We start from the raw sequence: 72,089 nt of genomic DNA, 5'->3' as shown, positions 1-72,089 counted from the left end.
GCGAGATTTGATCTTTATGAGAAAATGCCTGCATAAGTTTCATTCTTATTAAACACTTGTGAGCATCCAAAGATAATGAAAATTAGGCTATGTCTTCCTGATTTCAAATGTGTAACTCAGAGGCGAAAGGCGCTTTGAGGATGTATCACAGAGAGACTAGATCTGGGAGCTTGACATTAATCGTATTTCTCATGTCATGCTTCACGGCTGCTGTATTGCTACATTATTTGCATTATGCAGTAAGCCTCAGTCGTAAACAAATATATCTGAAAATCTGTATTGTGAAGGTTCAAGAACTGCTTCAAGACATAGTTCATATTGCAACCCTTAGGTACATTGAAAACTGCTGGTAATTGCAGGAAACACTTTGAACTTTTTGGTAATTTCACTTCCCCCCCCCCCCCCCCTTTTCACTTTCCCTTCTCTTTGATTGAAACTCTTAATATTTGCATTCTGCAAAACCATATTAAGAAATTTTCCTACCAAACTAGTTTTGCTGGAAACATACAACATACGCTGAGGAAAAGTTAAATTACAGTCTGAATCCAAATACAACAGGTAGTGCCTGCAGAAGCTGTGAATGCCAGCGGGATCTTCCCCAGCACATTATGATGCTGGACATGTTTGAATCAGAAGTTCAGTGCCTTTTCCAGACAAGTGGAGAGAAAGATAACTAAGTTACTTTAGGAATATTTCTGGAGGAATTAGATGCTGCAGAATCAAGCAGCCCCAGTCATATGACCTCTCAATTGGCAGAAAAATAAAGGCATTTGGAAGCTAACCAAGCTTTTCTCCAGTCCTATGTTATGCTGGACTTGGGGCTTGCTGCTTTGCTGGCAAGACCCAAGGAGCCAGAGGTCAGCCTTGAATAACATCACATGCATCTACCAGAGCTGAAGCTCCAAGAAGCTTTTGGGAAGAGTCCCTCCTCACTTTTTTCTCTCCAGGAATTATGAAAAGTCTTTCAAAACAAGGCCTTTTTCGCTGCAGGAGTTACTAGAAAAATGAGGGAAGACCCTACATGGTTCCCATGTACAAAATATTGCCACCTTCCCATGTATGCATCTCTATCACAGGCAGCAACCACTGGCCCGCCTCATTAAAGAGACACTGTAAAATTTAAATCAATTTGAGCAATGGACATAACAGCAATGTGCCTGCCCACAGGCTCCACTATCACATCTGGAGAAAAAGATGCAATTATTAGCTTCCTTTATTCCAACCTTTCACCAGGGGTATCAAAGGCCAGGACAAAAGATCAGCAAGCCATCCACAGCACAGCGCTGCTTTCCGAGCTGGAGCGAGCTTGCAGCAGCTCTTTGCAGGGTCACCAAACCTGGCAGAAACTCAGCTGTTTATGCTAATGTTTGGGATTGCAGCAGGATTCTCAAGGGGAAGCTCCCTCAGCTCTGTCATATGATAGTAACAATGAAACAAAAGCTGCTGTAGTGCATCAGCAAGAACAGCAGCTGCTAGAATAGTGATTTCTATAATCTGACATCAGTTTTAGTAAACTCTGGCTGTCTAATGCACCCAGTGGGATTTTACAGAGGTCAAACCCTTCCCACAAAAAACTGCAGCCTTGGGCTTTGCTTGCAATTAAAAAAAGTAAGACTAAGGTAATATTTTTCTGACTAACTGCCTCCTAAACACGTGAGCAGAAATTGCACCAGATACAGGTCTGTATTAGTATGATTGCAATTTTATTTTGTTAATAAATTTGTTTTGGTTCTTTTCATCCACTTTGTGTGTTACTGCTTTAAAATGTGTGTTATTAGTAGGCAACTTAATCTTTAGCACATTATCCATCAGATTTAAACACAATGCATGCTCTCTTAAGTTTGGTTATATCTTCTGTGACATTTATATTCGCTTTCCCTTTTTCCTATGCTGATAAGTTAAAGATGCCCTCAAGCACTTTTAGTTTTTATCTGTGTATTTGTTTCCAAGGAATTACACATTTCATGTTGCACAAAAATATGCTTATCTGGAGACTGGGTTTTTTGTTTCTTTTCCTCTTACAGATATCAATAAAACCAAATCTCTTTGTTTCTCTTCTAGGTTAATAAAAAAAAAAAGTAATTCTCTTCCTGTTAATGAAGGTTATTAGTGGTGTTTTCAGTTTCCCAATTTAATAGTCACCTCCTGCGTTGACAACTCTTTCTTTCTTCACAGAACAAGGGCACAAAGCATCTCATATAGGGACAGCCTATGACAGATTGCCCCTTTGCTAATGAGGGCTCCAGATATATGACTGAAACATTTACATCAGAAATGGATTGCTTGGACCTAAATTTTTCCCACTTCAAAGCCTGAGGTTGACCAGATCAATTCACAAATACATCTTTCTTCTTTCATTTCCTTACTGTGTCATCATCATGTGAAAGTCTTAAAGGGTTAGATCAGAAATAATTAGGAAATTTTTATTTATAATGGAGTATAGAAGCCAAAGGGGAAAAAAAAAAAGAAAAGAAAAGATGAAAGAGACCAAAAGGAAACTGGGGGAAGTCCCAGTAAGTCTGCTTAATAGATAGGAAAGAAGTCAAACAAAGAAGGTAATTTGTGTGTGTCTGGGCGAGACTTCCTAGGGTTAGCTGAGATGCAATTTCCTTGGCATATTAGGAAAAGTGGGATTTACTTTCTCCTACTTAGATGCTCACAGTCTGGGTGGGGAGCAGTATGTCACCTTCAGCTCAGTGTAGCATCCCATCCTGAACACCTGCAGAGATGTTCCTGATTATCAAAAGTGGAAAGAACAACTCACTATTTTAGCTTTCAGAAATCATTATTGTTAGTGAGGCAGAAGGGGCTGGAGAGGTGGATGGGAGGATGGGAATGAGAAAGGATAGGCTGGAAACAAAAAAGAAGTCACAATAACATGAGGCAGTTGGTGGAGGTGAGGAATTCATAGCTCACAATCATCAGACATCAAAGTCTGAGCTCAGGTCCTGCCCCACCATGGAGCATGGCTCTCCATGACAGATGTGGGAAAAGTCATCTTCCTGCAGCAGGAGCTGTGGAGACCCAGTGCAATGCAAGAGGGAGCTGAATGACCTTGTGAGTCTCCTCATGAGCCATAGAGAGTATTAAAGGTAGAGATCTAAGACTAAAGTTTAGGCTTTGAATATTTGACTCCTTCTACAGCTAACCAAGCACACTCATATGCCTCTCATTTAGCTCAAAGCCAGACTTTAATCAACACTGACATCAAAGTTCCAGATACTACAGCCTTCCCCTGGGCCTCAGGTAATGCTCCAGCTCTTTACAATTGTCTGGGAGAGGAATTTTACACTTGGTCTTCTTGCATGCTGAGCATCATTCTGAAGACAATGCATTTCCAGGGCTGAGATTCTGTACTGAGCCATCAGTAGCTAAAACATCTTCACAATTTCTTGAGAACTTTAGTTAAATGAAGTTTAACCTTTGTGTGCTAGCTGGGTGTAAAAAACTGCAGTGCTGGTTGCAGCAAGAGCCACTGGTCATACACCATTTCTACGTCTAGAAAATTTATTTTAAAAGTTGCTTTTAAAAACTTCATATTTTGCCATGGGCTTTATTCTCAGAGAACAAAGATATGTTTGAAGAAATGACAAATGACAAAGGTGTGTGTGTGTATATATATATATATATATATGCTGTGTGTGTCTCCTTAAAGGTATACTGCAATGGAATTTAGGCCCAGCATGTAGTTGGAACATTTGTCTATTTACAAACTTAATATTCTATAAGGAAAATATACTTGTTGCATATTTTCTGCATACTGCTTCCATGTGTAAAATGGAATGTCACTTCTGTGCTAGTTCTCTTGGTTTATGCTCCTAATCACAGCTTTAGCTGGGTCCAAAATTTTTGATTAAATAATGATGTCAAGGAGGAGTCAGTAATACACAGCTCTCAAAAACACAGTTGGGCTTGCAAATGCTGCTGGGATGACAAAATTGTTTTTGGTATTGCTGCTTCTCTTCAGAAAACTGGAACAAGCTCTAGTGGGAAATCACTTTATTTTGGTGCAAGCAGTGATTCTTCATGAGGGTTTGCCAGGATTTCTTTAGAAATACAAGCTCTCTTCTAGCGTAGACAAAGACTTTGCAGTTGATTTTTTTTCTTTTTTGGCAGAGATGTCTTACAATTCCACGTTGTATTTGCATGTCTTGACTCTAATGACATTCTAGTTAAAAGTAAAAACATTTCTTGTTGCGTGGTTTGATTTAGCACAGAAATTAGATACAGTTTGTTTAAAAAAGAACTTTTAATTGTAGCTCAAAATAGAGTGAAATGGCATAAAAACTGATGTCACGGTCCAAAAATACTATTCTATTTTGAACATCTAAAAGATGTCTGGTCTTATAAATGTTCAGATTATCATAAAAGTAAAAGAAAATCAGAAGAAAACTGAAAGTGCTCTTTTATAGATTGGGAAAATCTATAATTTGCGTAACAAAAAGATGCCCTCTAAAGATAGGCTTGCCATTAAAACTGAGATACTGTTGCATTCTTGTTTAAAAAGGAGTTAGCAAACATTTTCCTTTTTATCCAGCTGCAGTCAATCAAATAGTGCAAGCAGGCCATGAATGAATATGAATTAAAGTTGTTTGTGGGAAATACAACATGTAAATTGAGCATTTAGTTCTAGAGAATGTATCCAGGTCTACCAGCAACTTGTGCACTAAGAGTTTGTTTCCATGGTCCTTTCAACACTGGTATATTTTAATGTAGTGATATCAGGGATGTAACATTTATGTCACAAACTGGGGCTATCAGCTTTCTGGTAGTACCCCTAGCAAAGGGGACCACGTGGACAAGGCACAGGCAGCCCAAATCCTCTGCTCCCAGCCTGCCAGTGAGCTGACACAGGTGAGAGAGCTCTGGGTGTGAGCTGGAGAGCACTGAGAGATAGAGCCAGGAGGAAATCCCTTTTTGAAACATAATAGTGCAGAGCTTCCTGAGTTCAGACCCTTGCTGCCACTGCAGGAAAGGTAATCCCATACTATCTCTGACTACCTGGGGAGCCCTCTCCACCCCCTCAATTCTCCTGCCCCAAAGTGCATACTGCTTGATGATGCTCCACCACTGTACAGTAGATTCTGTGCAATGAACTCAGAAGAGCATTCCCTGTCTGCCCTTTAGTTTGTCTGTGAAAAAGTAGATGCAATTTATCTCAAACATCTTCTGCAGAAGGAAATTAGATCTATATGAAACCACAGCCTAGCTAAAGAAGCTGAAAACAGAGGCAGTGGTCAGAATTTGCCAGTGCAGGGAAACAACAAAGACCTAGAATACAACTGCTGGGGCTGCAGTCCACAGTGCTCCTCATTGACAATGATGTAAATTTAATCAACCCTGTTCTCTACTGTCGCAGTCGAGGCGGTCACGACATTAAAGCAGAGACCACAAGCACACTCAGTCTTAGTCTCAGTTGTCAACCGTTAGCACCGTTTGCAACCGTTAGCAACACTTTATTAGTGAAAATGGCTGATACACTTTCCAGTTGTTTCCCTTCCAGTCGCAGAAGGCTCCCATCTTTCCTCTCTCGATCTCCTTGGTTCAGCTTCTTCCTCTTACTTCTCGCTCCTTTAGCCAACAGGCCTGCTGCTAGCCCCTTCCACACTCTACCTCCCTTTTTGTATCACAGCAATACTTCAGCTCAGCCAGTTCCCTGCCTAGATCCGCAATGTGGCCCCACAGAGCTCTGCCTAGCACAAGGGAGGGGAGATAGCCAAGTCACAGACAAGGTAGCAGCAGCTCACTGACACCCAGCTATGCCCTGTCTCACTGAGTTACAAGCACTCCTAGACAACTGTGACAGTGGGCACCAGCAGAGGAATTTACCTACAAATAGAGTTGCTAGGCTTGCTGCCTCCATCGGGACATTCTAGTCAACCCACATCACTGTTAATGGAAGGATGACTGCTCAGGTAAGGTACTTTGGGAAGCACAGGGGGATGTTTCAGTGGAAGAGGGCATCTACAACCCTCAGTCTTTGTGCTGTGTAGGTTTAGATGCATAGAAGGCAGAGCAGCTTCAGAGAGGAGTATGTACCACCCAGCTGAGGAGGCCCTCTGGAAATGCCACCAGGCATACTGGAAACGAATGTAGCACTCTGGAGATGCTCCAAAACTGTTCTGGGAGGCCAACACCTAGCTCTACATTGCCCTACCAGCCACAAAACACAGAGAAGGTCAGTACACTTTATAGCTGGACACAGCGTGGCACAGAGAAACTTCACCAAATTTCTCCAGTGGGACAGGGCAAGTGGGGTCCAAAACCCCACTGCCATATGGCAGTTGCAGGTTCCTTTTTTTTCCCACTGAGAAAGGAGACTTGCAGACCTGTTTAAGACTGTGCTGGTCACAGCTGAAAACAGCAAAGGGGAATGAAATGTAGTGATAAAGATCTGGACAGATCTGTGCTTGTAACTGAGTCTCCATGTCCAAATATTTGGTTAGTTTTGATTTAGATTTATTTACAGGGAAAATTCATTGCTTTTTTTGTCCACCTAATTGGTTTTAAGACATTTAAAGGAAATGCCTGCTAACCTTTAAGACTAAACAGCATATACAACTTTCACATAATGTCAGACACCTGAAAGTGAGATATCATTCTAAACCAGTTGTCTACATTCCCTTTGAGGAGGAGAAAGACATCTCCAGAGGACAGTTCATCCCACCTGCAACAGGTCGGGTGACTGTCACTCCAGAGGTGCCTGCATTTCTGCACAAAATACAGACAGCAACAAGTTGTCTAGCTTAGACACAGGTGAATCTTAGCCTCAGCTGGCTCATTTCAGTAGAGGTCCTGTCTTCATCAAGTAACTAAGAGAAGCAAAACTCAATGAGCTTTGAATCAATGACATTTTATCCACTGTAGCACAGAGCAATATGACATGAATACAAAACGAATGTGACGCCGAATTGATTTTTGCCTTTTTTCTTTCATATATTTTCTATATTCTTTACACATAAATTTGTAGCTCTGTAGTCTATCATACTATCAGTAGCTAGCATTTCACCTATTCTATTAGACAGAAAGACAAGATAAATTCCCCAGTGGCTCCAAGGTTAGATTCTCAGGGAAGGTTGAAACTAGCTCTCTGAGACACATTTTTATAAACAAAGATAAGTTCCTATCTAAAAGAGGGGGAATTCAAAGAGGGATGAACTGGGGGGAATTACCTCACCACTTATGCCTCCAGTTGGGGATTTTTGTAAGAAATGCTAATGTGCTAAACATAGAAAATTTGTGTATGTGTTATGCTATGGGTGCATCTTCAGTGTTTTCCACCTCGTGAATTGTGCACCTAAGGATCCTTATAAAGGTAACCCCTTTTTATCACCTAACGGTGTCTGGCTCATGATTTTAGGACCAGAAAAAAAGGCATCAAATGGACAGCTGATTTGCTTATCCAAGACCCTGTTATTGCTTTGAACACAGGCTGCAGTTTTCTCCTGTATCAGCAACTGATAATATAACTTTGGTTAGTTAGCCAAACTAACCCAAGGACTGTGGGTATTGCTAGTTCTGGATATACCCAGTGTTAATTTGCAGGATTCTTGAAGTGACTGGAAAGCAAGTTGACGTGTTCATGTTCTTCCAGGCTTTTAAGGGTCAAAATGACACATCCTTGATCATATGATTATGTTAGAGAAACCAAGAAATCATCTGTTAAAGAAGATGAAAGAAAACTTCTAAATATTGTTTACATTTTGTGCATGTTTCTGCTTATCAGCTGAACAGTGGCTGTGCAGTGAGGATTATTAACATGGCATCAAAGTTCTACAGATAAAAATGTCCCAAGACTTGACCACAGGTTGAGACTCTGACTCAGATTCAGCTAACAGCCCCTCTTAAATATGCCTTTGAAAGGAGTTACCCTACCGTGTTATTTTGATTTCTTGTCACTGTCATAAATCCAGTGCATGTTGTCATAGACTATTGAGTGGGCATTTGCCACAGCCACATCCTAATTGCTATACTAATTTCATCTCCAAAGCCCCAACCCAAATGATCCACTTCTGACACAGGAACTTGAGCAAAATCTGGGAGGGAATTGCTGCCTGCTCTCTGAGGTGCAGCAAGAAAGGCAAGCTGCTCCTGGGCTGACATCTGTGTTAACAATGGGCCATATGCAGGCTGTACAGGGAGAGCTGGTAACACACCCAGGATCATGCATTTCACAGATTGTACCTATTACTGACATCCTGTATAACATTTAATGTAAGGATAAATAGAGGCAGCAGCCACTTGGACTGGGCACAAAACAATGAGCCAGCCAACCTGAGGCAAGGGAAACAGCACCAGGAAAACCAAAATAACCATTCCTAGGAGGAGCTGACTGCTGCCTTCCATTGTTTCAGCCACCCTGGCTATTTAGGTGTGCACCTACAATGGGGAAAATCACCTGCAAGTGCCTTCACACGGCTTCAGATAGAGGAATTATGGCATTTACTTTGGTACTTTGGCTCCAGTAGAAAAAAAGTGTTTGCTTGTATGAGATGCAACCTTTAGCAGCAAGCCAGTGTAATTTCCTTCTCACTGCTTGCTCTCATTGCTTTTCCTCCCTCAGTTTGGCAGTAGACTTGTTCACAAAGCCACACAGTAAACCAGATCACAAACTAGATTAGGGTGGAAAGTAGCCTTTTCTGTGGTTCCTCAGAACATCTGAGACAGCAAAACAAAGAGCTAGCAAGTTAAGGTGCCTCAAAAGGGGACAGAAATAGGGCAAGAAAGGTCAGGAACTTCCCAAGCCTATTTAATGGCCAGTGTCTCACAAACCAATGTAACAAACAGGCCTGAACGACACAGGAGTGGTTTGGGATGGACACAAACACAGAAACCATCCCATCAGCTGTGGAAACCCAGTCCCAGCAGATGCATCTCCCCTCAGCAAGAAAGGCCTGAAGGGGTAATGGGCTCATAGGATGAAAAGCTGACGTTTACATTTGCATTATTTCCAACAAGGAGCAGATGGCAAAGGGATGCTCTGTGATTTCCATCTGAACCCTAAAGAATCCATTATCTCCATTTTAGTTGGGCAGTTTTGACTCCTAAATCAGTGCTGTGTGCTGCCAGGTGACAAGAGCTCCTTCCTCAAAGGCAGCTGCCTTTCAGCAGGGGATGGCTGTACGGGCAGTTAATTAGGGACCCTGACTTTCAGATATAAAGTCTGTAAGATTTATATCAGGCAAAAGCAAAATCACAGCTTTTCCACTGCAGGTACAAAAGTGAGCTCTGAAAACACAGCTTGGTACAGATGCTGGAGGTCACCTCCTAATAGGTGAGTGTGGGAACCTACACACAATTTCTAGCCTGGCATGGTGTCCACAGCTGGGATCAGGGGCTTTCCAGCAATGCTCTCAAATTCAAAAGCAGAAACAGCACACAAGAGGGAACCAACTTAACATACCATGACAAAAATAGATATGGTCTTCAGAATTTTTTTACAGTAATGCAGGCGTTTATATTGCATATCAGACAGATTTGTGAGGGGAAATGTTTAGAAACATATAGATAAATTGAATACCTAAATAACCATCATTTTAATGTCAACTCACTCCCAAAAAAACTGAAATAAAATAGGAAAAGGATCACAGAAAACATATCCTGAAACTCATTTGTTTGAATTTGAGCATACTGAATTGATATGACCCTAGTAAGTACCCTTAAACTCAGAAGCAGAGGAGAAAAAATGATGAGTAGCCATCCTATTTAACAGAATATCCAAATTCACAAGCCTTCTAAATCTAGATGATTTCATTAGTATCAGCAGGCTTTAGTATCACCTGTCTCACAGGGACAAATACCATTTTTACTGCTGAGCATCTTCACTAACTCTTTTTTTCCTTCTGGTTATCCACACAAACTAAGTCATCAAAATGCAAATTTATCAAGGTGCAATCCCTTGGTTCAGGTCTTTCCAGGTGTCGGGCAGCAAGCATTCATTGTGGAACAAAGTGTCTGCAAAAGCTCACTTAGGCTACATAACAGGCTGCTGATTGAAATATCCATCTCATTGCACCATCCCATTTTGAAAACTCTTATCAGAAAGACTGAAAAACCTTCTACAGGTGAAAAAAGAGAGGACTGGATGATAAATATGATGAGTATGACTTTCTTAATGAGGAGGCATTTTTGACAGCCCTTAACTCTTCCAGTGTTGTGTATGTCTACCAACACTGTGGGCATGGGGTTTATAATATATACTGCATTCACAAATACACAGAGATGAAAAAAAAATAAAAAGACCTCAAAGCCTCTGGCAGTACATGATAGCTGTAGGAAAATGGAATAAGACTGATAAGAAAATAATCTCTTAGAGACATTTGGTTACCAAGAACTGTGAAGGCAGATAGTAATGAAAGCCTAAATACATACATACCTGCAGTGTGGTCCCCTAAGACACCACAGCACTGCCTTGGTGAGGGTCAGCCACTCGAGAGAGAGGGGCAACAGCATTTACAGCGTTTTAACTTAACAATGATTACTTTAAAAGGTTGCAGGCACAGAAGTGAGAGGCAAAGTTAGCTCTGTGGATACATCTGTAGCAAGCTGATGTAGCAGACATATATTTTCCCATATATACCTGACCCCCACACCGGGCCAGCTTTCTCAATGATGGGAGTTACCCTCCCAGAGATGGAGATGCCAACTAATAAGTATCTTGCTCTCTAATTAGTTCAGCTGCCCATAGTCATCCTGGGAGTGGAACAAAACTGAGCAGAAACTGAGACAAGCTTTGTGAAGAGGCAGCCAAGAAGACCAGGCTTCTGGGTCTTTCTATGAGAAACATTAAATGGGTCACATGTAGAGTCTGTTTGCTACTCTAAGAACTGTCCTCTCTGAAATGAATACCATGTGTTTTTAAGACCAAACACTGATATCCTTGTTCCAGACAAGGTGGTAGCATTGTGACAAATCTACCTTGCTTTGTACAAGGAGGCAGAGCAGGCCCTGCAGATGTGGCAAGCACAGAGCAGGAGGCTCATATGATGTTCTTCTGACAAAGGCTGAAGGCTCCACAACAGACATGTGAGAGCTGCACTAACAAGGGGAGTCAAAACAGGCTGCTTGCCTATAAAGTGCAACCCAAGTTAGTAACACATTTTAAAGCTGAATATGGGGAACGGAGACATTTCTTCAAGCTACACAAAGCTATAAACAAAATGGTACCAAAAGAGCTTTGAAGATACTTTGCAAACCTAAAAAGGAGCCAAGCAATTTATGATACACCTAAAGAATGCTAAATTAAAATATGTTAAAAAAGATACTTTGAGAGGCAAGGTGACAAACAAGACATGATAAAAATCCACGCTTTTTAGTTCATCACTCAGGGAACCCAGGCAAGAGAAACACCCTCTTCTCCACATCATGCTTTTGACATATATTATCTCAATCAAGGCAGTTCCTTTGCTTTTATTTTAAAAAATATCTTCTTATTTGACCCCCACATTTATAAGCAAAACAGTGCAATTTAGCAAATATGTCAAAGCACTCAACTGGATCTCATGTGGCTTTAATCACCTCAGAGAAAAATGCCTGACAAGCCTCCCTCTAGCCATTTATTTAGACTGCAGATATGGCAAAGCACTGTAAGAAAACACAGAAGGAGTCTTTATAAAGTGAAAAGCAAAGTTAGTTCTTGTCACGAGATTCAGAGCCTGGATATGGTTTCAGCAGCCAAGGCATTAATATCCTGTGGGGAGCAGGCAGAGAGGGCAAGGACAAGGCTCTCTGGGTCTGCAGCCCAAAGCTGCTGTATATGAGCAGGCCAGGGAAGAATGGGGAGGGCAGTAAGCTGGGAAAGGAGAATACATTTGAGGAAGCCACATCAGCTGTTTCTCCACAATTATTTTGATACACTCAACTCATGAAAAAAAACCAACCCAACAACAACCCAGCAATATAATTAAGACAAAACCCAGCAATAAAATTAAGTAAGACAAAACTACACTTGAAAAGACCTAGGTTGCTGCACAGAGTCAATTCTCAACAGTGGCCTGCACAAATAAAGCTGCAAGTGATAAAGGCAAGAGCTACACTTGGCAGTTCATAAAGACAAATCTCTTTTCTTAGTAAGATTGCAGGCTATAAGCTAACAAAAAAATACTATCAAGAAGATTAGAGCCTTTATATTCCACTTAAGCTTAGACTGATAAAACAGTGTTAACAACAGCGTGCCATGCATGTGATAACACAAGATGACTTCAAAACCAGCATATATTTCAAGCTTCAATGACGACTCTATCTGGGCTCTCATTGACATTCAATGCTGGAAAAATCTTTAATTAACTAGGATGGCAATGCTAGTTTAAGATCACAGGCACAATGGGATTTAGTGAGTATTCTCCACAATTGGATTAAAAGGGGATAAGATACACCTCTCACTTTAGTAATACTGAATGGATTCAGTTTGAAGATTCATATACCAGGGGGAATGAGATAAAAGTGTCCCCTTTTTCTGAATTTATTTTAGTGTCATCCCTCTAAAATATCAATGTTTCATCAGTTAAACTGCATGAAGACATTATAATCCTGCCATCTACAGATGAAGTCCTAAGACATATGCCTATCAAATGCTACCAGTTTACTCCACTTACCCACCCTAACATGTCAGTGTGAAGAGCAGAAGACTAGAGATTAATAAAAACAATGCAATGGAATGTCCCAAAATCTCAAGGTTTCTAGAAAACAGGTCCAGCTGGATTACACCTTCCTGTACCAACAGTTTAGGCCAGCAGACTTAATGCACTTTTTTTTTTTTTTTAATTAATAAAGCAAGAGGCTGAGAAAATTCACAGCTACAGTTTTGCTGATTAGGATCAAGATACAGCAGAGTGCTGAGTATATATTTTTGCACGATGGTCATATGACATTCCTAACAGTAACCCTTCAGAAATGATGTTTTAGATGAGTGCATAAGGCAGAAATTTAACCACTTTTTACTTTTTAAAAGCTTAACAAACTTTTATCCCTGTGATTAGATAGGTTTTACAGCAACATTGGTAAATCAATATGTGTTTCAAACTCTCGTAATTTCTCAAAGCCTTCAGGAATCACAGAGGAGTTAATTCTGGAGCTGTCTGGTTTGCTGGGGCTGCCAGTTTATATGAGAGAGCCATGTTCCAGCCTAAAGTCTGTCAATCTGCAATTTAGAAAAAGGAAACTACAGCCTTATAGAAGAAGTTGTTATCGTGGGCTATCGGGAAGGATTCTAGCCAGCATTGATTGGCTGTATCAGAAGAGTATTTCCTCTCTTCTCAATAGATACATTTTGTCATAGATAAAAAGATTCTAAGATTATTTATGCTGTAAAAAAGGTTTTCATAGCTCTGACAAATAAATTGTTTTAAACCATCAAACTCATTCATTTCCAAATGCATTTCCATTCAGATACAGAAATGACAAGCCCTTCATTAAAGCAGCAGTTTTTTGATGGCATTAGCTTAATCTTACCAATATTATTGACCTATTGAATGTTTACTTCAGCAAGCATTCCCATGGATATCTAAAAGCAATATTTTGAATTGACTTTTCAAAGGAGCTCATCCACAAATTTTAAATCACTTTCAGGCTTTCAAGCTGAAGTGAACTTTTCAAATATAATTTCACATATTTCTCCAAGCTTATCACTCTTATCTCCAAATCTGTTTCGTGTCCAAAGGCTGTAGATCTCTCTTGTCTCTCTCTTTATTCTACACTCTCCCAAATGTCAACCATCAGTTGTCAAACTGAAGAGAGGAACATGTGAGGCTGACTGCAAAGCCAAAGAAGAACCTTTCTGGTTTATGCTCACATATTTCGGACAAAGGTAGGAAAAAGACCTAAGAGAAACCTCCACTGCTTAAGAAACTTTCTTTTGCTTCTATAATGCAAACAGGATATAGACAACAGAATTTACAGCATTTAGTGCAATCCACTGAAAAGGGCAACTGCATTTATCATTATAATTATTAAAAATAAATGAAGGGGAAAGGTTAAAAGCAATTCACCTTTGTTTCCCACTTACTGTTGCTATTTATAGTCAGTCAAAGCACGTGGAGAATGCTGTTGCCACTTTGATTTTGAGATCCAACATTGAGCTAATGTTTGTGAAAATGAGGCATATGATGCAGAGCCACGCGGAGCTCGGATTCATGTGATCAGGGATGTGCAGGACCTAAAGGCAGACCACTAACCGAAGGAGCACTAATCAAGGAGAACAGGGAAAAACCTGCCACAATAACAACATCACATGTTCCTTGATAATGCTTGAGTGACAACCTCTTACAGTGTACAGTGCCCTGCCTTTGCATCTTTAAGAAATTAAACGCTCTGAGTGTTTACATTAAAAAATTCCAGTTCACCTTTTTTCTCCTACAGAAACACCTGGAAAATGAGGGGGGCACTAATAAATTAAGTATTTTGGTAAATTTTTCCTCCCTAAGATTAATTCGATGAGGCTAGCACCTAGTAAGAAACGTGATTTTAAAACGCTATTTGATTTTGAAATTGTTGGTATGCTAACAAAAAGTATTCCATTTTGCAGCAGAGGAAGGATTCACCTATCAAAAGAGACTGGCTGTCAGAGATGAAAGAGAGTAAAGAAATGGAGAGAGCCATTTTAAACATGTAAGACAAGACTTTCATCTCATGCTGGACCATGTGGGACAGCGCTATTAACCTTGGGAAAAAATCTGACAGGAGTGAAAAAGAAAGGAAGATGAAGAAAAAAAAAGGAATATTTTACCTTCAATAATTTTTCGGATCTGTACCGACACATTTCAAGAAGTCTACATTTATGCTTTTCCAGGGGTGAAAGTTTTGCCATATGTCCTCTGCATCTTTCTGTACATGCAGAAGTGTTGTTTTGGGTTTTCTGACAGTCTGTGTGTCCTTTGCCCACCTGCCTGTTCAGGTGCTGCTACCTTGGGCAGAGCATGGCTGGGGAATGCATGCATGACTCCTTTGCCTGGGTCACTTGTCTACCTTCCTTCCACCTCAACAGTGTGTGGCACTGACTGCCAAAGCAGTGTTAAAGCTAGAAATTTGTGTAGTTTGTGTTATTTATGCCTGAAGAGCAGCTCCACTCCAGTTCTGCAGCTACAGAAGTGAGTGCTCCCAGATGCTCATCAGTGCTCTCATCGGTGCTTAAAAAACTCCCTCTGTGGGATTCCACAACCCCTTCTTGCAATGCATTTGTATTCTAAATCCTCCTTGCTCTTTGCAATTGCCTTCCTTACATATAAGCGATTTTTTTTCCTGAGAACTAAGAGGATAACTTTTTATCTTGCCCTTGAGGAACATGAAAAACAATCGCTCACAATCCTTTTCTTAAGGACCCTTTTCACGTTTAAGCTCCCTGTCAGTTTTCTCTTTTCCATACCAAACCAGCCACTTTCAAGTCTTCGCTTTGTGCCACGGCACACACTTTTAAGTCTCACTCTAGGTGCTCTGGCCCTTAATAGGTGGTGGCTCACAGCGGGCTGAGTCGATCCCAGCAGTGCGAGGCAGGGTGGAGGCGATACCTTTGGTGCCTCCAGAACCTGCTGTGACACCTCCAGGAGCGATCAGTGAGGATTTCAAGGCTAGGCAAATACGCCTTTGTACCTGCCCTTTAAGGGATGCTCTCTCCGTTTCCAGCTCCCGTGCCCGGCCGCTTCCCCCCGCCTTTCTCCGGTCCACGCTCCACTTGGGCTTACGCGGCCCCGATCCCTGGGGTGCTCGGCACGGCAGAATGCTGCCCGTGGGAAGGGCGAGCTCTCCCCCACGACAGCACCGTGCGCACGTTCAGCCACGGCGCTCTGTGCTTTTTTCCTAAACCATTCTGTTGAGGGGCTTCAGGGCGAGCCCGCGGGGGCTCCCGGCGCGCTGCCCTGCCCGGGGGCGGGGGCGCCTCGCTCACCTGCGCCCATCCCCGCGGCGGCGGCGGCGGCGGGGCGGGGGCCGGGGCGGGGCGGGGCCGCCTCTACTCCGCTCCCTCCCGCGGGGCTCGGGTATCTCCGCGCCGGGCGCTGCGAGCGGCAGCCGCGCCGGGATGGAGGGCGCGATCCTCGCCCGGGAGCCGGCGCACACTGTGCTGCTGCTGCTGCTGCTGCTGCTGCTGAGCCTCTTCCCCGCAGGTGGGAGCCGCGGGCGCGGGCGGGCGCGGAGCCCCGCGGGGCCGGGATCAGCATGGGCGGCGGCGGCGGGGAAAACTTCGGCGCTGGCGGCCCCTTCCTCGGGGCAGCGCCGCGGCGGGGGTCGGGCGGCAGCCCGCGCTGTGCCCGGCATCGCCCCGCGCTGCCCTGGTGGGACGCCCCGCCGGGGAAAGAAAGTCCTTTGTTTGCCGTGCGCGGCTATCCGGGGCTGGGAGAGGGGCCGGCGGGGAACCCCTCCACCCCCCTCCACCTCCCCGGCCGGGCTGTTTTGACAATAAACTGTCTGGGGATCAGTACAAAATGTCCCCGCGGTTAAGTGCTCGTTGAACAATGGGCAGGGACGAGCAGCCGGCGTCAGGTGTCCAGCGCTGTGCAGCGGGGTGCAGCTCCCGGGGCAGCAGGTGGGCTGTGTCCAGCGGGGTGCAGCTCCCGGGGCAGCAGGTGGGCTGTGTCCAGCGGGGTGCAGCTCCCGGGGGAGCAGGTGGGCTGTGTCCAGGCTGTGCAGCTCCCGGGGGAGCAGGTGGGCTGTGTCCAGGCTGTGCAGCTCCCGGGGGAGCAGGTGGGCTGTGTCCAGCGGGGTGCAGCTGCCGGAGGAGCAGGTGGGCTCGGTGCCCTCTGCGCCCGCCGGTGCAGCCCCGGCGGGACAGGGCATCGGGGCTTGTCTCTTGCGGCACTGACGGACCTTCGCGGTGAAAAGGAGGGCGATAGGAACCTCTCAGGCCTTCGGGAGATCAGCTGGTGCTAAAACTTTGATGTATTGTAGGTTCCCTTCCACTCGTTTCTAAAAAGGGAGTTTATTTTTTGACCTCTCAGCCCTGGAGCACAGGTCTAATGGTTTAAATACTGTATGTGGCTGCAGAGCTGGGCAACTTCGCACACGGCTTTCAGAGCCGCCCTGCATCTCCTTTCGTGGTCTGTGGGCTTAGGAGGCGTTTGGCTGTGTCCCGCGATGGTGCTGGAAGGAGGTCGCTGCTAGACCTGGGGAGGAATTTGGCCCTGGGCACTAAAGTCTGAAAGGAGATAACATGAAAGGTTCTTTCGCTGCTTATCTAAGAACGAGGTTAGGATCCAGGGAAGCGATGCACAGCGATAGGTGTTTAACGTCTGCTGCCACCACCAGAGAGGAGCCTCGCAGAGCACCCTGTGTGACACAGGCGGGGAGGGTTCTGCCAGCCGCTGCCCAGGGCATACCGCCAAAACACCAGAAACCAGCAGCAGTGACAATTGACGCTTCTTCGTTGTAAAACACTTTAGGATGCCTTAATGGTTTTGTTTAGGTAACTTTTTGTGTTTGTTGCCTTTTGTTTATTGGTAATCTGAGTAAGTGTGGTATCTGGTATTTGGGCTTTGCTATTTAGAAGTACTCACATAAGGCTGCAAAATGCTGTGGCCACAGGAATGGAAAAGTCTCCTACCCATGAGTTATTCCTACCTAGAAAGAAATTTTAAAAATGTTGAAATTATTAATACCTGCCAGCTTTCTTTACTTCATTAATTTCTTGCCTGTACTTTAGGCTACCCTTCATCATATAGTTAGGCTGCCCTTAAGGAAAGCTTGGGAAACAGGTCCTACTGACAGCGTGTCCTGGAAGACAGAGGTGCAATTTCCAGAGTACTGGAGAACCAAGGAGAATCAATGAGAACCTTCCTCATGATTGTTCTTCTCGTTCTGGGTTTGCACACTTGCTTGTGGGAGACTTCAGGGACACATCAGACAAAAACTTGTGTGTGAGCAAAACCACACCATGTTGTAAGAAATAGCTTGCTACTGCAAAAGACAGTTGTCCTTGGATATGCATGTGCATCGTCTGTGTATCACACAGGTGTAGGAGTATTCTGGGCTGGTTTTGTGGTACTGGGCGAGGTGTCACTGTGATGGTCTGAGTCCTGGCAGCAGCATAGGAACCTCAGAAGTGACAGGCAGGACAGAGCTGATGTGCTGTTCTGGATTGCTCCAGAGCTAGTTTGGCCCTGTGCTACTTTTGGTTTTGTCTCAGTGTAGACACTTGGCTGGGATGATCTCCCTGTTGAGACCTATCCTGTTTATCAGTGTACAGGTTTATAATAAGTATCTTTTTTTGGCTGTTGGTCAAGAGCGTCTTCCTTTGGCTCCAGGCTGGGAAGGAGGATGTAGAAAACAGCTCAATGTAGCTTCTCAAAGGGTAAACCATTCATCTTTTCTGTCCATAGTCCCTTCCTACTTTTTGTTTTACTTGCAAACTAACATGCTTCCATACTTCCTTCCATTTGGGACTTGCCTCGTCCTCATTTTGATGCAATATTCTGGAATGATCTTTTCTCTTTTCTTCTCCTGTCCTCCCTCAAGGTTTGCTTTGTCCCCCACCATCCAGTACTCTGCCAGAGTCCCTTGTGTTTCCATCCTGTGCTCATGAAAGACTGGACATGGTTCCCTTCAGCATCCATCCATCAATGCAACCTTCCCCCCCCCAATCAGCTGCAGAGTAATAGGAGACTCTCCCTGTGCCCAGAGGGAAGAATGTCTGTTTTCATGATGCTCCCTGCTACCTATCAGCCATGAGGGAGGAAGCTTGAAGAAGGAAGATTGAATTTGATGAGGATTCTGATTGCTGTCATTCAGTCACTGCCTTGACCCCCCTCAAGCCATCTGAGTATCCTGCCCTCCCTACTCACATTTCCATCTCTGCTCTCTCCTCCTTTTCCTCCCTCCCCTGTGGCAGTGCAGAGTCTCCTGTGCAGAAATGTAGCCTAAGGGCACTGCCAGGAGCAGAATGGAAATGTCAAAGATTGCTCAGTATTCAACTCTTTTTCCCTGCGCTGCCACTGGGAACTTTTTCCCTGCAAGTGCGTGAGTGATTTTTGTTCGGGCTTTGTAATAAAAAATGTGACAAATTTGGCAAGAAGTGAGACTCCCATTTACATCCTGTTTAAATACCATTCATAGAGACTGAAGGCATTTCCATGTGCTTATTTTGCCAGAGAGAGCCTCTTGTCAACAGATGACTGCAGCTGTAGTACTGTTGGGTTGTATTGGCTCTCTGTGGGTTTTCCAGCTTTCCCAGTGATTGTCCAAACAGTAATGCTTCTTTGCAGGTGCCTGAATTCAGCAAAGGATCCTGAGTCACCTCCAGAAGGGACATGCTGCACCAGGATACAGGTGGAATTGGAAGGGATATGTCTTTAGCACATGTAAACATGAGCTAGGACAGGTCTTGGGAGAAACATTTGGGTCATACTCCAGTCAGTAGGAGGTTCTCCTTGTGAAGCTTGTCCTTTTTGCTCTCTGGTCTGTTCTGAGAGACTAATGGTATCTCTGTAGTATTTAGATTTCTGTCTGAACTATGATTTGTTGTTACTGCAAGCTATTAGAAGGATCTTTAAGGACTATCTGGAACTGCCAAACTAAATGCCAAATACTAGGTGTTTGTAGTTTGAAGGAAAGCTGCTTTCTAGTCCAAATACTAAACAGTCTGATGGAATCTGAAGGTAAGGAACAACAAATTCTGGATAAAACAAGAACCATGCAGCATCCAAGAGTTTCAACAACATATATGTTTATCTACAATACACAATGACTGATAAAATCTCATATCAGTCTTGTAGAAGAGAGGCAGTAATTGCTCAAGGTTAAGCCACTTTTCAGCTTTTTTTTTTCTCTCTCCATGAAGATGAATGCCATTGCAGAGATCAAGTGTTACACATTGTCTTGCTCTATGGATGTGACACATGATTTTACAGATGTTGTTTTCTTTTTCATCTAGTACAAACATCTTCCAGGATTTTGACTCATTTCCTTAAGTCTCTTTCAGCTGTTCAGAGAATGGCTAGAGGAAATGAGGTCTGATATCCTAATGCATTGCATTCACTGTAAGTACCCTCTCACTTGAAGTACATAACTTTACCTTTCTAAAATTTTGGAATGTCTTTCTGACTGTTCCCATGCACAAGAAACAAGTTGCAGATGTTTCTGTCCCTTGGAAACTCAGCTTCCCCAGTTGGGGCTTCTCAGCTGTAACAGAGCTTAAGGTCTTCATTGTAACTTTGGGCGGGAGAGAAGAGCTGACGCTGCGGCGCCTAAGGAAAGTGTGTTACATCTTTTGGTCATTCATTTAAAACAATCTGAAGAGAATGCACACAGAAATTATGAGAACTTGGCATAAAAGGAATTTTAAAATTACTACTATCCTTCTATATTACTGTATTCTATAGTACTGTGGTTGTCTTTTTCAGTGACTTTTAGGAAGCTAGAAGGTTTTTTTTTCCAGTAGGACCCTGTTTGACAATGAATCCTGCAAACAGTCGTAAATGAACGTAATTTTACGCGTGTGAGCAGTCTTCTTGGCTGGCTGCCAAACCCAATGACAACTGAAGTGTATTGTTTGTCCACTGGCCAAGATTGCTGCCGTTAGTGATAAAAGCATAAGGAGAGTGTAAACATCTGTGTTTGAGGGGAGAACGTGACTCCTGTTTTCTAGGGGATACCAATTAGAAAGCTCAGTAAATGTTATTTTCTCAGTGGATTTCCTCTTGGGGATTATATTGATTTATTCTGAAAACACCGGTTTTCAGATTTAATGGATTTTTAATGATATTTTTCACGTTGCAAAAGATTTTTTTACAGCATGTCAGGCTCTTGACTTTACCAGCAAAGAGACATGTAAATAACAGAAAAAATTTCTAATGTTGCTACCATGCTATGCAACTTCTGGGCTGCTCCATGGGGATCATTTCTGGAAATTGAACTAAAATGAAGCATCACTGGGTACCATTAAGAGCAACAGGGTTTTTTGTCACTGGGGGAGCTGACTGCATTCAATGTCTATAATTTTAAATGTCATCTTGGCAGTTGAATCTGTAATCATGTAACACAATCGAATATCTGATATGGAGAAGAATTCTCCGGTCAGCTAGGCACTGGCAGTTGTAAACCTAAGTGATAAAGAGGATGCATGGGCTGATTTAAGTTAAGAAGAGATGAACACTGTGGCGGGCAAATGTGAAAATCAGCGAGATGCATCTCTTACAGGTTCTTTGGAAGCATGGTAAATGCCAGGTTAGTCCTACATCTGCTGTCTTTTCCTGTCAGTCCTGAGCAGTTGTCCCCTGCTCCTGCTGGGTGACCATGCTCCTTGTGAGGGACCAGAGGGCTGCAGCAAGTCTCCTGTGAAGACAGGCTGAGAGAGCTGGGGCTGTCCAGTCTGGAGAAGAGAAAGCTGGGGTGGATTTGTTTTACAGAAAGGCATTGTACAAAAGCCACACAGGAAAAAGAAATCAAGCTTGGTTGATTATAACCTGTCATTGAGAGCCTGCATGCTTTGAAGGGGTGGAAAATCCCAGTGAGCTGTGTAATAGAAATGTTTTGGGTGTTCACATACCTAGGCCATTCAGAACTAACCAGATTCCTGCTGACAGGTATCATGAGATTTAAAACTTGCTCTTGGCTCTCTTACTTAATCTGTTTTTTGTTCAGGAGTTAATGGCTGCACTGGATGTCACATGTTGAAGGTTTTGTCTTCAGGCCTCAGGAGTGGAAACTTCATTCTTTGCTGTACGAAATCTGATTTTCTCATGCATTCATCTTTTTCCTGCAGCTGGGTTTTTCATAGACACAGCAAGTCTCAGGAAGCTCCCATAGAACTCTATGAGTAAGGCTGGAGGAGACCTGCAGAGATCTGCTCTGTCCCCAGCTCTTCCCTGTAGTCAGATGGAGCAGATCTCCCCACACAGACTTTTGTTCTAACCTGCTCTAAGGCAGATTTGTGCTGCAGACTCTTACCACCTGTTTTTTCTAGTAAATAGGTATTAAAGGTCAAAAGCTTCTGATACCTAATCTCCCTTGCTGGTTACCTAATTCCATCCTTTTATTCTTGTGGTCTTTTGGACATGTGAACTACTAATCACCATCCTTTTTATAATAATATTTTACACATCGATGATATAAACCCTTCGGCTTCTCTTTTCTATGATAAACCTTTTCAGATATTTTCTTTTGGAGTGTCTTTTGTAACTCCTCCTGCTCTTCTCAGCCCTCTCAGACTTGTTTGCATTTCTTCCAGATATGATCTTAAAACTGACATCTGACTGCAGATGAGAAATGCAGTGTTTCCAGGTTCAATAAAATGGTCACCTCCCCCTGTAGTATGCGCTTCAATTTGATTCAAAGCATTGTAAATCTGATTTTAATCATGATTTAAATCAGCCAACAGTAAGCCTCATTTTAACTGTTTTGCATTTGTACTTAATCATTTTGCAAAGAAAGGTTTAACCTCCTTTATTACCATTGAGATAGAGTTTTAATTAAATGTAGCCTTTGCAGTTAATGTTATACTTACTTTGATTAATCACTGTGCCTGTATTTAAGCAATTATGTAGCTTGTTAAATATACACTGATCCTGATTCTTCATGTGTATGTTTTAGTATGAAAATAGAAAATGTTGACATTTCTTGTATTAGATAATTGATTTTTGCTGATGATTTGCATCGATTACAATGACGGAAACAAGAATTCTGAAATGTTCTTCCGTTAGATAAAAAATTGCACTACATAGAAGCCAGCCAATTCAGAAGAAAAAACTCATTGAGAAATGTTTTGAAAAAAAGAATTAATGCCTGAAAGGCCTATCTGTAGTCAAAACTGATGGCTTCTAATCACTATGCTACAAAAATTTTAGAACTAGTCCATGTCATTCTCTCCTTATTCTTAGAATAGCAATGGAAGGAAACATTCATGGGGTTTTTTTTCAGCTCCAGATCAGTAGCTCCTCTTTGAATGGACTAGATTCTTAATTGAGTTGTACTGAATGAACTGAAATAAAGAAAATATTTTCTCTGCACCTGCTAGGAAACTCCACATGTCAAAGACTGGTTTATTGCTGCAGCACAACCTGCCTGAAGGTGCTCAGGGGCTGACTTTGATGAATCCAGTAGTTATATTATCTTTAAAATGTTGACAGCAAATTTACAGCTTGAATAAATTTTTGCTTTTATTTTTATAATTATTAGAGGAGCTGTAAGTTTAAATTTACATTGTTGTATTTTCAAAATCACTGTTGAGTATTTTTACCTTTTAAAAGGAAAATATACATCATAAAAATGCCATGGTTTTACTTTTTCATGTCATATTAAATTAAATATGCAGCTTAATATGGGGTATTTTTACCTGAAATGGTTCTGTTTGTATGCCTTATATACAATTCTGTGCTAGGACCTGATCCTGAAGCATTCATTTTTTTGCTGTGCAGTGGCTGGCTGATTCTCTTCTTCACTTTTGATGCTTGTTTGCTATTGTCTATGCTATGGAAGCGCTTTCTATGCCTGGGTGAGCATAACTTTTATATTTTGAAAAGCAATTATGTTACCTTCCACAAAATAAAAGCTTCCTCCCATTAGTGTTCATTTTAACACAAGCTGTTAAAGTTTCCTATTCCATAGCATGTCTGACTTCCAGGTATTATACATAAAATTGCTGACTTTGCAGGAGTATTAATGTTATCATACCTAGGATTTGAGGTATGCAGCACAATAAAAGAGGTCACATGGAAGGAGCAGAAGCAAGCCCTGTATTTCTGGTCTCCTATAATCTAGATCTATTCAGAAGAGATGGTGGAATGGGATTCCCTGTTTAAGCAGGCACTTGGGCTGCACTCACATTAAGTAGTCCTCTGTATATCTTTCCTAGAGCAGGAAGGAGGACTGCTTTTCAGTAAGCAGTTACCTGTATATATGTCATGTATGTGCAATTTCTGATAAGGCTTATAAGTAAATTAGAGAATAAAGTACAACTTAAAAGCAAAAACTACAAGTTGGACTTCTCTGATAACAGAGTTATCTCATTGCCAAAAGACTGAGGAAATGAAGCTGAATTGTCAGAAATACATCCAAGTCTCGATATTCAAAGCACTTCTGTCTAAGACAACATCAGTGACAGATGTTCCTGGGTGTTGGTGCGATTGTCTGAGGTGAAATTTTTCACCTGAGGGTGTTCAGAGAATTATGCCAATGACTCCCCCAGAAACTGTCCCAGTCACAGTTTGAGAAGCCATATGCAAAGATACATATCTAATGTACTGGGTACCTCACTAAAAATTACTTATTCGATTTGGTATTGTCTGTAAAACAATACTTTTGCAATAATTTTTAAAAACATCTTAATAGAAAAGTTTAAGTGTTATTTAGATAAGGGAAATCTAAGTTCTTGCAGGCTTATCAAAAGTCTCTGAATAGATACACTTAATTTATATGGACAAATGTGGAAACATCCTAAAACCTGCCTCTTAAATCCTGGATCCTGTACCATGTGCCTGTCTGACATGATTTAATGACTTGTATTTTGGTAACACAACTATATAAATACTCTATCTTATTACTACACCCAGAATTTTTCTCATTAATCTGTCAGTTTTTTCAATGAAGGAAAAGAGAATACAAAGTATTATGGACATGAAAGATAGCTGTGTCTTTTCTGCAAAATTTGGTGAACATGTTAATCTGAAAGTCTTGTTTATTGCTGTAATCTTCTAGGAAAATGTACTGAACTAAATATCTAGAGAAAGTAAAAAGCAGTGTTCCTCTTTGTGGTATTTAATGTGGTCCATCATAAGAGCAGTGATAACATAATTATGCAATTATTGGTATATTTTCCCCTCTGGAGGCCTTATGTAGATGATTACCAGTGCACCTTTTAATGAAATTGCTACTATTTGATAAAATTACTGCCAAGACTTGAAATAATTAGAATTCGCATTGCCAAAAGTCTTACATCTCCTTCCTCAGTTGAGCCTTTTCCAAATAGGCATTAATTCCGATTGCAAAGCGATTTACTGTTCTCCAGTTTTCTCGTTTCCCTTCATTAAAATTACCTTTTCACTGCATTTTAGAAAACATGCTTTCAAGCCTATGTTGCTCATTACAAGGAACATTCGTTCAAAATGGAAGTTGAAAGACACTGCACCTTTTAATGTAAATGTCAGCAAAGAGAAGTGAGAAGAAAGAGCCATTAAAGGAATAGATGGGGCGCATGACAGCTGAATATGAATACACTATGCATTAGTGTGCTTTTTCATTTCTTCTAATCATTCTCCATACTTACTTCATAATTTGTTTATTTATGTGTCTAACAGCTGACAAAACTAACCATGGAGACAGCTGGTTAATAAGTAATTTTGGAAATTAGAGGAAAGAAGGCAATAATTCAGTAGGAGTAAGAATCAGTCTAAATGTATAAATCTCAATGCTGACAATCACTGTGGCATACAGTTGCTCTTTTTTTTTGCAAGTCTACTTGTGTGTGTACATACATACATATTTAGCTGTACTCTGTGTTTCTCTCTGAATAAGAATTATCAGATAGTTGTTGTAAGCACAGACCATTCTAGTTTAAAAAAAAACCCACCAAAACTGGCAGGTCAGACATGCATTGGGTTTGGATTTATTCATTAATACATTGCCTGTATATTCCTTCCGTGGTGGGAAGTTTAGGTATAAGAGACCACAGTGCGCCGATGTAATATAATGAAATTAATTAATCACCTAGAGTAGGTTGTCACACACAGTGCTTCAAGATAAGTGACTGGGCTAATGTAGTGCACGTGGTACTCCTTCAAAAAGCAAATCTCAAAACAACAGCAAAAGTCCCAAAGCCACGTCTTCTCAAAAGAGGAGGATTCAGGGAGGTTCTGTACTCAGCCTTAGAAAGAAACATGGTGTTTGATCCTGCTGTAGCTATTTAGTATGTGTGCTAAACTAGAATTATATTCAGCTACATGTCTGCCTTTGACAAATGGCTCTATTTGCAGAGTGAGGGATGCCTGTCAGAAAGGGCAAGCTGCTCAGCAGGCAGGAACAATAGCCTGTTTGCATGGCTGCATTTTCCTCACCCCAGCAAGGGAAGTAAAGCCAGCAGGGAGGAGGAAGGTGTGTCTGTCTCTGGAAGGTCCAGTGGCTTCCCCCAGCCCCTGGCCTTGAGTGAGTGTTGTGCTTGCATGCATAGGGCAGCTCTCACATGGTTGTGGAGGTCATGTGAGGGATCTGCTCTGCTAAGCCTGCTTCTGAAGCAAAGTGCTGTTAGCTGCGTCACTAATTGGTGTGACAAGACCCCCTGCAGGAGGACCTGCTGGCTTCCACCCACAAGCCAGGGATTGTCCCAGGTGCTCATGTTTAGCCTGCCTGAAGATTCTATGAATGTTTCTCCCAGAGACTGTGATGTACAGGGTCTGTAGAGCTGGCTGGGTTTGGCTTCTTGCTACCTGTCTCTGATACTGACTCTTTCTGATTCACCACATCTTGTTCTGGGGAGTGCATAACCTCTCTCCAGGTGTAGCTGGGTGTCCCTGCAGTCTCCTGAGCTCTTTTCTCTGCAAGTGCTAAGCACCAAGTGCCTCTTACTTGTTCTGTTCTCATGCCAGGGCATGAGGTGTGTTGTGGGGCAGGTCCATGTAGGTGCAAGCCCAGACTATGAGCTGAAAGGTTGCCATGGGGCCTCAGTGCAAAGGGGGGTGCCTCACAGCCTCTGTAGTTCCTCATGCTCATGCCTCCACAGATGATAAAGACAACCTTTGTTCTGACCTCCTGCCACTTCCTCTCTTGGGTTTGCCATGGGTAGGAATCAGCTGGCTGGTTCCACACTTGCCCTTTGTGTGGGAGATGTTCATTTCTCCTTGATGTTGTTTGCAGATGGAGTCAGCTTGGCTGTGCCTTTGAATGCTGTGCTGGTGAGCTCCCGCCTCCCGCTCTCCACAGTGCCCTTCCTCTGCCCCCTTCCCTTTGGGGGTGAGGGGGCAAGCAGGGCTGGCTGGGAATACAGGGGTTGCCCTCATGCAGCTGGGTAAAAGTCAAAGCCCTCATTAATCCCCTATACTGGTCTACTGCTCAGTAATATATAGCTTCCAAGAATCCCAAACTTCAGAGTGGGCACAAGCTCGTGAGCTCTTTGTTTCTGCTTGGAAAACACGACATTGAAGAGTCTGTGGGTCAGCAGATAGCACCGACCCTGGAGATGGGTTAGGAACGAACTGCTTAGTTCTGCAGGCAAGCCTAATCAGCCTAGACTTAAGTATGTGTCCAGTGACAGATAATTTTTCAGTCTCTGAAAAGCAGTTGGGGCAGAGGAGACAGTCAGCAAGGATTTGTGTTGTTCAGATATGCTGAGAGTCTGTAACACTTGCAGGGACAATCAATCATGTGTTGGGTATTTTTTGGTCTATGTCTTTGAGGAGGATTCTAGTGTGGGTATTGGTATGGATGGTTTCTTTTGCTAGCCACCTTTATCCCCAGAGCCTGGCTGGAACGGGATCTGATGTAGCTTTCAGATCAAATAATTTAAAACTGACATTTGCCATTGCTAAACTTTTCATCTAGCATAAGGGAGAGTGTCTGTTTAGTGAAATGGAACAAAACAAGTAAGCATATGATACCATCTCTCCTTTGAAAAATCTGGGAGATTTTATACATCAGAGTAAATTCAAGTTGTTTCAGTGCAATTAACATGAAAGTTTGACACTTTATATTTTTCCTTGGGGCACGAAATGGCAAGACAAAGAAAATGTAGTTGAAAGGATCTTACATTCATGTCCATCACAGCATATGTCAACTGTCATAGTGGCTTTAACAAATACGGAACAGAGTTGGAAAGGTGATTTTCCTCAATTAGACCTGTGTGTAAATACTCTAGAGAGGATTGAGCAGGCTTCTGGCTAGGACCTCTGCACTTGTGTAAAATAGTTGGTTTTGTTTCTGCTCTTCTTTCAGACCTACAGGGGACTTGTGTGTCTGAAAACACATTCATTTTTTCCAGCAGTGCTGGGTATGCTGAAAGAGGATATTACTTCCCTGCAAGCCATGTGTTGCTGATATCCCTGGACCATTGCATCTACAGCAGTGCCACTACTTTAACTGATAAAGCATATCTCTTGTTTCTGCTCTCTTATGTTGTTGTAGATGAAAAACCACGGTGAGTGAGGTCTGTGTGATAGCCCTTGAAATGAAGCCAGTGCCCAGAATGTAGAGGCACTGAAAAAAAAATAGCCTCTCCAATTGTATCCAATCCTCACAATCTTACACAAAAGTTGTGGACATTTTGTCTCTTGAAGTTTAGCTCCTCTGTGCATTTGTGATAGAAAAACGTTAACTGCTTTAGAAATCATGGTCAGGATCAGGTCACGGTCAGGTCACTGTTTTCGTTGTGCAGTGTTTGTACAGCTCAAATGATGATGACTGTGAAGGTTATGGACAACTGCAGAGGGAAAAGGCAGAAGCTCAGAAGAGCCTGCCATGCCCTTTCAGTGTGTCCCAGCCCTTGGGGGGGCAGGGTGAGGGATTTGCCCTTGCTGGGCAGCAATGAACCTGTTGGCAGGGCACTGCCAGTGCCATGGGCCGGGCAGAGAGGCTGGTACTGGGTGTGAGCAGGTTGTGACTGCACTGGGAAGCTGCACTGTGCCTCTGCCCAGGGAGATGTTCCGCACAACTTGAAAATGGAAGGACGTGGGATGAGGCACAGGATTTTTTGTTTTATTTTTCTTTGGAAGCAATCTGTTGTGCTATAGAGCTGCCACAAACTTCTTGTTCCTTTTAATGTTTAGATAAGAGTTGAAAGAGGAAGTGGCCACAGAGAGACTAACCTGTTGCCCTAAGGTTGTGCAGGAAATGTGTGGCAGAGCTGGGAATAAAATCCGCAGTATTCGACTCTTTGTCTTAGTCCATGGCAGTCCCACATCCTTTGTTTGCTTGGCAGCTGGAGATGGTTTCCAGTTGCTTGTGAGCTTGATGTGGACTTGCACCTGATGTGCTCTTCCATGCTACACCAGTGTTGTGCTGAGGGTGAAAAGCTCCAACATAAACTGTAGTTTTTTCCCAGGATGGTTCACTCCTTAACCAGAGCTTTTGTTGTTTGCACATCCCTTAATTGTTACAGGAACATTCTGCTGTCCTTAATCATATCCCTGCAATTTGACCTGCATTTCCTATCAGTATTATCTAGAGCTGTTTAATTTTCTAATTCCTCCAGCTTGGTTTTCCAGATGTTCCTTCTGCATGCAGAATTCACAACTGCTGTACTCCTCCTCTTTCCTCCCTCTCCCTTCATTTTAATATATTTATACATTCCTTTTTTTCAGTTACACAGCCTTGTTCTCAAGTGATTGTTTCCAGCATTGTAGTTTTTAACCCAAGTTTTTTATATTACAAAGAGAAGTTAGGGTTGTTGAAGTGAAGCTCTTCAGCTGTAGGACTCAAATTTAGTACATCCAAAATGGAACTTGGGTTGTCCAACTCTGAGCTTATTGTTTATTTTAGTTTTTTTTAAACTGTGACTTATTTGCCATTATTAGTGTGTTTTACTTAACATATAGTAACTATATCCTCTGGTTGCCCTTGAGGACAACTCTAGAGGGTCATCCAGAATGCCGGTGTGGTACTCTGGCTATGCAGCATGTGGGGAATGTTGAATGTGTCACAGGGGGATCCACAGTCTGTGATCAACAGTGGGATCATCTGCACCACTTGAGACCACAGGACCCATGTGGGCAGAAGACAGGTTTCCTCTCTTCTTGTGCTGAGTTGTTCCTGTGGTCAGGTGGGCCTCGCTGGGATGGGGACACTCAGCTGAATATTGACGTAGTACTCCACCTCCTTTTCAAAGGTGTGAAGAGATGGAGAGAGGGTGGGGGCATGCCTAGGTGTGGGGCAGGTAACAAAGTAAGGATGCATACCCACACCTGGAAAACTTCCTGCATCCCATTGCCCAGAAAGTTTACAGTCCTGCTAGTGACTGGTAAAGCCAGGATCCCACGTGGGGTCATGAACACAGAGCTCTGAGAGGAGACAGCAGACACTGTATCCCATGGAGTTTGGCACTTGGAGATCCCTACTACCTCTAGCATTATACTGCCAACAGGACTGATTCCTGAATTATGGGTCTTAGTGTCGTGGCTGTGATTACATGGTTGATGTTGCTGGAGTCCCCAGGAGCGACAGGGGGCCTGGAAAGAACCCCATCACTCGGGTGCCATACAAATGGAGCAGTTGCAGACATGAGTCTGAGAAAAGATGAGCAGAGAGCAGATGGACACATGCTGTGGGGATTAGTGCACCAGATTACAAGTTGTTAGTTAAACTCTCAGATTTCTGTCACTTAATTATTCCTCCAAAAAGAAGACACAAAGTCATTATCATCTTTCTAAACGCCATTTAAATTCTCTTTTTAAAGACAGATGATATTTTGGTGCATAATACGAAGCAAATCTAATAGTTTTTCTGTTTACAACCTGCTGTCCCTACACTGTCATAGTTTTTTTGAAGAGACATTATTTTCAGAAAGCAAGAGAAAAAACCCTTTACACTCTGGGAATCCTTTGCACAAGGTATCATTGAATTTCTAAGTTTTGCTGAGAATTCACAGACTGCACAAAAGGAACCATAGCAAAATAACCTTGAAATATGAGTGATACTTCACCATATTGTGCTAGTTCCCTCATTTTTTTTCTCCAGCTCTGCTACATAACATATTTCTTGTGCCTCTGGACAGGTCAGGCTCTGCTGTGTTGTTTACTACGTTTAAAAACTTACCTATAACTTGCTAGATAGTCCTGCTAGTAAGTGTTGCAAAGACTTGAACTCCTAACCAGAATGCATAGGATGAGGGCTAGAGGAAAGAGTAGACAAGAGTCATAAATGTTCCATAAAAATATGGAATGATGTTTTTCTAATATTTTTGGCAATTCTTTTTTGTGGGATACTTTTTTATCTGTTCAGTCATGTGAGTTTATATAGGGGATTAGTAGAATTTGTGGAAAATTTCTGGTGGTGCTGGAAAAACAGGCACTGGTGCACTTGCCTATTGGGTTTAGCATTCATAAATCTTCATTGGAGGGAGATGGAGAGAGAACAAGGGCTTCTTCCAAAACCCAGACCGAAAAGTAATTAGTCTCTGCAGGTGGTCTGGCCAGCCTTTGCTTCCTACTCTGTGGTGGATTTGTCAGGAAGAGGAGCAGTTACCTGACCTGGTCTTAATCCAGTATATACCTTAAGAACAGCTAAAGCTGTGAGATGAGTGAATTAAGTCTGGAGTGTATAACCTCATCCCAAGTAATTATCCGATTGTTTTTCCTGAACGTCTGTTGTTATCTGTGTGGGTAGGGAAATTCAGCCTCTGAATGGAGCTGCAGAGTGTGTTTTTGCATGCAAGTGGAGTTGGGTTTTTAGAAATGTCCCCCTGGCTCGGACATGGCTGTTACATGTCTAGTCCAGCTGTGCAAAGCTGGGCTGTGCCTCAGAGGGACATGGCCATGAGTATTTGTAGGACTATTGAGCCTGCCTTCATGAGGAGAAGGGTTTGTTAGTGCAGAACCTGTCAGCAGTTACACACAACACAGTGATGTGCATGGTTTGACAAATCCACCCTCAGGTCGCAGATCAATTATGACATTAATATTTATACTGCTACCTCTACTGGGTCCTTTTTTCTACTGGGTCCTTTTTTCCTCTGCAAACCTGTTGGTGGTACCCTACACTTGACCTTCCCACAGCCTGGAGTGCCCCAGGGTTGGGTGCTTAGGTAGGTTTGGAAAGCAGGACAAGCCTGATGTCTGTCCACCAGACTTCACAGGCCAGTGTTGTCTGGGCAGTTTGGAGCCCACACTTACCCTGTGTGTCATTGCTGGGCTGGGGAGATACCCAGGAGGGAAGGGGAGGGAGCAGTTCAGCCAGCCAGGCATTTGGCATTTCCTCAGGGGCCAGTAAATGAGTTTGTTCTCCGTGTAGCTCTGGACACTTGGAATGAAGCCACTGCTGCTGCAGCTGAGGCTGCTGCCGAAAGAGGGGGAGCACGGCTCGGGCCAGCAGGCTGCTGTGCTCATCCCACTGCCTGTGCCTGCCAGGGCTGGGAGCTGAGGCCAGGCCCAGCAGCATGTCCCCTTGGGCTGGTGAGAGAGGCTTGCCCTGTGTTGGGATGAGGGCACACACACGCTGGTGTTTGCTCCATGGCAGGGCCTGTGTGACCTGCCCAGGACTGTGCTCCTCGAGACTCGGCACTGGGGCCCTTCCCAGGCCAGCACTTCCCTGGCAGGGCCCCAGCTGAGACCTTGCTGGCTGCAGGCATGGAGCGATGACAGTGAAGGTTGTCCATATCTTCTGCTTTCTCAGTGCTCCCTGACTGGTCTGTTAAGCTAGTGCTGGGATAGCTACACCACACCACACCACACTTCTGCTGTTTTATGCAGCTCATGTGATTTGTCACTTGAACTGCCCTGTGGTCTGTGGGGACCGAACAGAGTAGTCTTCAAAGAGGTGCCCATGAAGGGCCTGTATGGTTGTTCAGGAGCTCTTCTCAGAGGTGTTTGCCCTCTGTCTTCTCACATGCCAGAAGTTCCCGGCTCTGAACTGAGGAGTTTGAAAATCAGAGGTCTTCTTGCCTTAACCCTGCTGTTAGGCATCTCTTTGCCCAGAGTAAAGGATTTTCCAGCTTTCCTGTTTACCATTCCACTGCTGGCTGGGACGTATTCTTTTGAGATCTTGGACTTTCACTCTTCTTGTTTGAGCTTCTGTACCACAGCTCAGACACACACCTGCATTTTGAGGTAGCAGATCTGAAATGAAAAGTTGATTTTTCTCCCTTTTCTGGCAATTTTTATTCTAGGATGGTTGTTTATGCATTCAGTCATGGAAGCATATATGCAGGATTAGTAGACCTCATGTGGAAAATTGCTTGGTGACACTGGAAGAATGAGTGCCAGTAGAGTTTAACACTGATAAATTCTAATTCCAAGGAGGGCTCCTTTCAGACTGGAAACAAACAAAGTAATTAGTCTCTGCAGGTGGTCTGGCCAGCCTTTGCTTCCTACTCTGTGGTGGATTTGTCAGGAAGAGGAGCAGTTACCTGACCTGGTCTTAATCCAGTATATACCTTAAGAGTGACTAAAGCTGTGAGATGAGTGAATTAAGTCTGGAGTGTATAACCTCATCCCAAGTAATTATCCGATTGTTTTTCCTGAACGTCTGTTGTTATCTGTGTGGGTAGGGAAATTCAGCCTCTGAATGGAGCTGCAGAGTGTGTTTTTGCGTGGAAGTAGCATTTTCACTGGCATGACTCTGCTACTACACACGGATGTTGTGCAGTCTTGTACAACTGTGTGGCATGAGCAAACAGCACAGTTATTGTAAGCTAAGGATTACTCATAGCAATGAAAAGCTGCTCCAAAAGGGGAAGGGATTTTTACTGCAAGATCACCTCAATACTTGCCTATGTTCTTCTGATATTCAAGTAGGTCCAAAACAGTGAGAATTTATCTGGATTTTTGATTAAGAACTCCATTTTTGTAGGCTCACTAAGACTTTCAAATCATGGGTATGCTATCTCAGCAACCCCCTGATTGGCTTGCCCCAACAGTAGAGCTAAGGAAGCCTAAATGTGCATCTTTCTCTGTGTAGACAGTTGGGGAGTGGTTGGGAACAGTGAACTGGGGCTGCTAATTTTACAGAGGTTTATTTTGTGAGAACATTTACAACATTGTGTTAGGGCGTGTCCAGTGAAAAAGAAGCTAAATAGTCAATTAGAGCAGCTTTGGTGACTGGGAGATTGGTGCCTCAGTGAAACTAATTTGGTAGCATTGGGATGGAAACTTGAAGAATAATTTGCATGGGGTTTTTTATGTAAGAAATGTTGAATTGGCACTTCAGGTAAAGAAACAAGCAAGTATGGAAAACGTTCTGATGCCTTCATTAAACTGGACACTTCTAATTCAAGAGTATGAGTGGAGCATCTGAATATACGAGACAGCAGTTATAAAAAGATAACTGTTGAGCAAGGAAACTTTAGTTCTTGGCAACATACTGAGTAAATGACAAAGAATGATTAAAAGTGCTGCCATGTAGGATCAGACTCATATGTTCTTGAATTTAATTTTTAAATAGCTTGGGTCTGTTCCCATTCAAAAGCCAAAACATTGCAGAAAGTGGTGCATCTGAAACTTTAGTTTCCAAAGGTTTTTTAGAGGCCAGTTTCCACCTGCACTGGTTATTTTCTCTGTGTGCCAAAGGCCTTACTAGCCAAAAGGTGTCTGTAGAATTGCACACTTCAGCTTAATATTTTTAAGAAATAAATCCCAAAAATATTAGTTTCACATATACAGCTATAATTAATAATTTTGCTGCAGAAAAAAAAAAGAAAGTGTAGTATTGACAGACATTCTATTTTGTGCTTTTTTTTTTTTTTTCCAGGTGGTGCACTGTCAGATATGGAGTCTATACGGGTAATGAATAAAGGGGAGGAATTAAGGCTGACGTGCAACGAGGAGGGACCTGTGACTTGGAATTTCCAGAGCTCGGACCCATCAGCAAAAGCAAGGAGTTCTAACGAGAAAGAGTGGTACACCAAAAATGCAACAGTCAGAGACATAGGCACATACACATGTAGAAGCAAAGGGAGTATTGTCTCCTCTTACTATGTTTTTGTTAAAGGTAAATATCAATGAAGGCATTATTTTTGCTTCCCACCGCTCCCCTCCCCCCTTCCCCCTCCCGCCTCCCTTCCACAATAAATCTTGGAGGATGGACTGAATTTGAAGTACAGTGGGAGAACACAATTTAGTAGAATAAATCTTCCTCCCTGTCCAGTAGGAAGAAACCTCATTCTCTGCTTTGCTTGCAATGGCCTTTGTCAGCAGCACAAAGTTCTAGATGAGTTCCTCTTTACATCCCCATTTGTGGTAAAGTTTATCCAAGCTCCCTTTCTAGATAAGCAACCTGATTCTGTTGCATGAGTCAATTTTATCATGAAGAAGCAAGAAATACATAAAAATGTCTTTTTAATTCTATGCCATCCATCAGTATGGAGTCATGTAAAATTTGGTCCCAGGCTTTTAATTTACTGAGGCAGTCAGCCTAAAGGATTTGTTCTTTTGAGACTGTGCTCCCAGGCCTAAGCCAGCAGACACTGATGATTCCTCTGCATTCAGCCTCTGATGTACCTTGTGACTGATCAGAAATGTCTCAGACAGGGAAAAAAGTGCTTCTGCTCTGACACATTTCTCAATCCTTTATTGCTCTTCTTTGTGCAGTGTTTTCTTCAGATTTCTTCTCTGCTGATATATGTCTACATCAGCTGCCCCCGAGCTCACAGTTTACCATGCCTGGCACTTTCCCAGAAAAATGGTTATTTTGCTTCTCCTTCACATAGCTCTGGTGGTCTTCTTAACCTGTTGATGGAAAAGAGTCCTACGGCATCATTCTTGAAGACAGTGTTCCTTGACCAGCAGGGGTTGTCTCAAAGGGCCCCCTCTGAACCCCGCTAGTCCTTTGAGAATTGCTGCAAGGTTGTTCTCCAAGACAGGGAGATACCAGCATAAGAAAGTGCAGCACAGCAAAGGTTATTTTCATGATGGAAGATGTCTGGCATAGCAGCCACACAATTTAGAGTGCTCCTTTAACTGGTCCTGAGTTCTCCAAATAGCCATGCAGCTGCCATGGATAAGTTTTCTTAACTTTCTATTTTTCTCTGAGACTGTGACTAAAGGAAATCTGACATGTGATAAACAATCTTCACTTTACCTACCCTGATTTTTTTCCTGAAGGTTATGGTAATTATCTCAGACAGTTATGATCATAAAGATGTTTTTGCCTTCCGTTGCATGAGTGACTCCTTCATGACTCCTTCACCTCAGGATTGCAGGCAGCTCTCCTGAGCATGCTGGCCACAGCATCGGTGAAGTTGTTGGCCCTAATGCAACACGTTATTATCTTTTTTCTCAGTTGTGTGCAAAATGTGCAACCTTAACTTTGACAAGTTCCTTGCAGTAAAATAAGTATGTTTGTGAGGTTGACCATCATTTTGCATCAGGCATGGTTTAATGACTTACCTCACCTCTAAGATGCTGCCATATGCTTTGCTGCTTGTGGGGTTGCCACAAACACCCCATTATACTTTTCTGCTTGTAAAGTGGAGTGAAGAGAGAACAAGACCAAGAACCTCGATCCTACATAGTGACACCTAAAATGGTGGCATCTGTTGAGATCTTGTGTTCTTCTGAACATACTAAATCCAAATTCTTCTGTTTCTGTGACCAAGACTGACACAGCGTTGACAGACTGTGGATGTGTACCTGCATCACCTTTCTCTTTTGGCAGAAAGTACCTGTGTTGTGTCTAAAAAGCATATTTTTTCCTGATCCAAGCAAGCCTAGTTCAAACTCCTGCATAAGAGAGAAAAATTTCTTGGTTTTGATCTCAAGTTTTTTCAAATGGAAGCACTGATAAACGCTGTCATATCTTGTGTTGGAAACTGTCTGCAGTATGCCCAGAAGGCAAGTGCAACCCAAGATGTCCGTGGGGTAGAAGGCCATGAAAGGAAGAACATGACCATGAGCAGCCTTGTTTGTGTCTGGGTACTCTGTAGGAAGTCCTTTCATGTCTTTTCACTCTGCTGTTCCCTTCCAGATGGGGATTGAAGATGCAAGGGGAGCACCTCAGCAATTCTGCTTGCTCCAGTGAAGGCCTTGCCTGCAATTTCAGTTGTTAGTGAAACAGGTCTTTGTTCGTGCTGTTTTCAAAAATTTCTTTTATTTTTTGGTAGTTGCTGGGAGCCATACTTTCTGCCTAATGAAGATATCTTGGTTGTGTCCATATTGGAGAAAGGGGGACTGAGTAGAAAGCAATCAGTCTGTTGGCAATTATGTTTGTTAGCAGGGACATTTAGATGAGCACTTTTAATCCATCTTCTTGCTGCTCAGAAGTGACAGCTAGTCATAGCATTTCTTTTAAGATCTCTGTGTGCAAATGTCACATTTTGGTTCTGCTCAGAAATTATTTAGGTTTTTTTTTTCATTTCTTAGTAGTCTCCATCCTCTAATTCTAGACTGATGCTTCAAAACACGTAGTTTGTGGGGGCTTCTTGGGTGGTAGCGTCAAATTCAGCTAAAGCTACACCCTCAAGCTAGGCTAGAAACCAGCCAGTAACTTCTCTGTTTGATGATGAATAACGCCTGATGTAGTGAATTGCTTCCATAAACCTCCCAGGCTTCATTTTCAGTCTGGTACTTCTTGTCTTAAACCAAATGCACATTGTCCATCATCTTAAACATATTCTCTCAGTCTTCCTTGGTAAGCCATGGTTTGTTGATATATAATCATTCAAGTTGTAAGTATGTTTGCAAAAAAGAAAGAAAACTTTTCTCTCTGTTTTTGGTTTTCAAATTCATTCTACTCTGTAGAGAGGGCAGATGGAATCTCAAATAAACTTTTACAGAGTGTTTGCCATCACACATTCCTTTATTTGTGTGGTTGCCAGCTTCTTAGCATTTCAAGGTCATGACATGTCATGGGCTTCAACTTTGTTGTAGAAGTGTTTACAGTACTATATGTTTGTGTGTTGTGGTTGGCTGAGATGAAATGCTATGGGAAAATTACCTTGTGAAAGATTGCATTATTATTTTCCAATCAGATGTGCTGTTTGTATGCCCAGTTTTTCTTCTAAGGAGGCTAAAATTAATCTCTGCTTTCAGGGAGCAGAGAGAAAGAGAGAAGTTGTTTGCTGCTTCCTCTGGTAGCAATGTGTGTTAATTTAGATTATGTATTTTACAGAAGTGAAAACCATAATTTAGGTGCTTTTCAACTTCCATTTGCTCATAAATTTCTTTCAAATCCTCCTGTGGGCATGAAACCTTACAGCCCTGCCACTAGCTAAAAGCAAATTACTTCTAGTGGTCTGTGAAAATCTGTTTACTGTTGTGGGAATATTTTGGACCTAAACAAGGCAAAAAATGCCCTTCATCTCCAAATAAAAAAGCAATAAGATTATTTTTAGTGCACATGATTCTTTAGTGTATCTGATATGGAATGCTACTGCACGTCTCCTGTCATGCTGCTCTTTTAGGAGAAAATTTTATGTCTCTTGGTAAGCATGCATTAGGCAATACTCAGTTTTACTGGCTGAAAGTAAAACTTTCTTTGACAAGTGCCCAATTGTACAGTTAGGGTAATCAGAAGTTCCCATGCCAGCTTGTCTGACAGATTTTTGTGTTTCTTCACAGATCCAAATGTGCTCTTCCTTGTTGATTCTCTGGTCTATGGAAAAGAAGACAGTGACATCCTGCTAGTGTGTCCACTAACAGATCCAAATGTTACAAATTTCACACTGAAAAGGTGTGATGGCAAACGTCTCCCCAAAAATATGACGTTCATTCCCAATCCCCAGAAAGGCATCGTTATAAAAAATGTGCAGAGGTCGTTCAAGGGCTGCTACCAGTGCTTGGCCAAGCACAATGGAGTTGAGAAGATATCAGAGATGATTTTTTTGAATGTGAGACCAGGTAACACAGGATTTTTGTCTTCTTGTAGAGAACCTGATTCCTAGGAGGTATAGATAAGGGCTGTGAAGCCCCACGGCTGTCCGAAGCAAAGTCGTGAGCTCAGAAAACTTGTTTTGGGCAAATTATGTCAGGGCACAGATTAATCTCGTGACAGCTGTGCCTGGAAGGTTTGGCCATGATGAGCTTTATTTTCTGTTCCTGGTGATTTCCAGGCATTTTTTAATCATTATAAGAAACTTAGATGGTGCTGTTAAATTCTGAGGGCAAACCAGCACCCTGAGGTTTGTACAGGTTTGCACAGGCAAAATTATTTCGGTGTGTGCGTGACTCCTGTGTCTGTTGCCCACAAGTGACAGTAGCAGGAACTGATTGATGGCATTGAAGAAGAAGGATTTGGTGGATAGGCAGAGCTTATGGAAGGAGGTCTTTGTCTTCATGATATTGAGTGAAGATGGTCACAACAGCAGCCGAGTGCACAGGTGATGATGGGGAATGCATTGTGGCTGAGCTGCTACATGCAGCCCTAGCTTGGCAAACCTGTTGGTGGTACCCTACACTTGACCTTCCCACAGCCTGGAGTGCCCCAGGGTTGGGTGCTTAGGTAGGTTTGGAAAGCAGGACAAGCCTGATGTCTGTCCACCAGACTTCACAGGCCAGTGTTGTCTGGGCAGTTTGGAGCCCACACTTACCCTGTGTGTCATTGCTGGGCTGGGGAGATACCCAGGAGGGAAGGGGAGGGAGCAGTTCAGCCAGCCAGGCATTTGGCATTTCCTCAGGGGCCAGTAAATGAGTTTGTTCTCCGTGTAGCTCTGGACACTTGGAATGAAGCCACTGCTGCTGCAGCTGAGGCTGCTGCCGAAAGAGGGGGAGCACGGCTCGGGCCAGCAGGCTGCTGTGGTGTTTGCTCCATGGCAGGGCCTGTGTGACCTGCCCATTCTGTTTGGAGGTGGGGCAAGAGTTTGAGGAGTGAGGGCCATCTCAAGCATGGAGTTTGCAGCGGCAAGTTTAAGTCCTTTTTTTCTGATGAATTGGAAATTCAGCATTGTCTGTCTCAGTGTTGTAGTTACTGTGCTGTAGAGTTTGGTCCTTACTGAGTTCACCAAGTAAAACTCGCACTTTCTCCTTGGCTCAACTTTTAAATGCATTGGAGATGCTTTGATGGGTAATGTTTTTGTAGTTATAACCATGGCACTCAGACCCTCAGATGTGAGCTTCTGGTACAGAAAGACTGGAGAGGCATCTGGGAAACAGGGAGCTCTGCAGGAGTACTCAGACGCACAGCAGCTATGATAGCACAGGGACTGTTTATGTACAGCCCTTCTCAAAACAATGAGGGTTTTTATAGACTTAGGGCTTTTTTTTGGATGTCCAGAGATGTTTCTGGCAGATGAGAACACAGAATGCCTTCTGCACTGACATCTTTCTGTCACTTGGGTGCTGCTGAGTGCTGAGGGGGGTTTTTGTGTGAGCCTTTATATCTAAAGAGGGCAAACGTTTCTTTGTTCTCTTCTGTAGCTTCTTACAGCAACATGAGGAAAACATTATTGTTAAAGTACAAATGGCTGAGATGCGTGGGGTTTTCCTAAGTTTTGTACAGTTTACCTAAGGTAACTACAAAAGTTATGTCAGAGGCAGAAAGAGAGTCTGGAAGACCTTGTTTAATACATGCTACGGTCTGATACATTCACAGTCTGTCTTCCCGTGTAAAAGCCCTAGAGCAAAGTTAACTGGAGTATAATAAAAGAGAAAGATTTGAAGAAAGGATAAAGAAAATCGAAAAACAAGCCATGAAAGGAACACAGGAAGAGTTGAAGAGCTTTGCAGAAACAGGACACACATAGTCCTTAGATTCACTGTTGTCAACTTGACTGTTGACAAAAGACTTCCTGAAACAGAGCAGGGTACAGCTACCCCACATCTGCATGTCACCACCTGCTTCTTGGGTGATTGGGAGCCACCCCTGTAAGCAGAGATTGTGGTGCTTTCAGGCAAAAATGTGCAGAATTCCTTGAGCTGTGCCTGTCCTTCTTAGGCTCTCCATCAGGGACCTGTCAGACAGTACTTTCTGTAATGTTTTGTAATTAAAATCTGTAGTTAATGCTGGGCTGCTGTTCCTCAGTAACTGATCCTCACTGTGTTTTCAGTTCCAGAGTGCTACTTTTTAATCATTGTCACAAAATTAATAATCTCATTGATGGTTCAACATCATTCAGGTTTCTTCATGTGAGTTGCTATGCTCTAACAAGTATTATCTAACTTTTAAGTGTAATTTGAAGCAAAGTTGAAGCAGAAATTTGCTTGTTGTAAAGGAACAACTGTGTAATATGTTAAAAATTTTGAATACATCTCAGGGCCTTGATTTTATTGGAAAGTTAATTAATGACTGTTGATTTTTATCCCCCCTGGAAAAGCTGAGACTAATAAAAAGTAATAAACTTCTAAATTGTTTTCCAGTTCACAAAACTCTTCCTGTCGTCACCTTATCAAAAAGCTACGAGCTTCTCAAAGAAGGGGAAGAATTTGAAGTTACATGTGTAATCACGGATGTGGATAGTAGTGTAAAATCTAGTTGGATTCCTCACATAAGTGGGGTAAGTTCCTTTAACTCATGTATCATGTGTGCCTGAGCTCAGTACACAGACTGTCTGTAGGCATTCACATGCTTGTCTTGGGTACCTGATGCTGTGTTGATTTGGATCTGTTGCATTTACAAAGATTCAGTATCCCACAGACTGGTGAGAGGGTAGCAACTCCTGTGCCCTTGAGGATGGCTGGGAGGAAAAGCATCTGCATGGGTTTCTCTTCCCAAAAAGAAATTAAAGTTAGGCATTTCAATGTGAAGTTCAGGTGACCTCTGTTGGGCTTCCTAAATACGGAAGCGTGGAGTGCCTACACATCACATTGCAATCAATGGGAGCTGCAAATATCAACACATGGACTGCAAATTACATATTCTAGTTGTTATCATTAACAGTGAAATACCTGCTAATTAGCATGGGGTTGTGCGTGACAGGAATAGCAGTAGGCATTCATAGGAATGATTAATTCATTTAAATTACATGGTGTGCCTCACTAACTGGAAAAGCTCTGAAAAATGAACCAGTGAACTGGCTTCTGTCTGCCAGTGATAGATGAAGTTACTGACTGGCATTACCAAGTTAAATTATTGAGAGGCTCAGTGCTCCAGGAGTTTGATACTGGCAGTGCAACTATTCTGCAGAAAAGGGGCAGAGAGATCCCCTTCCCTGGTAAGCCAATGTGCTGCCAGCTGTGCCTTTGAAATGAGCAGCAGGCATTGGGTTGTTCTTGAGAATGCTTCTTGATCTTCTGGGTATACCTTGAAATTTAAATTAATTAAAAGCCCTTGTGAAGACTTTTAGTAGCTCCTACCATATACTTTCCCATGCTAATTGACAGATCTTTTACTCCTAATGTTAGTGCTCAGAATACATAATTCTCAGCCCATGTATATGGAAGAGTCCTGTGGTATTTGGATAAATCACATCTTGGGCACATAACAAACAGGAGTCCTGTTCCCTGGGGCTGGGCATGCTGTGCTTGGCAAATCCACCAGCTCTGGCAAAGCTGTTCCTGCTAAGTGCTCGCTGCTCCAGAATCCCACCCCACAGCTCTGAATGTTGAGAAGGTCTGAGTGACATGAAGGTGGCTTGATGCAGATGCAGATCTGCTTTTGTTCCTGTGCAGGAACTTCATCTGAGAATTCATTTATTCTCTCATTCCCCTCCCTCTCCTGTGTTACAGATTGATGAAATTGAGGCCTTCCATTCATTTTTTGTACTCTATAACTTTTTATTTAATGTGTAAAAGCCACAAGGAAAGTATTTTCTCAATAAGTTTGACTTTTCTGTCCTTTCTAGTATATAGTAGGAGCTGCTGTCTTTGAAATACTGACTATCAAATTAAATTTTGTATTGAAAGAGAATGCAAAAATCTCATCTTTAAGTAGATTCAGAATTACATTTTGTAATTTTTTGTAATTTCTGAATGGATGAGAGAAAAAAAAAAATGTTTTTACATGTATGACTGAAGTTATCACCACTTTGGAAAATTAGGAGACTGGCTATTAGCAAGCACATCCATACTGAATATACTTTTCTTGTGATTTTTATAAGTCAGGAGGAATCCAAATTGCATTGAGAAGCTTTAATTTGTCTAGAAGCTCTTGGAACATCCAAGAATTGCAATAATTCAATTAGAAAATCATAACAAGTCCAGGTCTGCATTTGGTTTAATCAGTGTAAATTTTATCAGTCTTTCCAACCATACCAAAAGTTCTCACAGAGACTAAAGTCAGCATCTAAAAGCATTTATTTTTTCTGTGCACATGTATAGAATCATGACATATTTAAGAGAATGAAGTTTCCAGTTTCCTTTAAGATTAAATAAATTTATATTGCTGTGGACCAAGAATCAGAGTGGGTACCAGTGGGAGGATGCTGTGTATAACCTGCTGCCAGCAGGACTCTCTGCAGCATGCCTGCAATCAGGAGACGCTTGGAACGTGGCCTTGGAACATAGAGCAACATGGTTAAAATGAGTCCCAGGATGTTAAATTCTCTCTTGTCATTCGCTGGGAAGCATTGCAACCATTAGAGAGTTGCTGAACTTCAGGCACCATTTGAAGGGTGAACCACACTTCTGAGATGCAATGACTTCATACAAGAGCTTCAGCTTCTGAGCATTAGGAAAGTCAGGACCCAGTGGTCATTTTGCATCAAGCCCTACAGTTAGAAGTACTCTTTGTGCAAATAAAACTTCCAGTTGGTTACTCGCCCTCCCACCAATACTCACCTTAGTATTGGAAATGTGGCCAGAATGAGCTGGATCTGACCTGGGGCCCACCAGCCTTGTCATCAGGTAATGGGAATGTTTGAAGAAGCTAGAGGTCTAGTTCTTTTTGTCTTGGGTTGGTCTCCTCCATTTGGCTCTCTTGGGGCAGGTGAGCGTAGTCCCAAATTCACCCTACCCCCACTCCATGTCCCTCTGCATTCTTGCCTTAGAAGGGAGCTTGAGAAGAAAAGAAAAAAAAAAAAAAAGAAAGAGGGGAGGGGATAGGGCTTAGGAGAGGACATTATCTCCTAAAGGCAGCTGATCACACACTTGTTTTGCATGGAGAGATTCTAGTGACAGGTTTGTCGTGCTGGCTTACTATTCCAGTTTAAAGTTATGAATATTAATATGGCAAAGTTATAATTACTTCTATTTTTAATTTATCTAGGAAAGATGATGCATACACAGTGTTTTAGATGTTAATTGTTTTTTACCGACAGGGTGTTACAAGCAAAAGCAGAAATTTGCGTGATTATGGATACGAAAGGAAATTAACATTGAACATCCGTTCAGTGGGAGTTAATGATTCTGGAGAATTCACATGCCAAGCACAAAACTCTTTTGGAAAAACCAATGCCACAGTAACCTTGAAGGCTCTAGGTAAATACTTCTTGTAAAAATCTTAACATTTCTAAGAGCAGGAGATGAAAAGTTAGAACACTGGGGAGTCTTTCCTTCCTTCTCTCTCCTTTTCCCCAAACCTCAGCAAGTTAAGTAGGTTTTCTGTAAAAGTTATTGCTGACTGGTAAAATATGGGATAGCTCAGGAAGTTGTGGTGTGTATGACTGCTTTAATTTCCATAACCCTTTGCTAGTTTTTGGAAAGTGATACTAGAACAACCACCCAACAGTGTTTCTGTCCCTCTGGTTTGTCTCATCCTTCCTGGTTTAATCTAAAATTTAAACCAATTTTAACAAAGCAACTAATTTACCTGCTCCTGGTACTGTCCCTGTGCCCAAGTAATTTGGCAGTACAAGTGTGAAGCACATCTTCAATACCTGCCTTCCAAGCATGGGGAATCTCACTGACAGAGTCTCAGTGTGTTTTATGTAGAAACTGTAGTTCTCCCTCTATTTAAAATAATGCTGTGAGCAGCATCGTGGTGCACAAAGACAGCATGAAATTGTTCCGGAGGTCACCCCCTTGTTAAACCCACTATCCATCACTTCTACATGTTTTGGATCATGTCCCTAAACAGTGAGCAAACTCCCTTCCTCCTCTTGTTTAATAACAGATGTGTGTAGAGTCTGCTATATATTAACTTGGGTGGCACACAGTGCCTTTTGAATTTTAAAGCTGCTGAAACCTGCTCATTTGATAAATTGAGTACAATTAAGGACATATTGGTACAGTTAATAAGATCATTCTGGTCTGTGTAGTTGCTACAACTGTTTCAGTTCCATTCAAGGGTGTAGTAACTAAGGGAAATGTAGCTCTGGATTCTTTTTTTCCTTTTCAAATCCGTTTTTCCTTTGCACAGACACGCACTCCAGCCACACTGCTTGTTTTGCTTTCCCTGGTAACGTAAAGAAAACAGAAGTGTTTGACCTGTGTGGGTCAGATCTTCAGCAAACAGGCAGAGCTTTGAGTGCCCTTAACCTTGCTGTGCCGGTCGAGGGGGTAGGGCTCACAATGAAAGGGATGTTTTCCTCATTTTTTTACAGGAGAGACTACATTCATATGTAAAAGAGTGAAACAGTGTGAAGTATGAAAGAAAATCTTCTCCCCAAGGGGATCAATGTGAAAGCTTTTATTATAAGAGGAGGGAAGTTCTTCACTACAGAAATTCTTAGTACTACTACATATGCAAATGTAGCTTTAAAAAGGAGTGACTTAGGAAAGTCTGGGGTTTAAAATAAAGCATGGCATTATAAAAAGTAGGAAATAAAATTTTTGTTTAGTAAAATACAAAGTTTGTATTTAATAAAAAATGCCAGAGAAAAGGTGGAATCTTTCCTTTTTGAGATAGTTTTCTCTTTCCACCATCTCAAATTTGACTTAAATAAGCTCCAACTTTTGGATACCTTTCACCATTTATTGTCAAACTGACTATATTTACCTGAACTGTGCCAGCTCCCAGGGTCCTGGGAAGTGGTGTTTAGTGTGAGAGAGATCTGGGATTGCAGTATTTGCTAAATCACTGTGACATTAACATTAGCCAAAAATTTTACAAGAAATAATGTGTACTTTTTGTAAAATTTCTAATTGCTTTTTCTGTTGGGTAATTTATCTAACTGTATAAGGTACTAGAACTGCATTACAGGGACTGATAACATTATAATAAAATTTTATTTGATGGGAGTTGGGTCTGATTTTGAATATAGCTTGCATAGGGAATCCTGTGTTTATACAGAAAACTGAAAAAAGCACTGCAAAGAAACTGCAACCCTTCAGTTTCCAGATTTGAAATATTTTTCTCTTTTCTAATGATGGAGACCTTTTTAGAATATCCCTGCCTGCTGTGAATTTACTTCATCCTTTCCTCTTCAAAGCATCTGTCAAGCGCTCTGGCAGATCCATATGCTTTCACCAAGCCCCACTGGCTCTGGCTTTCCCAAGCTCGGGTGCCCAGCTGGCCACAGCAGTTTGATTACTAGAAAGTGGGAAGAAGCAGAGCTCTGAGATTGACTTTAGGTCTAAATTCAAGCTCTCAGTAAATGTGTTTCCTTGTAATTGCAATCTGCCTGTCAAACTGATGATTCCCTTATGAATTTCTGTAATAGGACTAAAAACTTGTCTTTTTAAAGTGAATCCTCAATCTGATGAGTTTATTAATGAAATTAAAACCACTACAGCAAGGATGTTGTTAGACATGATATTTTGGAACGGAACTGCGCAGTGATAAATGGTATCTGCCAAATCAAAGATTAAGACCCAGCAGCAGATGTACAGAAATGCCTTAGTTTAAGATGATTGGATCCAAGCCTGTGGACTTAGCACATTTTTCTCTAATTACAGCTTTTAATAGCTTCATTTGTAATGTTGTTCTTAATTACACTTGACAAAGAAACCTCTAATACTCTAGTATGCTGTAATAAATGATTTTAGCTTGCTTTTTTCATAATGTTTCTTTTATACCAGACAGTTAGCAAGTCAAATTTTTTGAAAAATAGAAATACCTGAGTAGAATCAAACACATGCTCGCATTTTTCCGAATGCATATAGAAGGTATTTGTCACCAGAAGATTGAATTATTGGTACTAAGGCACTCAAGGCTGCTTTAAGTTCTGTGCCTCATGCTATATATAGCTAGTAATGTTGGTTTTGGCAGGTGAGGGTTTAAGTACTGATTTGCAGATAAGGTCTCCTGTTTCACACTTGGATGTTTGATCACCAGTCTTGAAGTCATCTGAGTGTGGTTAAAGTACTCACAAACTTCTACATGGCCCTGAAGTTGTTTTTCTTCTCCTCTTATGACAATCAGCTAAAGGATTTGTCCGCTTGTTTGCGACAATGAATACCACAATAGATATAAATGCAGGACAAAATGGAAACTTAACAGTTGAATATGAGGCATATCCAAAACCAAAGGAAGAAGTCTGGATGTACATGAACGAAACATTACAGAATTCCTCAGACCATGATGTCAAGTTCAAGACTGTGGGCAATAACAGGTAATATGCTGTAGTGTCGATTTCACTCTGAAACAGCAGACTAGAGTCTGCTCTGGAAAGAGGAAAGTGGGGATGGTGAGAAAATTGTGACAATAAAAGATGTAGTACGTGTGACTTGCCACGGTAACTGGTGCAGTCTGCCGACCTATATTTGGAGCAGCACCAAGCTAACCGCACCATCTGAGGACCAGCATGCTGTTTACTCACGACTCACCTGCATTCCTGTCCAATAAGCAAAAAAGAGAATTAAGGTTGATTGTGTGCAGAAATGTCTTCACTGCCCCAGCAGACCCCAGTACTCTGGAAAAAAGCTTATGTTTTTATTTCTGCTGTGCACTGTTCTCTTCTGATCCCTTGTCTTAAAAAATCCAGTGAAGCACCTAGAACATGTGGCCTAGGTTGTGAATCTGAGTTCCTTCCTCAGTGAGAAGAGGAGCAGGTGATGATGCATGCATGGTCTGAGCCTGAGGCTCAGCTGCCACGCAGGCACACATCTGGGTGTTAGAAGTGCCAAAAAATCTGGATGTTGGAAGTTCAATGGCAATCATAATGTAAGATAAGAGTGTTTGCATGGATGTCTGCAGAAAATTCCCTCCCTATTTTCCATGCAGCAGTTGCCTGTTCAGAGCAAGTTGTGTGTGTTAGTAATGCTTAAGTTTTTTCTTTGCAGTTACACGAGTGAACTTCACCTTACACGCTTAAAAGGAACAGAAGGAGGCATTTACACATTTTTTGTGTCCAACTCTGATGCCAGCTCCTCTGTAACATTTAATGTCTATGTGAAAAGTAAGTAAAGTGAACAGTCTGAAATATTTCATTATCATAGTCATTGTATTTTATACAACATAATGTATGCACAAGATGTCACAGTGTGGTTCAGCATATGAGAGGCTTTCTGAAGTGAAGCACATGCTGGAAAACTAAATGTCAAGATATAAAAGTGCAGAGTACTCACACAAATCCACCTACTATCCAGCATGACCTTATATTCTAGCGAATGTATTCCAGAGATTACCAGAGAGCAGCTAGGCTGTTTATACAGAAGAAAAACCTGTAGCACCTGGAAACGTGATCTCAAAAATAAGTATGTATCATAGACCTTTTATAATTTGAGGTGGAGCAGGATACACAGGGATTATAATTTGCATTTTTGGCAACCAAGCTAAGCTTTTAATTGTTCTTAATTTGTTTGAATTGGATGCAGAGTTTGAAAGCTTGTCAGGAGAATTACTCACATTTAGATGCCTTTTGGCATCTAAGTACTTCTGTATAATAGTACAAATCACCATTGTTTTAGAGAAATCTGCATAGCTTTACAAATGTGTTTGTTGTCATCTTTGGGACATGCTTGTTAAGACAGAGCACTAGCCTCAGTTCCAAATAGCATTCTTCAAGACAAAAGATAAACTTCAAAATTAATTCAATGAAACCTTCAGAAAACCCTGTGTTTAGCAGAGCCCTCCTCATAGAACATTTCATGCGCTCAGCTGACAAATATTGGCTGCTGCTAAAGGCCAGGCTTAAGGAAAATTAAACCAAGAGGGACTTTGAGCCCAGCAGGAGGAACCATATCGAAAGTAAGTGGATGTGCTGCAAATGCAGTTTTGTGTTGCTGCTATGCTTAGGCAGCAATGTGTCCTTTTCCAAGTGCAGCTTTATGTAGAGGATTGTCAAGCCTTCCACAAATGCATCAAGTCCTTGCTGTTAATTTCTGAATTCTTCTCATTTATCATTGAAGATCAACATTTGTAGCATCTCTATTAGCAGTGACATAGTTTGGATTTAGAAATGTCACTTGGGCTCCTTTCAGAACATGGTATTTCTTCCTTCATCTATGAATGTTGACACTTACATTGTGCCTTCTATTTCCTAGCTCTGATTTCTGAGATAAGGCCACTGGTGATCTCAGATCTCCTTTGTCTCATGAGTGAGCGTGGGTCACAGTCATGAGGGATACCTCTAGTGTGTCAAAGATTATTGGAGCAAAATGTTGAGCCAGAAGTTTTAATTTCTCTGAAGGAGTGGGAGAAATTGCAGGTTGCCTATAATCTGGGCACAAGGACTAAAAAACCACTATTTCACAGTTTTGGCATCATCAGGTGTCAGTTCTCAATGCAGATCTCCATGTTGCTGCTTTTGAGGCATGTGCTGCTTAATAAAAGCTGAAAATCCCTGTGAATTATGGTTAGGAAACCAGACCAGGAAGAGAGAATAGAGAAGTGGAATGGACAAGGCGAGAAGGAGCACAGACACTTTTGTTCTTCTAAATGGTTTGTCCATACAACTGGCAGCCTTCTAGTCTTTTTCTTTCTTCAACTACTGGTCTTGTCAGTAGCAAGATCAGTCTTGGGATGCTGTGGGGACATGTAAGCAGTCTCATAGAGCCCACGCTGATGTGCACTGTGGCCCTGGGTGGATTGCAGCCATGGCTGAAGCAATTGGATTTGATGCACTTGACTCAGAAAGTTTCTTTTGGCATTTTGACTAAGCTCCTGTAAACATTTTTTTCATTTTGAAAAAGAGAGATTAATAGATTGGTCTGTCTAGGGGTTGTTTTTAACAACAGCAATCCCTAGAAAAGGGGTTTTTGCTGGCTTGTAAAATGCTCAGCATATAGCTGTGAAACACAAACTGCATGGCAATGTACCATATTATTTGACATATCAGAGTAACTGCCAAAGGTGAGTCATATGTGGGTGGGTCAGATCTGATCTAATGGTGTGTCCTCACCTGACATTGTTGTCAGGGATTTTGCATAAATTGCTTAGCTGTAGCTTGTGATGTTTACATGTCTGGCTTGGGCATGTAATCAGCAGAAAATAACCAAACAGGTAAAACAGGATTCATAATCAGGAGAATGCCTTCACATAAACAAATACCGATGCTGAAGCATTTGCTAAAAGACATGACAAACCCAGTGCAGAAGTACTTGGCTTGGATTTAAACATATTTACCAATTGCATATGCCAATCTGAAACAATACTAAATTGCTTTTTAAATTGTGTAGTAATTCATAATAAATGTATAGAGGTAAGCAGCTCTAAAATTAGGAGCCAAAAAGAAAATTACAGCTTGACAAGCAGCATACTGTACTCAATTACAATTAAGAAAGCGTGGAAATCTCCAGAGTGGCAAGGTATTGTGTATCTAGCAATTAGCAGAGGGATCTTCCAACTAGTAACTGAATTTAGTGCAAAATAATATCTCAGCTTAATTATAGTCAACAAAACATTATCTATGCAGTTAGAGCTCCTGCTGCAAAGAGAAAACTGGTCATGGTATTATAGATCCCATGAAGCCAAGCTCAGTTGTTTTCCTGTCATTGGACTATGCAGTGAACCATGAGGAATCACCATGATATTATAAAAAGATTTGTTACAATCCAGAAAATGTAGCTCCAGCAGGAAGAAGCTCTCTTTTTGTCTGGGATGACTGACAATACCTATTAAGTGTTACTTTTTAGACATTTACTTCATTAACAATGAAGGAAGGGAAACTGGCAATAGAAAGCAATTAAGTACAGAATTCCATTATACAGAACATTGAATTAAAATAGAAGTGACCTCTTATAAGTAGTTTTTGATATATTCAGAGTCAACATTAATAGAAGTTGAAAAGCAATTAATAAACTTAGTGAAATTAGAAGTTTAAGACATTTAATGCCTGATTACAGAAGGCTGTATGTATATATGCTGAGCAATATAATAAAATGTTAATATTTAGGGAGTTAAAGTCAGAACAGTTAGCAACATCTAGTCATTAGGAGTCTGATAGCAGGAGGGGTAATTAGGCAGTGCAAGTCATAAAATCTAGCACAGTAAAATCCCTTTTAAAAAGAAGATGTGTGGTGACAGCGTGGCATGCATCTGTTTGCAAAAGCCAGGCCCTCTTTGCTTCAGCATCCCCTGAAGTACCTACAGGCGTGGTTGAGGAAGGTGCTCTGGCTGCCAGAAGGGGCTGCAGGTGCTGAGATGCATGGCCTGAGCTGGCAAAGGAGCAGCCAGTGGTGATTGCCATTGCAGCTGTCTCAGCCCCCTTGGGTACTGGTGTGGGGGGCTCTTTGCTGCCTCAAGTGAAATGCATCTCTTAATATCTCTGAGCCAGAGGGGCTTGGGAGCCCTCAGTGCTGGTGGGAGAGGCTGATCGTGCTAATTGCCACATCAAAGTGCTTCACTGGGCACATGACAGGCAGAGCTGCTCCTAGGTCAGACTTCTCAGAGGCTGCTGCAGCTCAGCTTCCTGTGGCAGCAAGGCTGGACCGCTCTGCCTGGGCTGCACAGCCTCTCATCTCCTCACTCTTGCAGGGTGAGTCCATGCGGGCTCATGGCCACGTAGACAGGCTTTTATTGTGCTAGGTTTTTACAGTGGAAAGAGCCTAACTACTATGGGCATTTTTGTTTCCCTCATTCAGCTTCAGATTAGAGACCAGCTCTGGCACTGTACTTTTTCCATGGCTTAATGCACAGATGCCTCTTATATTTGACTTCTCAGTGCTCTCATTTCTTGGGTTACATTGTGCTGTGATGTTGCCTAAAACACAGCATATAACTAAACAAATAGCACATGGGTTGTAGTTTAGCTAACTTCAATTTCACAATCCAGCCATTTTGATTGGAATTTCAGAAATGTGAATTACATGTGTTCTGTGAGCACTGAGGCTGGGTGAGATGCTGTGTGCTCTCAGAAAGTTCTTCACCAAATGAGTAATGCTGAAAATCAGTCTCAACATTTTGCAACAATGTTTGGTTCTTGGTGTTTTGTATAAAACACAACATGCAGATTTAGAAATGAAAGAACATTCAGTTCCTGCTACATGAGTCACTAGGAGGTGGTGTGTGATTGAGAATATACGTGTGCTTTGTTGACTCCAATTTAATCAGAGAGTAGAATATTCATTAAAAACTAACGCTGTGCAGTCTTCATACATGGGTTTCATCTGAAATAAATCTGTTTTCCCATTGCAGCCTATACAGCTTCACTACTTTCTAGAATTAGGAGTTCATCTTACATTTCTGTAAAGCCATATTAACTGATAATGGGCTCTTAACTTGTATCTGTCAGGTGAGCAGAACCATTGCAATGTAATCTTTCATAGTTTCTTTCATTAACTTCTGTTTGGGTGATTTTGCAAGGAAGCTAAGGTTGTTAAGGGAAGTAAGGTTTCAGTTCCATCAGAAAAAAAAAATCTTGCTGTGTTGGTGGTACTCTTGGCTGAAGCCTATGACACTGGACTAATGACTCTGAAGTCCACCTGACTGCACGTGTTTCCTTGAAACAGGGACTTCTAAACCAACTGCAGGACCAACTCCTGTGCAGGATGTGACAGAAGGCATTGGCTGGATTAATTGCTTTCTAAACTACCAGAGCAATCACAAATTCTCATTTGGAAAGCTAATACCTTCAGCCCAGATTTGGCTTCCTCTACCTGCAATGTTTCAGAAAATCAGGCAGTTGGGCAGTTCAGTATCTTATATAGGTGTGTGTCCTCTGTTGGGAGGCTTGCACTGGTTGCCTTGCATTGTGTTTCCTTTCCTGGCTGCAGTGGTAATATTGAATACACAGGGCAGATGTAAGAGGGATGTGGTTTGACAAATTTAGTACACTCTTAACTGGGAAGAAACTGTCCTTTTTACAGATGGGTAAAGTCACACTGTGTAGGAATGGGAACATTGTTCTAAGCACACACTTCTTTGGGTTGTTTAAGCTCTTAGCTTTGGTGGTTTAGGATCCTTCATCAAATCAAATACTCAGGGGAGATGAGGTATTCTTGTAATGTCCAGCCCAAGCATTCAGTATAAGAGCTAATATTTTCACAGATGTTAGATTTTTGCAGGATACTGGTTCAGACCCAGACATCCTTGAGCATAAGAAAGTCTTGCTCACCTGAGTGATTGCATGGGTTATGAGGCACACAGGTTGCTGATGTGAAGAGCAAATAGCAGTGTACATTCTGTGTTCCCCTATTGCTTTTCTATTTTGCAGCAAAATTTTGCAACTATTTTGTGACTATTGCTTTTCTTTATTGCAGCAAAGCCTGAGATTCTCACTCTGGATATACTTAGCAATGGTGTTCTCCAGTGTGTAGCTGCTGGATTCCCAGCCCCTACCATATACTGGTACTTTTGCCCAGGAACTGAGCAGAGGTAAGTTAAGTAAACAACAGTCTCCAAAGGTTGTTTTAGGTGCAACAGATCCAGTTGCTAACTACAAATTAAGAAAATGTAATTACTTGGTTACATTCAAATGTTGCATCGTGGTTTTCATGCTTTTTGGTATGGCATTATTTGCAGTATTTTGTGAGAACGCAGGGATACATTTCATTTTTCTCCTTTGTATTCTGTCCTTGAAAGGGGAATAACCAACACTTGCTGTGTAAAAGTAAAAGATAAAGTTTCTGCTGCAAGCTAGTTATGGCTTTTATCAGCTTGGCCCCAGATGACACATGTTCTGTATGCAATTTCACAGAATGGCAATCACAGAATCACTTGTGAATATGGCTGTTATAATTTGTTTTACTGTGTAATGAAGTAATTTTTCCAGACATAATGTAATTAGATTTCTGTTCACATGAAACATATGACAAGTAAACAAGTCCAGTGTTGCTATGAATGCAATTGGGTGTTTTTAAAACCAGGTGTTTATAAGAAGATTGTAGAGTTTCCCTGTGAAGTGAGTGAGCGTTTGTGATGCAAGTTTTCAGGTTTTGCTTGACTTCCCCCATGGTTATATAATACTAGCAAGTAATGGGTCTCCTTCCCACTGGAGTAATGTTTTAAATGTCTGAAATAATTATTTCCTTAATGATTTCAAATAATACCTGTTTTAAAATCTTAAATGTGTGCTCATGTAGTAAATATGTGACATATGAAGGAGAAGCAACATCTTGAGAGAAAAGAACTGTGTGTTTTCTGACTGCATATAAGCTTCATGGTGTTCATGTATATCATGGACTTCTTTTGTGCTGTAATTAGATGATGCTTGGGAAACATTTTCAGAAGTGGGTATTATACCACAACTGCTTGATAATGAAATTGAAAATGTATGTTGAATGGTATAAAACCCATAGAGAAGTTACAGGCCTGTAGGTATGTGTAACCAAAAGCAAATGCAAAGACATCGTGGTCTCCAGTTGGGCCAGGCTAGGTGTATGTATCCATTTTTCCCACTTCATACAAGACATGAGTCACTGTGAATAGGCTGTTTCAGGGTTTAGATCTTCAGCTGAAACCCTTTGTGGACCAGAATTGTTCAGCTCTCTGTTGGTCTGGCACTCCAGGTAGCAATCCACTGCAGGTAACTGTCAGTATTTTTTCTCCAGGTGTTTTGATTCACCAACAATATCCCCCATGGATGTCAAAGTTGGTTACACAAATTCATCAGCCCTGTCGTTTGAGCGGATCCTGGTTGAAAGCACCATTAACGCCAGCATGTTCAGGAGCACCGGCACTGTGTGCTGTGAGGCCTCCAGCAACGGGGACAGGAGCTCTGCTTTCTTCAACTTTGCTATTAAAGGTAACAGCCACAGAACATGGGTGGTGTGTGGCTCTTTCTGGAAAAGGATTTTAAGTGGTTTAGCTGTGAGAAGGTTACAGTACTGTGGCTGAGCACATGATAACATACTTTGTTGCATGTTCTGCCTGTCAAAGTCTTGCTTTAATTTCTCAATGACTATTGTGGTACTGTCTTTTTATGGCACCTGTTCTGCAGTGCAATAGGTAGGTGTTTTTTTCTGTCTATGCAGCACAGAGGAAAACCACCTACAGCATTACCCTGACTTTCCTCCTCTCTGTCCCTTTTGTTTTCCTGTTTTTCTGTTTTGACTATTTAGGCCATCACTTCTTTTTTCAAAGAAAGATTGCATTTTATTTCAGGTTTTTACAATGTCTCAGGAAAAATGCAGTCTCCAACTTGCCTGGAGCCTTAGTGTCCTGCTGCTATAAAAGAAGTAACAACAACATGCTGCAAAAGGGCTTATGAGTTTTGTAGTGGTATTTGTAGGTTTGTGGGGGAGAAGAAAAACCCACTAGAACATAGATGATTTGAAATGTGTTTGTAAAGCTGTACTCTTCTTTGCAAAACCAAATGTTCTGCTTCTTTTTTTTCTGTTACACCCAGATATAACATACAAATAAATACACCAGATTTGGGGCAGATGGGTTGTAGTAGAATTGTATTTCTTCACTACTTGGCACAACCTCTCCTTGTAAAGACTGTGCTGTAGTGATCATGCTTAGGTGGGGGGCAAAGGGGAGGAGAAGAAATTGGGACTTCAGATAAAAGCTTCTTTCTTTAACCTAACTTGATTGAGATCATGCAAACCCCTTGCATTAACTGATCTTAGTGCCAAACCCCCTGAATTAATGAAGCTGAGACTCCAAAGGCATCGAACTGCATGGTTTCTGTGCCAGCTCCATCTCCCACAGCTCATTCAGGAAAGACACGCTGATAAACCTGGAGCACATCTGGGAAAGTCAAATCCCCAAACAGTATTTCAAAAAGAAGAGACAAGGAAAGGTTTTCACCTGCATCTTTTTAATTTAGTTTTTCTTGTCCAGTATTTTTAGGAGAATTTTCTGTTTCTTTTCAGAGCAAATCCGTACACATACCCTTTTCACCCCTTTACTAACTGCATTTGGAGTTGCTGCAGGACTGATGTGTATCATAGTTATGATCCTGGTGTACGTATATTTGCAGGTAAAATCAGAAGCCCCTTTGCCCAAACTAAACAAGTGTGTGAGCTACTTGTTGAGTCTTCAGTAGTAACATCAGTTCTCTTTCTTTTCCAGAAACCCAAGTATGAAGTTCAGTGGAAAGTTGTTGAAGAAATAAATGGAAACAACTATGTTTACATAGATCCAACACAGCTTCCTTATGATCACAAATGGGAATTTCCTAGAAACCGTTTAAGTTTTGGTTAGTTTAGATTTATTTAACTTCATCTGCAAGGTGGAACCTTCAGGTCTCTTATGAGACTCTGGTCAAACACAGCAGGGTTTTGTCACAAAGTTGTTGCACAATTATGCAGATAGTGATAATTGCTCATTCTTGCCTTGGGACAAAAGGCAAGCAGGCATATCTGCAATAGCTTCCTTGATATAATAAAATAAAATGTTGAGCCCTACAGGAGGAAGTACTCAAAGTTGTTACAAAGTATTTTGTTTGCTTTATTAGGTAAAACCCTTGGCGCTGGAGCTTTTGGGAAAGTTGTTGAAGCCACTGCTTATGGTCTATTTAAGTCTGATGCTGCTATGACAGTAGCAGTAAAGATGTTGAAAAGTAAGTTGCTGTAGTATATTACAGATATACAGTGTTTTCTCTCTTCCATCTGGCTGGTGTGTTACATACTGAGTGCTGTGCTTTGCCTTGCAGCCAGTGCCCATTTAACAGAGAGAGAAGCCTTGATGTCAGAGCTCAAAGTGCTGAGTTACCTTGGAAACCACATTAATATTGTGAATCTGCTTGGAGCTTGCACTATTGGAGGTGGGGTTATCTGCAGATTGTTGATTATTTCTGTTCTTTTCTAATTGCCAGGAGGATGGACTTTTTGAGGAAGAATCCAAGGTGCAGTTCTAAGTGTAGAAATGATAAATTTCATCTTACAATCTTACATTTGATGCTTAGACAGGTTGCAGATCATCATGATTATCACCTGTGGTTTACTGAATCTAGATTTTAGGCTCATTGTAAAACCAGTAGTAAGACCAAAGTAGCTGCAGCTAGACAGGAAGGTTGCTTTTATTCTCTTTCATGTGAACCATTGGGTGCTTTCTTCTTGAGAGATAACAAAACGTACAGTATAAATTTTCACCTCCACCACACTGTTCCTCATTAATGAGAACTCTTTCTTTGTTGGTATCCAAGGTGAAGTCAACAGGCTTGTCTTCTCTAGTCTTCCAGCCTTTTGTTTAAACTGCAAATGTATCTGTCAAGGCACCAATGAAAGTACAAATTCTGAGCAACAGAAAGTTGAGAAAAGTAATTTTCCAAAAAAAGCGTTGCACAACCATAATGTTTTATATTTAGAATTAACTTCATAAATTTGTTTTCTTACACAATAAAACTACAAAACTTACAGGTAGAAAATCTCCTGAAGTGTCAATAGAGTGATAGAAACCTGTATTTTTAATTTGTATGCATTTTAATATGAAAGATGGTATTGATTCTTACACATTTTTCAAAGAAGATAATCTTGTAAAAATTCATAGTTTTAGGCAAAGGCAAAATATTTCTCACAATTAATGATTTAAAAATAGGATGAAACAGTTTTGTTCAAGCATCCAACTAAGCTGACTCACGGGCCCGATTGCATATCTCTCATTGTAGAAAAAAAGGTCTTGTCTGTAAGAAAATCACACCACAGACACTTCTTTTGCTATTGTGAAAGCTATAATTTTTAACTGCAGAAAAATGGAAATAAACCAGTGAAGTTAGGAAATGATGGCACAGAGTAAACTTAGAGATGAAATAGGACGCAGTGTAATTACATATTCAAGGTCCATAACTGGAGTCATTCACTCAAAAGACATATATTTGATCTATAAACATTGATGCTGAAGATGACTTGATTCCCTTTTCTGATTTCATTTTAATATTCTAAGACCTTGTGCAATGTAGTTTTCTGTGGCAGCAGGCTGTTCTGTTCGAATGATTTTTCCTATTATACTGCAGAATATAACACTCTACATCATTTCCAAAACATTACTGAAGGAGTGTGAAGCTCTACTGTAAACAGAAGTGAATCAAAAGGATTAATGTTTGAAGCTTGAGTTACTCTTAATGTTTGGAACAAATAACTTCCTTCAGGAAGTGAGCAAAATCAAACAGATGTGTCTGGCCAGAAACATTATCACAGGAAAAAAGAGAAAAAGACTTATTTGTTTAATTTTTATACAATGCTGTGCTATTGAGGGGCAGAACATTAATTGGGACACAGCTTTAGCTGGACCATAGTTGTTCATCTGTGAAAGGGAGGATGCTGGGTTACTTATCTATAACTTTTCAAGTCTAGACAGTGCTAGACAGTGTGATTTTTTAATAGTCCAGCCTGTGTGCTTCACTGAATGCTAGCTTTATGTAAGGTTTTCTGCTTTGAAAACAATACTCACCAGCTTTCTAAACCTTACATGCATCTACAGGGCCCACTCTGGTCATTACAGAATATTGCTGTTATGGTGATCTTTTGAATTTTCTGAGACGGAAACGAGATTCATTTATTTGTCCAAAACATGAAGAACATGCAGATGCAGCTGTTTATGAGAACCTTTTGCATCAGTCAGAGCCTGCAGCGTAAGTATGACCTGCTGAAACGTACTTGTGTTTTTAGACGATAGGGAAGGAGGAGAAATCAAAGTTTATTAGGGATAAGAGGTGTGGAGAAACATTTAATGCAGCAGGCTTTGAAGACTCTCTGCTGCACAAGAAAAAAATTTAATTAAGAGGCTATTTGTTCAGGGGGTGGTTTATTCCAACAGTGTCATTATATACAGAGTGGATTGTATGTGCTCTTTGTTTTTCTTCTTTATCAAATTTTCTGCAGTTATTTCATGCACCTCCTTCGCTCCAATTTTTTGTACATATTTATGTTTATTGCTATTAAACTTTGGTAGTGCTTATTTGGCACTTCAAATGACAATTTCCCCAGTGTCAGGCCGTTAGTACCCTGAGTTCTCCCAAATGCCTACCTTCAGAAATGATTTTTTAAAAATATCAAACCAGTGTCTTAAAATGTCAGTAGCAGGCTGCCACTGACAGCTCACTGTGTTTTGTGGTGAAACAACCTGTCTCATGGCTCTGAGATTGCTCTTGCACTTAATTCTCCTGTATATTTTTAACTGCTGTGTTTTATATACCATCCCAGAGTTCTTTCCAAGGGCGTTTCCAAGCAGATTTCCTTCCATTTGCAAAGTGAGAGACAGCTTACCAAAACCCTCGGGCCATTAAAATACCTGCCCATTCTAAATTTTAGTCTTTTTATTGCCCCAGTGGGCCTGTTACTTTGTGTTGGCAGTCAAAAAAGAAGCAGGCCGACCCAAGGAGCTGGAAAAGTTCTTTATCCCAGCAAGGCATAGTACTGGTGAAGCTGTTTGTGCCATGGCAATAAATGGGTATCTGGGGATGCCCCAGAGAGATTGAGACCACTGGGGTGATGAACATAAGGCTGTGATTTGCCACTGGAGGTGTGCTCTCTGTACAGTGAAGGGATTGTGCTGTTTAAGCATATTGAGTTATTGTAAAATGAGTTTACAAACGGCACATTGTAAACTGAGTTATTAACAGCAGAGTATTTACAAGATTCTCGTGTTAGTACTTACTGCTGCTGAATGTGTCAGATGTGTTTCTGGTGGTAACTAAAGCTATTGGTGATCTCATTGCTCCTTCCCATGTTAGCTCTGTGGCTGCATTTATTGTCCTTAAACTAAGCAGATGTTTCAGGCTAAGGAAGTATATGAATTCTAATGGTAATGAAGTGAAAAATGCCAAAGTACATCCATCATTTCCAAAGGTGCCTAAGCTGTATTTATAAACCATATAGTAATGAAAATCTGTACATTTGAATTATATATAGCAATAAGAAAATTTAAACTTAAAAGAATCTAGCAGATGGCTGTCCCAAGACTTGGCTGATCTTTTGAAATAGATGTGAATCCCCTACGGAACTTGGGAATTTCTGAATTTAACATTTTTTACCATTTGTCTTCTGCATTTCAGTTGCCAATTGAACTGCTGAAATAGTCTGGTAGAAGTTGGCCTAAGCAGAAAAAGGAAGCACTAGCAGATCCTGTAAAACATCTGGATGTTAATATAAAGAGAATGAAGTCTGTATAAACAGTATTTATATGAATGGTTTTGTTTACTTACCTGAGCCAAACTCCAAACTTTGAGGTGTACCATTAACTGTACCAACAAACCTCTCTTTCTGTACAGGCATTTCCTCATTTTTTTTCACACACTCATGAATTTCCAGTTAACTGATCATCTGTAAATCAATTATTCAGAAGGTTGGCTTGATGCTGGCTTTTTGTTTGGATAGCTTTTGAGACCTTTTTCACTAAACTATGTTTCTTTTGTTCTGCTGCCTCTACAGTGATGTTGCCAATGAGTACATGGACATGAAACCAGGAGTGTCATATGCAGTCCCACCAAAGGCTGACAAAAAACGACCTGTGAAGTCCGGTGAGTTCAGTGACAAGGAATTCTGTTTGCTGATAGGAGTGCAGGAAGACAGGCTTCATGCCTGTTCAGTTTTAGCATATTTGTCTTTTGTGAATGGGGACACTTAAAACTCAGTAATTGGTGTGAGAAGGCTTGAAAAAGAACAATATGCTAAATTACAGTGTCCTGTATTTCTTCACACTTAAATGGAGTATCAGGATTATTTTTCCTTTTTGGTGATGGGCTATTTATGTGATTCTAGACTGGTACTTACTAAAATTACTGTTTTGTTTAATGTCAAAACAACTCTGCGTGATTTCTACATGATTACACTCGCTTAACTCAAAAGCTGTTGTTGTTTACATTGTGTAGGATCCTACACTGATCAGGATGTTACCCTTTCTATGCCGGAAGATGATGAACTTGCTTTAGATGTAGAAGATCTGCTAAGTTTTTCTTACCAGGTGGCAAAGGGCATGAGCTTCCTTGCCTCCAAAAACGTAAGTTCAGAATTTTTCAGAGATGGACAGAATCAGTAGATTTTTTTTTGTCACTTTCAGTGTTTTAATGGGATCTGTGTGTTTAAATGGTGAATATTTCTATGTTCTTTTCAACAAGCACTGCAAACTGATAGGCTCCCTCTCATACCTGAAGCTTTACATGGTGTTGGAGTTATGTACAGTGCTTATTGGCCAAAAATGATGTTTTATACCACCTAAAACAGAGGTCAATGTGAAGCAGTGTTGTTGTATATCCACTGCTGTGGGTAGTAGAATCAGTGCCATGGTATCTATTTGCATGAGTTTTAAACAGCACTGCACTTGCTACTTCTCTTATGCAGAATACTGCCTTAAAGAGGGGAGGTATCACATTGTGTGCTCTTTTTGTAAGCATGGCTTAATTCACAGGAGATGTCTTGATTTTTAGTTTTCTGGAAAGATAAGATCAGCTTAGAGACCCACAAAAAATCTTCATTGACTACACTGAACATAATAGACATTCCTCTGGGTTTCATAGGAGAGGTATTGCATAACAGAAAGGGATTTATAAAAAAGTCTTAAGCACAGCATAATTAGTATCTCCCTGTGGCTATTCTTGCATTTTATTGCAAAAGTGCCATTTAACATGTAAACATTATAACTAATGTAGCTATTACAGGTGCACCTTAAATAAAGTACAAAACCAAACTTAGGCAATTCAAGGAAAGGAAGACAATCCTGGAGTCCTGTATTACTATTGGGAAATGTATTTTGAATTCTGCTCTGAGGAAAGCGCACATTAAAACTTGCTTTTGCACTTGTTTTTTTTTTTCTCCCACTGCTCCTTCTTCCAAACCAAAGCATAAGTTCCCTTTAGTTTATTTTTCATCTATCAACACATTCAAAACAGGCCTGACATGCAAACATCATATTACAGATGAAACACAGATTCACCACGCTCCTGCATCCTTCACTGTTGAGGACGTGCTGTGCTTAGCACACTCATTCTATATTTCTTCTGTTTTCCTAAAGAGTAGCCCCTGGATCCATTATGTATCATTTGTGGTGACTTTTTCTTTATAGTCCTTCCATTTTTACAGACACAGGGGCATTAAATGGCAGCAAAGGCAGTAAAGAATGTAACATCACCTCACCTTGAGGATGGGAAGTAATGTGCAGTATCGCTTTGGCAGTGCTGAGTTAACACCTATATCACAGAATTAAACTGCAGTGCACTGATGTGTTACTGGTCCTCTTCAGTTGTGCATACTTACACTCTTTGGGCTCCAACAGTTGAATTAGTTAATGCAGACTGCTGTGGGCTCGCAGATAAGGTGCCTCAGATTGCCTTACATCCCTGAGGCAGGAGGGTCCATGAAGATCAGCACACAGAGTGCTCAGCTGCTCTTCCACAGCTTATCAAGGCTGTGCAGGAGTTGGGATAGGAGCTTGTTCTGGGAGGGAAACTGCCTTAAGCACTCGGTGCCTTCGTCAGAGCTTCCTCCCTTAGACAAAGTGTCTGTATTCAATGCAAACTGCACTGATTCTGGAGGAACAAGGCAGAGCCATACTGACTCTTGGCAGTTCCTTTGCCTTGCTGCTTCAGTGCTGTGTGACAGCTTCACATATGCAAAGTGCAGAATTGTATACAGAGGTGAACGGGAGTCTACCAAAACAGTGGAACTAGTAAAAATCATTCCTCATGTAAGCATGCTAAAGGGACAGAGATTAAGTTACTTGTGCAAGCTGCAGTTACGTTCTCAGCTTGATTTTCATAACCTTTGATATTTTAGGTCATTTTTTTTTGGCTAGAAATTCCAAAAGTTCTGAATTTCAAAGAAAAAAGGAAAATTGAACTCTCTTCAGTTACATTTTAGAGAGCAGTGGCCTGCATGGTACATACCATCAGTAAAGCTGAAGGTTAATACTCTTCTTTCCAGATGAAAGAAATCATTTAGTTAGAGAATCACCTCCATTCTCTAGCAAACACACATGGGCTCCACAGTTTTATACAAAGAAACACAGGTGCTGGGAAACTCAGACACTCTTCTGGAACTGCAGTTACCAACACATGCCCACTTCTAAAGTAAAAACTGGAATACAAGGTCCTTCGGTCACTGAATGCATAACCATCCGTTGAAAGATACTGGCATGTGAGAATTTCCATATTTTAAAATACTTAAGTTTGCTTGACCTGTTGTAGGTACATAATAATTCAGCTTTTCCAGATGAGTATTTCTGTTACAGGATGCAGTTTCTGTGTTTGTGTGCTTTGAAGTTGTTACCATAATTTCTCCTATTTTCAGATTTTCAGCTCTTCTATATCAATGACAGAATATTGGGAATATTTTGGAAACAAACCATACTTTCCCCTCTATTTTTTCCTGTATTAGGAAACAATTCAGTGAGGATTTTGATAAATCAGAACAAAGTACCTTAAATTTTAGCTGAGAATGTGAAACACTGCAAAATTCAATGACTGTGACTGATATTTTCTAAACTAAATGCATAGACAACCTTATTACTGTGGATTGATGTAATTATTGTAAAGATACGAGATCAGAATGTTTACTCACCTGAGTAAGCTTATTAGCACATGGCTTCATTGTGATTTACAGCTTGCCTTAAAATGCATAATACAGTAAGTTACATAGCTAAGTAAACATGTAACCAAGCCTGCTAGGGATATTATCAACTAGTTTTGTTTGTTTGTCTATTATTCAGTGCATTCATAGGGATCTGGCCGCAAGAAATATTCTTCTAACTCATGGTCGAATTACAAAAATCTGTGACTTTGGCCTGGCAAGAGATATAAGGAATGACTCAAATTACGTGGTCAAAGGAAATGTAAGTATACATGGTACTTAATACACTTGTTTTAAGTTAAGCAAGTTCCTGTTGTCTTGATGTGCAAATAAAAGTCTTTTTTAGTTAGATGGAAATCTGGATTTTCCAGTTCTGGTGTGTATATATATATATCTCAGTGTTGGCTAGGAGGGGAAGTTTCTGACATAGATGTGTGTGCTGACAAAATTCTTAGTTTATACTTGTTATACTGGAAAATATGTGCTCATAGCTGAATGCATGTTGTAGTGAAATAAATGTTTTTGCTGCACCAATATAATGTCCAGTCTTCTTATTATACATGAATGTACTCAAAAGTACTGATCTGTAATTGCTAGTTTTGACATGGAAATATTCTAGTATCCCAGTTTTTGGATTTAATTTTAATTTTGGAATTATTTGGAAACATTATCCCTGTGCATTGCACTATTTTTCAGTTATTGAAATAGTTTATTTTAAAAATATCTAAATAATCAGGGTTTTGCAGCTTCTCTTTTTTTGTAAGGGAGCACTCAGACAATGAAAACTGAAGTGTGAATTTACTGATTAGAGCATCAATGGGAGGCAAAAACATCTTGGTTTTCTCTGATTCAATAGAGACATCCTAACCTCCCTCGTATGTGTAACAAACACAGCTTTAGCTTGCAGCTGTAGTTCAAACCCTGTAACAGGGTTGGAACAAGACACTATATTTTGATGAGGAAAGTTTAAAACCTCCCATGTAGAAGAGTACCGACCTCACAAGTACCTATTAAACCTCTGGAGGGGTACAAAGGCACTTTGAAGTGATGCAGATTACCTTGGCAGCTCTTGCAGTCCCCTTTAAAGTGCCAGAGCAGTAAAAAGAGCCCTACTACAAAAGAAAATCGAGCTTCTCTGTGGTTAAGCTGGGGAAGTGTTTATGAAGTATAGGTATTTTGCATCTCAGAATCATTTATGCTGCCTGGCTTAGTGTTCTAAGTCTGTGTCAGATAGGTGCAGCCAGCTGCTGCCTTCAGAGTACGTATGCTTTCCCTTGCACAGTTTTTCAAAGGAGAAGATCCATGTTCAGCAAGGCAGCCCTTGTCCCCAGTTCAGCTGAGGGCTCCATGATCTTAATGATGAGGGCTGGTCATTACTTAGGGGCTTGACAGCACATGAACTAAAGCTTACCTGTCCTGCCTTTGGCAAGCTGATAAAGAGAGAAAATGGCACACCTGAGCATCTCTCACCAAAGGGGTTTGCCACTCAGATAACTTCAGTCAATCCATGGTACCTCAGGTATGACGTAACTCTGGTGCTGTGCTGTTACCCAGCAGGCCTTGATGTCTCAGGTACCTACAGCATCCTTATTTTAGGCTGTGAGACAGGTTTATTGGTTTTCTTCAAAACAATGTCAGTACCAGCCACTGGTTCAGGTTAGGGAGCAGTAGGAGCTGAAATGATTCATGAGTGCCTGCTGTGACAAAATATTGAGTAGTGTTTAGTGTAACCAAGCTACTTTCAGGCTCAAGGTCAGGTCAAGAGCTGCCTGATCATAAAGGGTCCTGGGAGTAGGAAGTTTAAACAGCAGCTTAGGAGGGAAGTGTGCAACTGAGTTTTATTTGTTTAGGTTATCCATTAAGTTTTCTGAGTTCAGAGAATCACAGAATCATAGAATGGTTTGGGTTGGAAGGACCTTCTAAGATCATCTAGTCCAACCCCACTGTCATGGGCAAGGACATCTTTTCACTAGATCAGGTTGCTTAGAGAGCCATGCAATCTGACCTTGAACATCTCCAGTGTTGGAAATGTTGCCCAGATGAAGTATCCACAACCTCTCTGGGCTACCTGTTCCAGTCTCTCACTATCCTCATCATAATTTTTTTCCTTGTTTCCAATCTAAATCCATGCCCTTTCAGTTTAAAACCATTTTTCCTTGTTCAGTCATCACAAGCCCCAGTAAAAAGTCTCTTTCCATCTTTGCTGTAAGTCCTCTTTATATAGGCCACAATGAGGTCTCCCTTCTCTTCTCCAGACTGAATAACCCCAGCTCTCTCAAACTTTCTTCACATGAGATGTGTTCAAGCCTTCTGATCATTGGGAGAAAGAAGTCTGTTTTTTCCAAAGCAGGAAGAATCTTTAGGACAGAGGTCTGACCAGCTCCTACAGTCAGACAAGGAAAGGGCAAACCAGGGAGAGGAAGGTGGAAGCAAATGCAAAGGCTTCCTGTGTCCTTTCTTCTGCTCCAGTTAGCATTCATAAGGGATCTTTCCATTCCCACACAAACTTAAAAAAAAATCACAGAATCATAGAATTGTTCAGGTGGTGAAAGACCTTTTAGATCATTCACTCCAACTGCTAACCCAGCACTACCAAGTCCCCTAAACCATTTCTCTAAGCCCCACATCTAACATGTTTTTTAAATATGTCCAGGGATGGTGACTCCATCACTTCCCCAGGCAGCCTATTCCAATGCTTGACAGCCCTTTTGGTGAAGAATTTTTCCTGATATCCAATTCAAACCTCCCCTGGCACAATTCAAGGCCATTTTCTGAGATCCCGTCACTTGTTGTGTAGAAGAGACAGATCCCCACCTTGCTACAGAGTCCTGTTGGGTAGCTGCAGAGAGCACTAAGGTCTCCCCCAGCCTCCTTTTCTTTGGGATAAATGACTCCAGATCCCTCAGCTGATCCCTGTAGGGCTTAATGTTCCAGACTCTTCATTACCTTCTTTGTTTTTCTTTGGAAACACTCCAGTACCTAAATGTCAGTGTTGTAGTGAGGGGCTCAGAACTGGGCACAGCACTCAAGGTGTGTCCTCACCAGTGCTGAGTACAGGGGGACAGTCACTGCCCTGCTCCTGCTGGCCACACTATTGCTGACACAGGCCAGGGTGCCATTGGCCTGCTTGGCCACCTGGGCACATCTGGCTCATGTTCAGCTGCTGCTGACCAGCACCTCCAGGTCCTTTTCTGCTGGGCAGGATCCACCACTTGGCCTTATTGAACCTCATACAACTGGCTTGGCTCATAATCCAGTTTGTCCAGATACATCTGTAGAGCCTTCCTGCCCTCCAGCAGATCAATACTTCTGCCCAAAAATATATATATTAATATATATTACTTTTATCTGAATTTAAATTTTTCTACTGATAGACTAAGGAGCTAATGTATTGACTAAAGCCTTGAAGCATCTTGACTATGTCAATCTTATTTGGCTGCCTGTGCCAGCCAGTCTACCAAAGTAGACTTGCTTACATGCTTAAGTAACCATGCCATGATCACTTACATTATTTTCCTCTGACTTCCTGATATCCTTTATTAATTAGACAGAAGGAGTCAAACAGTATTCAGAAAATCAGAGTGCAAGGAACAGTATTTATTTGCTTGGTGGACCCACAGAAAGATGGATCACTAGCAATGCAGCACTTGGAGACTCTAAAATGCTAAAAGTTTCTTTTTTGTTGGATACTTCTTGATTTTAAAAATACTTAATGCACATTAAAAAACAGAAAAAGTTGATTTTACCTTATCAATTCTTTATTCCTTATATCTATTGTCTAAATTTATTCCCTCTTCCCTGGAAAGGCTCGTCTTCCCGTGAAGTGGATGGCACCTGAAAGTATTTTCAATTGCGTCTACACCTTTGAGAGTGACGTCTGGTCTTACGGGATATTGCTTTGGGAGCTCTTTTCTTTAGGTAAGCTCCTTCAAGATGTGTACTTCATATCTGTTTCATTTGGGGGTTTACTGTAGGTGCAGAAATCATATTGCTCACCTGCTCTCTCAACAGGAAGCAGCCCCTATCCAGGGATACCTGTGGACTCCAAGTTCTATAAAATGATCAAAGAAGGATACAGGATGTTCAGCCCTGAGTGTGCGCCACCTGAAATGTAAGTGAGCAACCAGCACCTCCAATCGTCCAAACAACAGTAAAGATGTGAAGAAAGGGAAGCTTCTGTTCTTGCACTAAGGCTCATTGCACTGCCCCATTGTAATTTTTTTAAAGTTATTTTCATGTTTTAAATAATTCATGTACTCTTAAGTAGCAGAATACACACCTGTGTTGTTACAAGGAATGAAATACACTCATGCCTTGTGCCATCTAATCACTTTGTCATGGCACCTGCTCGCTGTCAATAAATTATTGACAGATCACAAAACATAATTAAACATTTTTACTTCAGATAAAGAAGTCAGTGAGATGTATCACCAGACTGTAGAGCATCTGCATTTTGCCTTACTTCCTGACAGCAAGAGGGCTGGCTACTGATCTTCTTTATGAGACATTCCTAATTCACTATTTTGTAAATGGATTGGCATTTAACAAGCTGTCAAAGAAACTATGTCCAGAGCCTCCCATTAGTGGTGAGTTCTCTGTTGTCACAAACACAGGTCTTAGCAGCAACATTCCTGTTCTTAAAGTCATTTAAAGAAGATGCAATGCTTTTGTTTCAAATAATAATGCAGGAGAGATAAGAACTAAGGATTTCTTCATGAGCAGTATTTAATTTTGGTGTCTTTACAGGTATGACATAATGAAGAGTTGCTGGGATTCTGATCCCTTACAGAGACCCACATTTAAACAAATTGTACAGATGATAGAGCAGCAGCTTTCAGATAATGCCCCCCGGGTAAGTTATGGATTAAGCAGTTTCAAGCAAGATGTTACACTAGACCTGTGAGAAGGAGAGTCCAGGCACTGCATTTCTGGTATTACTTATGTAGCTTTGCAGCATCAGTCTGGGTAGTAAGAATGATGTTTGGGCTATTCCATTAGACAGTATCTATCTAAGCCCATACCCAACATTTATTAGCTGCAGAACATTTTTTGCATTACTGATGTTTCTCACTTACAATAGACCTGTCACAACAATTTTGACATTACAAAATGCAACAGTACTGCATAAATTCACCTTATCCTAAACTATGAAAAATTCTGTTAATCTGGGAAACATCCCAGAAATAAATACAATTAGTTTTTATTCGAAAGCCGTTGGATGAAGGGGTGGAGCCTTTGGCACTCTTCTGCATCTTCTCACTTCCCTCCCCTAATACATTTACATAACCTTGGAGGTATGTTGTGACAAATTGTGTGTGCTGCTCTTTCAACCATTCCATGGCAAAAGCTTATTCTGAGCAGGCAACTGGAAAAAACTGTCCAAAGAAAAACTGGAGGCACATCCTAAACTTGGATCATCTCTCTCCATAACTTTGTGTGTTGCTAGGGTTTAGACCTGACTTAAAAATATAGCTTCCTTTTACTTTCTGGATGCCTCGTTTGGGAAGAGAGTACATGGCTTCCTGACAATTTGAGAAAAGAGGAAACTGAAAGCTGCTGGTGTTCAATTGCATCCTGTAGTGTATTTTTGGCAGGTGCAGGCATTACTAAAACAAAAGCAAGAATCTGAAGGAATTATTAGTGAGATTTCTGGGGGAGCTTAGTAATAACCTGAGCTATTTCTTTTTTTTGAGCTCAGTTGAAATTTGGCATGCAGTTGGAAACTAGAGTGTTTTTAGTAACTGAGACTGAGCTTCGTGATTCTTTATAAGTAGCAGTTAAGCCCAAGACCTTTTGACACTGTTTTGATTTGCAAAGAAGTTCCTGAGCTGGAGCCCTTCCACAGCAGTGTATAGTACAGGGAGGGAAAAGGCTAAGAAAGGAATGCTCTCCAAGAACGTGTGAAGGGAGCAGTCTGCAGAGTACTGACACCAGTGTTTGGCTTCTGCAGGTTTATGCCAACTTCTCGACCCCACCTTCCAGCCAAGGAAATGCTCCAGATCACGCTGTGAGGATTAACTCGGTAGGCAGCAGTGCTTCCTCGACTCAGCCTCTCCTGGTACGCGAAGATGTTTGAGTGGCATGTGAAGAAGAGGAGATCAGATGTGTTAGCTGTTTGTATTGTGCAGGGGCTGAGAGAGGGACAACTTCAGTAATTTCTCTTTCTTTTACTCACTACTACCACTGTGTAGCTGAAATGTTGTTGTAATACTGTCCTTTACCATGCACTGTTATACATAAACTTAATCTGCTGAGCACGGTTACAGGCATCATTGCAGTGTTAATTGAAGCTGTATATATTTTGCTATATTGTGTGTATTTGCAGTAGAGAGCCAGATGTGAAAAAAACATCCGACAAAAGAAATCATAAACCAGGGTGTGGAATTAGATGACTGTACATCAAACCAAATCTGCAGTGATTAGTCTCTGGATCTGTGCCTGGAATGCATACAGTCATTTTCTAGTTAATCTTGTTTTTCTGAATTTCTGAAATAAACAAGTATTAAGTTAATGGTTTTGTAAACCCCTTTCCACATCCAGCCAAGCCTGAAAGGCTTTCTCAGGCAGGTATTATAGTTTGGAGGCCAATGAGGGTGCTGTATTTGTCTGGGAAAAAGAGGTGAAGGAACCAAGACCCTTCCAAAAGGTGATTTGCACAGCTGGAAACCCTCCTCGGAGCTCTGGGGTTTAAACCAAAGGAGAAGGGAGGAAGAGTATGGATTTTCATTTTTATTTCCCAGCTGTGCTGTCAGCCTTGCAGACCAGTTGCACTGTTTCCATGGATATATGCGCTACTTCCCACCAGGAAGTGCATTCCCTGCCAGGATGAAGCTGCCCATTGCTGGGTCTCACTCCACCATGGAACCTGAACTGCTTCTGTGGCCCTCTGCCTGGGGTGCCCAAAGACTTTGACATTTGTTTTGCTAATAGGTGCATCTAAAAGTGTTCCCCAAAGATAGATGGGCCCTGCCAAATTGGTCAGAAAAGAGGAGGAAGGCTGCTTCCAGTAAACTGTGTGTACAGAGAAGAGGCCATTTAACGACTCATCTTATCTAAGGGAGACCAGAGAAAAATAATGCTCTCCTGGGGGCCCTTTCCTTATCTTGTCCTACCCAGGTGAATCTTTCCCACAGGCAGTCATGGATAGTGTTAACTAGAAAGGGCTATTCTCCTCCACCCCAAGTTGTTTCTTTGGTAGTCCAGAGATGATAATGAAGAAGAGTCTAACTGAGAAGTGCCGAATTTATAAATGGCATAAAACAAAGAATCTTTTCATTCATCTTTGAAAGACATGAAGCTTTGGGGTCAGAATCTGTTGAGCCCAGGGCTGTGCTTAAAAGTGTTTTCTAACCCCTTTTCTTCCCACCAGGAACACTGCTGGTTCTTGTCTTCCTTTGTTTCTGACCCCTAAAAATAAGTAAAGGCATTGAGAGAAGTATTTCTCAGAGGCAGAGTACTGCTTGAGTATCTATTTATTTACAATGCACTTAAGCACTCTGTTACTTACTTTACCAGGATTTTGGTTGAGTTTACATGCAATTCAAATGTGTAACTAGCTGCCCAAATACAAGGTAATTGTAAATACACACGCTGGTAGTATATTTTGGGTTACATTGAATACCGCACTCCTTCTATGACTGTGCATTTGGTTTGTTGTTACAGGAATCCGTCTTTCAGAGTTAAATAAAAAAAATTAGCCATTTGCACTGAACTTACTTAGGCTGTTGCACCTTTCCAAAGTTAGCCATTTGTTTGGATGCACTCTTATGCATACTAGTTGTTGAGCATTTTCAGTTTAATGCTATAAAAGCTCTTTTGTAACGTGTTGGCTTTTGGAGCAACTGTAGACAAACTAGTTGTTATAGATGTCTCGGTACTTTACAGACACTTAGCTGAAAGAGGTTTGGGTTTTTTCGTTCTTGAAATTTATATTTTTATAATTTGGGGGGGGGGTTTGAAACTTATTTTGCAATGGCTTGGTGTTTTGACTGGGTATATGCATTGTTTTTGTAAATATGGAAATGTAGCAATAATGTCCTTTTGACTATTCTCAGTCCTTGAGTCTCAAAAATATTTTTTTATATATATATATATGCAAAAACTATATGTATAAATATGTAAGTGTTTGAAAGTTTATGAAACACTTATGGATATGTTGCTCAGTTGTAGAATTGCAGTTAAGAAAAGTTCAAATAAATCTGTAAATATGTATTCAAATGCGAACAATGTGTATTATGTTAAAACTGAATATTTTCATGTAAGTCTTAATAAATTCCTGGGTTGAAGCAAAACCTCAGTGTCTGGCCACACACAGGTTCAAGTCTGGCATTCAGAAACACTTTTGCAAATACCTGCCAAAAAATTTTATTTGCTATGTAAGTTCTTTACCTGTGAATATATGGGACAAATACTTGAAAACTCCAGTGGAGCTTTGTTCTGGGAGAAAATTGCAGTTAGAAGATTGATCTTGTAGTCTGTTGGTGCAGTTGATATGTCATAAATAGCGTTTAAAATTAAGGTCTCTCACTATTGCTAAGGAAGTGGTTGAAGAGGGAATTGGAGCCACTCAAAGGCTGCAGTGATGCTGAATATTCCCCCTTGCTTAAAGCCATGTACGTGCTCTTGGCCCCTCTTTCAGGCTGGCATGAGAGCTCGTGCTGGACTGGCCGAGTGCTGGGAGGCAGCAGGAGATACCTGGGGCTGCTGCACTGGGAGGGGTCATGAAGGGAAAGCTGCCCTCGCTTGAGCAGGTACTCTGTGTCTTGGTGGGAGTCCCTCTGACGTAGTTACTCCAGGTGTGAAATCTGTGACTCCCCATCTCACACTTGTTCCTGTGCTGCCTAAGGGTTTGCCTGCTTGTTATATGATTTAATTGTAGTTATGGAGCGTATAAATCTCTAAAATTACCCTACTAAAACCCCTACTAACTTATATGGGAGACAAACCTCAACCATTTTGGTCCTTAAACATTCCTGTTCTGTCAGCAGACAACCTTGAAAAGCTCCCCTTCTTCAGCTTCTTTTG

General features: G+C 41.4%; 1 protein-coding gene across 1 annotated transcript; it reads left to right on the top strand.

Moving 5' to 3' along the window:
* The first annotated feature begins 16,011 nt into the window (after nt 1-16,011).
* Nucleotides 16,012-71,333, top strand: KIT (KIT proto-oncogene, receptor tyrosine kinase). The gene is made up of 21 exons (XM_058803205.1): nt 16,012-16,094; nt 34,300-34,539; nt 38,106-38,384; nt 40,839-40,975; nt 43,676-43,835; nt 46,660-46,849; nt 47,520-47,635; nt 52,878-52,992; nt 54,168-54,361; nt 55,437-55,543; nt 55,636-55,762; nt 56,021-56,125; nt 56,219-56,329; nt 57,985-58,135; nt 59,934-60,022; nt 60,374-60,501; nt 63,205-63,327; nt 66,872-66,983; nt 67,077-67,176; nt 67,812-67,917; nt 69,016-71,333. Exons 2-21 carry the CDS (start codon nt 34,317-34,319, stop codon nt 69,139-69,141), a joined length of 2,799 nt encoding a protein of 932 aa, XP_058659188.1. The 5' UTR covers nt 16,012-16,094; nt 34,300-34,316; the 3' UTR covers nt 69,142-71,333.
* Nucleotides 71,334-72,089: the final 756 nt, after the last annotated feature.

The sequence above is a fragment of the Ammospiza caudacuta genome, chromosome 4 (genome assembly GCF_027887145.1).
Source record: "Ammospiza caudacuta isolate bAmmCau1 chromosome 4, bAmmCau1.pri, whole genome shotgun sequence".
NCBI lineage: Eukaryota > Metazoa > Chordata > Aves > Passeriformes > Passerellidae > Ammospiza > Ammospiza caudacuta.
This window is presented reverse-complemented; position numbering and strand designations above follow the sequence as displayed.

Excerpts from the sequence above, each read along its gene's own strand:
- KIT (XM_058803205.1), top strand. The coding sequence starts at position 34,317 with ATGGAGTCTATACGGGTAATGAATAAAGGGGAGGAATTAAGGCTGACG. Across the intron at positions 43,836-46,659 it reads AGTAACCTTGAAGGCTCTAG|CTAAAGGATTTGTCCGCTTG; the intron begins GTAAATACTTCT and ends TATGACAATCAG. Across the intron at positions 66,984-67,076 it reads TTGGGAGCTCTTTTCTTTAG|GAAGCAGCCCCTATCCAGGG; the intron begins GTAAGCTCCTTC and ends CTCTCTCAACAG.